Consider the following 71,654-nt stretch of genomic DNA (forward strand, 5'->3'; position numbering starts at 1 on the left):
TGTAGCAGAATGATTTAAACTAAGTCCACTTTATGTTTCGACCTAAGCATCTAAAACATTAAACAATTCTGAAATATATGCCAACTGAGTATGCAAAACATAAAACTTTCTTTTAAAAATAAACGTCCTCTGTAGTCAGTTCATTTGTATCAGGAGTGTGATCTGGGCAGGTTGTCAAAGAATAGAAACGTCCCACTGAAATCAGAGTGGAGGAGCTCTGACTTGAGTGGCTACATCGTAAACTCACCAAGAGGCTGAGAAACTGCGCGGGGTTTCTGTCTCTCTCCTAGACAGTCAATCTTGTAAACTCACGGCTCTTTAGCTGTAAGAGGCAGGAAAAAGAAATGACAGAGCGAAAGCTAGAGAGATTTACAGCCAGTTTACTGCATGTTCCTAAACACAGAGCACTGTGCTAAGAGAGTTCACACATGTTCTCACTTGATGGCCTCAAAAACTGTCTCTCAAAGGGGCCTTATTCTCTGCTTCCTAGACCATTTCCCTCTGGTCTCTCAGCTATGCATAGATGACCAGTCACACCTCTGCCCTTCCAAACCCTCTGTGTGTGTGTGTGTGTGTGTGTGTGTGTGTGTGTGTGTGTGTGAGAGAGAGAGAGAGAGAGAGAGAGAGAATGTGTGTATATATAGGTATACACATGCATATATACACACATACATACTCAGAGAAAAGGTGAATATAACTATACATGCTGGTGATGACATGAACATTTCTTATGCACTTGTTAGTATATTTTTCTGAATATTCATATTAATACATAAGCATTACATAATCAACACATTATTTCAATTTAAAAAGTTTTATGCTTCATTAGTATTTATTTGGTGATGGGTCTGCCATGGTTAGAGTACAATTTTCATGAGTTGGTTCTCTCCTTCTACCATGTAGGTCCCAGGGATCGAACTAAGGTCATTGGTCTGGGTAGCAAGCACCCTTACCTGCTGAGCCAACTTGCCAGGCCTTGTATTCAACATATTCTCATAAAAGCAAAGCGATGGAGAGACTTGTGAAAGGCAGCAATTCTCCCGGGCGTTCACTATAGCTAGATATATAAGCGGGTGTTGGGATACAACTCAGCGATAAGAGTGTATGCAGCATGCATGCTTGAGGCTTTGAGTCTGATCCCCAGCAGCCCCCAAAGAGTATGCAGGCAATAAAACCATTGGAGAAAAAAGTCAATAGAGAGCCGGGTGTTGGGGGCGCACGCCTTTAATCCCAGCACTCGGGAGGCAGAGGCAGGCAGATTTCTGTGAGTTTGAGGCCAGCCTAGTTTGCAGAGCGAGTTCCAGGACAGCCTCTAAAACAATACAGAGAAACCCTGTCTTGAAAAACCAAAAAAAAAAAAAATTCAATAGAGAAACAAGCAAAGATCTATACTTCCACCAGTGAAATGAAACAAAGAATGATTGAGAATAATGACTTTCAAGTCTTGCTTTCTTTGCCTGAGCTGTTTGTACTTGAGTTGTACGTTAACCTACTGTGTGCAATTTACATCCTATTTTCTTCTAGTTATATTGTACATGTTTCTCATGTCATTGGCTTGGCCATCCCCTCTTTGGAGTTAATGGTCATGCAATAGTTGACAGCCACAGTTTCCTTATCCACCCTGTCCCCCTCCTAGCACTGGCCACTGATAGTCTCTAATACTTGCTGTTATAGAATGTGTTGTGATTAAAATCTCCCTGTAGTTTCTTCCTCTCTAGTTTGGAGTATTTCCCTAGTATTCCCAGAAATGGAATTACTGGGTCAAAGGGTGTGACCATGCTTAAGGCTCTTGATCCATCATGCCAAATTCTTTTCCAAAAGGATTGAACCAATTTTTGCTATTCATGGCTTTGCTCTGTGGGAGAAATTCTGGGGATGGACACGTCTTTCTGGGGGAAAGCCTTCTCATCTAAGGCTTGGCTGAAATCGCTATCCTTTTGCTCAGCTGCTTCATACAGCTTCTTTCAAACTCTGTTGACAATGTTTGGCTATCTGATGACTGGCTAGAAGATTTATGTTGCTCTCCCTGTCTCCAGGCTCTTCCTGCCTTCAGTCTGTTTTGCACATTGTGGCCAGATGAACTCTTTTGGAAACACCGCCTGCCGCCTGTCCCTGTCCTGCTCAGAAATGGGACAGCTTTCTTTCCCCTCCCAGATCAAGTCCAGACTCTTCTCCAAGGCCTTGGAGACTCTCCATAACAAGGTCCCCCACCCTCTCATTCAAGCCGATCTTCCAAACCCCCAACAGACACCTTAGTCTCTTCCCCACTTGGCCCCAGGTCCCGTTCCTCTGTTTCCCCTTTTGCTTGGGTTTACACGCACTCGGATCACCTCTCCTTCCTCCTGCTAATCCACATTCTCCACTATCAAGGTGGCACAGTCCCACCCACTCGCTGAGAGCATTCCAGGAATCAGGAACTCAGGAAACAAAAGCAAAGGGGATGCCAGGCATGCTACTGGGCTGGGGGACATGGGATCCCCCTACCATCAAAGGCATGAATGGGCTGGCAACAAAAACAGAATGGACAAGGCTCTTACACCACGGATGCCATGAAGGCCTAAAGAGGGATCTAAGAGCGATCGGGATTGTAGGCCAATAATTAGTTTCACTTTGAGAAAATAAGATCTGAAAGTAATGTCTTAAATATAAGAAGTATTCACTGATAGTTATAAAAAGAAATATTCAGGAAATCCAAGACTAGAATAGAAACATTCTGTCTATTGAGGAACCAAAACACTTTTTTCTTTTTTTATTATTAAAAAATTTTCATAGGGAGGAACATGTGAATCCAGACAGGACATTAAATTCCCTGGAACCGGAGTAACAGAAAGTGGGTGCTGGGTATCAAATTCCAGTCCTTGGCAAGAGCAGTATGTGTTCTTAACCACTGAGAATATCTCTCCAGTCCTGAGGACCAAACTCAGCTCTTTGCAATGCCAATCCCAGGGTGTGTCCCTCCTCCTGGGTCTCCTGAAGAGCAGTTGAGATACAAGCCATCAGCCATAGCCCAGACCATTGACAGACCATAACAGGCAGTAATACTTTGACAAATGTTACATCCATCTGGAGGGATTTGGAAATCCCAAGCAGTACTTCTGTTCAGAATTCACTAGCCTCATCACATGGCTGCACTAGGTGCAGAGGAAGTCCCTATGTTCAGATAAAATCAGTGTTCAGTGACTAACAACAGATTTCAACATATTTACCCAGCAGAGGCCGCTATCACCTCTTGGGGTTCTGTGGTCACCAATTTGCTTCCTTTATCTGTTTTCATTTTTTTGTATCACCTCTAAGTAAGTTCTTAGTGGAAAGGAAAGCAAGATCCAGACTTCGTCCAGAGCCTGAGGTCTTCACCTTCACAAAAACTTACTTTTTCATAATACAAATGCACAAGGTAACGGCTACACACCTTTTCCTTCCTTAACCAAACACGCAGCCTTTCAGAAACAGAATCTTGAACTTGGCTGTCTCGATGTGCAGAAGGCACCCTGGGGCCCTTCTTTAAAATGTAGCTAATAATTTTTAGTAGATAGTAGGCCTTATCTGTGAAGAATCTAAAGACTTCTCTATAGACTATAAAGCATAAGCAATAAGTAATACTGAGATTATATTCTAAAGGGAAAAGTAATTGTTTTCACTGGGAAGACCCAGGATAAATAATTCTCACTAGTTTATTTTTTAAAAGGGGGGAAGTAAGGTTCATCTACTTTGTGTTGTGTTTTGGATCTCACCCCAGCTTTTCTGTAACATAGATGAGTAGGGGGTGGGGATTCCATCTAGTGGGAGAGCACTTAACTTGTCTAGCAAGCCTAGGCTGCTCATACCAGAGGTAAACGTGAGCAGGAAAACTGCATGGAGAGAGGGTGGGCAGGGGTCTTAACTTGTGTTGATGCTTAGAATTATGGACTCTCGGTAGGAGGATGAGAATCCAGTCCTCACCAGAGAGGGCGAGGCAGACTGAAAGTTCCGGAAGAGGGCATATTGGATGAAGAGAGGTCTCAGAGAGTTTGTTTTGCAGAGCTGAGGACTGAACCCAGATTGAGCCTCCAGTACTCTGAGACCAGTCCCTATTCCCAGTGTGCTATAAAATGTATATATAGCAGATGTGGAATGGAAGAGTTTGCAGATGAGGCAGTGGCAGCTTTTACCATCTCTGCCCTAAGTACTTCCCAAGGTCAAGTTTATCCAAAAACGGAAGAATGACCATCCATAGTCTATAGCACTGCCAACGTGCTGAGTACCCGTTCTATGCGGCTGTGTGAGCCTGAACTGTCCGGGTCCTGTAGCAAAGGCTTTGTGTCTAGATGATTGAGTGAGGCTGGGTATTGGAGCAGAGGCAGGAAGCCAAAGGAAACCACAGGAAAATGTTAGTTCCTAGGGTGTGAGTCCCCAAGAGGGCAAGGACAGGTCACTTCTGTTCCACATGTCTAATGTCTAATACAGGGCCTGGCCCATGGCTCCCAACTTCCTCACCCAACTGAGACATGTTACACAAATGAATGAATGAATGAATGCATACTAATGGAAAAGGGCCTGTGTCCCCAAGCTTACAAACCAAGTAGTGTTCATAAGCACCTTTCCCGCTGGCCCTTTAAAATAAGCAGTTGTAATTGGACATGGTGGTGCACACCTGTAATCCCAGTATTCTAGAGGCTGAGACGTGAGGCTCTTAGGTCAAGACAGAGTGCCTATCTTTTTTTTTTTTTTTTTTTTTTTTTAGCTTTATGAGCATTGGTGTTTTGCCATGGGTGTCGGGTGCCCTGGAACTGGAGTTACAGACAGTTGTGAGCTTGGGAATTGAACCCAGGTCCTTTGGAAGAGCAGTCAGTACTCTTAACCACTGAGCCATCTCTCTAGCCATGAGGTCCTATCTTAAACAAAACAAACTAACAAACAAGACAGTTAGAAACCTCAGGAAGTAGTCTAAGGGCAGATGATCTGACCTGTTCCTCGTGGGCAGCCGAGCCAACATCAGGCAGTCTGTGGTGTGTGCATTGAGACCTGGGAAAGCAGAGACTAAGGAGTCACAGGGCGTGGACGGGGGTGGGGCATCTGTGCCTCATTTTGCCGCCGGGCCTTGTCCTAACACTGTGTTTGCATTGCCCCCCTCCAGCTCCCACCTGTATCCCCCTTAGATGAAGACAGCAGAGCTGGAAGAGGCTGAATAGCCTGTCCAAGGTGTGAGGCCTCTTAAGTAGACAAGGGTTCCAACTCCCTGACCCCAAACTTCTTCTAAACCACTCTGCTCTCCGTCTTTTCCGCAACACGCTGTGTCTTGGCCTCTTATGCACCTCATTGTCAGATGTATTCTCTCTGTGTAGTGTTTCACTTGGAGATATTTGTAGATGAGTGGAAAGCTCTCAAAAGTAGTAGAAAGAGGGTTGGAGATGTAGCTCAGTGGTAGAACTGTTGCCTACATATGCGAGGGCTGAGTTCAATCCTCAGTGAAGAAAAATGAACGAAAAAATTAGAAAGAATCCCTATATAGCCTCATCATAATCTAAACGTTGGCAGTTTACTGCTGAGAATAAACATTAGTTTTGTTTTCTGACTGTATTTTTTCTCTTGGACTTACATTTCCAGTGGCCATAGACCCTTGCCAAGCGTGAGGAGTAGGTACTCCGTGGCTGGCTGTTGGGCAGCAAGCTCTATTCACCACGTGGGAACCCCGAGCTACTGGAACGGATTGACTGACTCTCCGCTTTCCCACAAGGACAAGAGGGTTATCCAGTGACTCTCCTAATGGGGAGGCTTCTGAGGAATGTCCCAGATGCCAAGCCTGGAGAGATCCATTAGCTACAAAAAAAAAGTCTAAACAAGAGAAACATTAGCAATGATTGCCTCTCAAAGTGATTCCAGCTTCCCCCATCGCTTCTGGTGATTCAGAGCAGACAGGCTTGCTGAAAACCTACTATGTACAGGTATTGAGTAATTGACAGAAAAACTAGGTGGTTGTCTAGAGGAGGTAGAAGATCGCTGGGGGAATTTCTGTACTAGCTCTTCAGAGACCCTTGGTTGGGGAAAACACATCATGAATATTTTGGAAACAAAAATCCGTAGGGGGGGAAGAGGGGAACAGGACACGTTCTTGCATGAACACAAGGCAGCTCAGCCCTGCTTCCTGCCTCGTGCTGGTGGTCTTTGGGAGCGGGTGGGGACAGGGCTCTTGGGAAAGGAGGCTCTGAGACAGACAGAGACATGAGTAGCCAGAGGCCTGCAAATCCAAGGCTGGTACTTGACCACGGACGCAGGAAGAGGTCCAGTTCAGGCGCCAAAGCAAATCCACAGCCCGCGGAGGGAAGAGGGACTATGGTAAAGGGTTCGGTGTAGCCCAGTCTGTCCTGGAACTTGCTGTGTAGTTAAGCATGAACTTTGAACTTCTGATCTTCCTGCCTTGGCCTCCGGAGTCCTGGAATTACAGTTATACATCATCACATCCGGTTTCTGTGGTATTAAAGATCAAATCGGGAGGACACCTGCTAGGTATGCACTCTACCTGCTGAGCCCCACCCCCAGGTCCTGGTTAAAGCCTCTGGGGGCAACTTTCCACAAGAAACAGGGTGGGCCTGGAGACCTGTTGAGGTTCTCCACTCAAACATGTCTGGAGTCAAGTCCCCAGCCTGTTCTGTACCAGCTGGGTGGTCTCTTAGCCTCCCCAACCTCAGTCTCCCCTCTCTAAAGTGAAGTGCTGACTCCCCACTGATAAGCTTGGGTGAGGCAAGAGGAGATGACAGGTGGAGAAGACGGTGAGTTCAACAGTCTGGTCCTCTCCTGACTTCAAAGGCCACTCTTCGAACCCCTGCCTATCCTTGATATCTGAGACAATAATGCCAACCTACTCCTCCTTATCTATCTTCTCCAGGTTTTTGAGACAACGTCGCACTACATATCCCTGGTTGGCATGGAACTGTCTGTGTAGACCACACTGGCCTGGAACTCACGGAGATCTGGAGCCCAAAGACCTGGGTTTGACTCCTCATCCTTCACTTAACAGCAGTGTGACCCTCAGACAAGTCACTTAACCTCTCTGAGCTCCAGGCTGTCCACCTGCGAAATGGAAATTATGCCTACCAGAATGAGGTACCACAGGGAAGCGTTTTGTGTTAAAGCAGCTGGTGTTCCGTGCTGACCACGTGACCATGCCCACTCCTCCACGCATCCCTGCCCTTCTCCACACCAAGCTCAATGTGGCTGGAAGGAGCACCGATCGGGGACTTCGATCTGAACCAGTGTCCCAGTACTGTTATTGGTTTGGGGCACTTAATCATGATCCTCGAGGGCCTCCATTTTGTTATACAAAAATTTTGACGGGGGGGGGGGCGCTGTTTTTTGCCTGTATATTGTTTTTGAGACAATGTCTCACTACATAGTCCTGACTGGCATGGAACTTCCTATGCAGAACAAAGATCTGCCTGCCTCTGCCTCCCAACTGCTGGAACTAAAGGCACATGTCATCAGGCCCCCTTGTTCTGGGGGGAGGTTTGAGATAGGGTCTCACGATGTAGTCCTTGTTGACCTAGAACTGGAAATACAGATCCAGGCTGGCCTGAACTTGAGGTGATCATCCTGACTGCCTCCCAAGTGCAGGGATTTCAGGCATATATGCCTACTCCAAGTTTCTTGTGGAAATTCAGCGTATCTTTTATAGGATCTTCTACTGTGAAGTCCCACGCGACCATTGCTGAAGGGGTCAGGAGTTTATTTTCCAAAAGGCACAGGGCTGGGCTTGGAGGACGTCACTGCCTCTGCAGATATGATCTCATCAGATTCTTCTATTAATATAAGTCCACAATTAGACACTCCCAGTGTGCGAGCCTAAGGGTGTCTCTGATACTCCCTTTAGGGTGATTAGTCTTTTTGACCCTTAGCAGGGGAAATGTGTCCAGTTAGGGGGAAATGAAGTTGTCAAACATAGCCCTTAAGAAAAGGGAGATTTATAGGGGACCGCATACAAAAGCCCAGGAATTAAACAAACAAACAGGGAAAGAGCACTTAAGAGCTCAGACCAAACAATGTATACCGCACGCTATGTTCAGGCAAGTCCACCAGTGGCCTGAGGGCTCCCCAGACACCACCCAGGCACAGCAGCCCAGACAATTGTTCATCTTCCAAGAACCCTTTCCCAGAAGCCATAGGGTTGCAGGAAGGTAAAGCCAATGACTTCACTGAGCCAAAGGAACAGCAGCTCTCAGAACAACCTTTGTTGGTAATTTTGGTTTTGGAAACTTTCTTCCGCGTGGCCCAGTATCTGGATCCTGCACTCTCTGCTGTCCCCAGGACATCTCTGTCCCCTGACCACACTGGGTACATTGCTCTCCTTGCGTCACTTCGTTTCCCTGTTTAGTTCTCTTTCAGGCAGGGTACCATCAACTTACAGAACACCCTGTTAAATTCAAGTGTCAGCTATACCACACACACACACACACACACACACACACACACACACACACACAACTGTTTAAACATATCTTATTTTAGGACACTAAAACATTTCCCAGGATTCAAGTGAACTTGCAATACCCAGGCATTCTATGTCTTTATTTGCTAAATCACAATATTTCCTCCTTGCTGTCACCTCTGCCCAGAACATATAACCTCACACCTTCTTTGGCTAACTCCTCGTCATTCAGGCTCCATTCTGACATCTTTTCTGTAGAGAACTCTGACCCACCCTTCCCCAATTTAATGGTGTAGTAACTCTCTAGCATATTCTCTGGATTAGTTGAAAGGAATTTACTTGTTTCATCCCTTGTTTCCTTCCACTAGAATGGCCACTTTGAGGCTTTCCCAGATCCTTCTCCTTCCCCCGCATATACCTAGCACACAGCAGACATCAAATAAATACCTTCCAAATGGGTAAAAGAAAGGACTATTGTCCTACTCTACCATAGTGCACAATGCAAAAAGGCCCTTGCTGAAAATCTGATGAATTGAGTTTGATCCCAGGTACCCACATGGTGGAGGGAAAGAACCACCTCCAACAAATCGTCTTCTGACCTCACAGGTATGGTGTGTGTGTGTGTGTGTTTAAAACAGAAATGACACCAGGTGGTGGCGGCACACACCTTTAACCCCAGCACTCAGGAGGAAGAGGCAGTTCTAGGGCAGCCCGGGCTACATAGAGAGACCCTGAATTGAAAAACCAAAAACCAAACCAAACAAAACCCAGGAATGTGATTCTGTTTTATGTGCTGTTCTTGACAGTGCTATAATCTTATATTACCTGGGTAAGAAAGAGATCGTCAATGCTTCTTAAAATGGTGACTGGGACAGTAAGGGAAGAGTGGGATGCAGCTTGGTAACAGAACGCACTTCCCAGCCTGCTCCAGGTCTGGTCCCGCCTCCGCATTGCTAACCTCTAAAAGGCAGATGTAAGGACAATGTAAAAGTAAATCCAAATGCTTTCATTCTCCTTCCTTTCATCCACAAACAAAAACCTAGGACAGATTTCTCCCGGGTACAGTCGTGCTGAAGGCCTCCTTTGTCACAGTGTACAAACATTTGTCCAGGTTTCTACAGAGGTCCATCAATGCCATCTATAAAGAATCATGGCTGTGGGAAGGCATTGGGCTATTCCATTTGACAGTTTCTAGAACAGAGCTCCAAGGATCAACCCATTGGCAGTCTCTTGGAGTCCCTAGGGCCCTTGTCGGAATTCATTGGATAGATAGGATTAGAAAAAAATCACACCAGAATACAATTACAAAAATAAAACTATGGGGCTGGCAAAATGACTCAGAAGGTGACGGTGCCTGCCACCAAGCTAAATGACCTGAAGTTGAGCCCCAGGATCTACAAGATAGAAAGAACCAACTCCTACAAATTGTCCACTGACCTCCACGCATGCACTGTGGCATGCATGTACATCAACATACCACACGCTAAGTAAATAAGTGTTTAAACAGAGAGTGGTGGTGCATGCCCTTAGTCCCTGCACTTGGAGGCAGAAGCAGGTAGATCTCTGTGAGGCCAGCCTGATCTACAGAGTGAACTCCAGGACAGCCAGGACTGTTACACAGAGAAACCCTGTCTTGAAAGCCCCAAACAAATAAAATAAATGTAATAAAAACTCAAAAACTAGGGCTGGCAAGATTACTCAGTGAGTGAGGGCACTTGCCATGAAACCTTAGTTCAATTCTCAGAATCCACAGTTGGAAGTGACTCCTTCAAGTCCTCTGACCTCAGCATACATGCTTGTGCTCTTACACACACACACACACACACACACACACACACACACACACACACACACACTGCATACATGCTTGTGCTCTTACATACACCTGCGCACACATTCACATAGTAAATAAAAAAAAGTTTTAAAAATAATAAGCCTTGGTCCAGACATAGTGGCACAAGTGTTTGACCCAGCACTTGGGAGACAGAAGCAGGTGGAATTCTGTAAATTCAAGGCCAGCTTAGTCTACACAGTGAGTTCCAGGACAGTCAGGGTTATGCAGTGAGCCTCTATCTCAAAGACCAAAACAACAAAAACAACTATGTAGTACAGTAATAATGCATGGACTTTATACATTAAGATACAAGCTCTAGCTGGGCAGTGGTGGCTCCCACCTTTAATACTAGCACTCAGAAGGCAGAGGCAGGCAAATATACCTCTGTGAGTTCGAGGCCAACCTGGTCTACAGAGTGAACTCCAGGACAGGCTCCAAAGATACACAGAGAAACCCTGTCTCAACGCAAAATAAAAACAAAGAAAAAACAAGCTCTATAGCAGTGAGTCAAGTTTCTACCATGATTTCAAAGTAGGAGTAAACGTAAATGTTTTGTGGTAGCTACAACAGAGTCATACGATGTGAAAACATCTGTGATTGCAATTGGTGACAATCTCAGGCTCACTGATACAACCATGGGCCACGGTGCTTCTTGGTGAGAGCCGTGCTACATCTGAAGCCAGCAATCATTTCTTCTTCTCCACTCCAGTCGGTGGACGGGAATTTGGCCCACCTGCCAGCTGTTGGCTGCCAGCTCAGCTTGTACCTTATTTGCACTAGATTTAAGCCTCGCTTGCCTCCTTCCTCCTTCCTGAATGCTGTGTAGTTGTCTAACAAGTTCAGTCAGTTCTGAATCAAGGAAGCCAGATAATCCACCTACTTACTGGAGGCTGCCTAATCCAGATAGATGTTTTTCATCACTAAGGTATCTTCCAGGCTTTGCAAATCCAGAGGATCTGTCTCCTTCCTTCACGCAAGCCTCAGCACTGGCTTCGTCTCTAAAATCACCGGCACCAGTCAGGCTCTGCTTCTTGGCTAGGATGGAAGAAATTATCTGAACTTGTACTCTCTTCCTTCCACGTTAATTATCGGCATATTCCGTTTGCACTATCAAACCTTGTGCCTCCCAGAAGTCATGTTCATGCACCAAATATGGCTATGCCAGAGCCAAGGCGTGGACTCGGAGTTCTGGATTCCTAATTCAACGTATATTCCATAGTGTTCACAATGCTGTTTAATACTGCTGGAACATTTAAAATATTTTAAATTGACTGGAGGTGGAACTCAGTGGTAAGTCTTGTGCTTACCATGCTTGAGGCTCTGAGTTCAATTCCCAGCACCGAGAAGGAAGGAAGGAAGGAAGGAAGGAAGGGAGGGAGGGAGGGAGGGAGGGAGGGAGGGAGGGAGGGAGGGAGGATAACAGGCCCCTAGACCTTAACACAACTGAAGCCATGATGGAGATACCCTTCAGGCCATGGAACCCAGCACATAGGCAGCACTATCAGCCAAAAACCGAGTACAAAGATCCAATCCATCAAAGTCCATAGTTCTGGGTAAGTCCCCAAATGTACTAACCTTGCTATTTTTGCTTCTGTATTTCTGCTTCTGGCTAACTGTTCTTGCCAACTGAGGCTTGTCAACCCAGGATGTGGTTTTTTGTACTTCAAAGCCCATCTGAGAAAGGCTCAGAACTGGCCTGGGATCCCAAACATCCAGTGTAGTCGTCCGCCAGCTAATAAAGACTTTCTATTGTCTCGAACTTATGTCTGAGTAGTCTTCTCTGGGCGATACCTCACAACATTTCTGTAGGCCACAGCAAGATTCCCAGAGGCCAGTTCAGCAGTAACTATGGCTGCAGGAGCTATTGTTGCTATGGTGACACCATCAGCAATGGATGGCGGTGGCCGCAGTGGCCCAAGTGCAAGAACAGATGTGAGGGTGCTTTCTCCTGCAAAAGCAGCCTCCAGCCCTTCTGCGGAACTGATTGGCTCTCTTTGGGAGGTGGTGGCCCAGTGATGGTTCAGGCTCTCTGGGACTTGGTGACTGGGAGATCGGCCATCTGACCAGTTTCCCTGTATTGACTGGTGACTTTCTCTGGTGCAAGACCCTGCCCTCCCACCCTAGCTTAAGACCTGTGACCTCAAAAAATAAAATAAAATAAGGCCGGGCGGTGGTGGCGCACGCCTTTAATCCCAGCACTCGGGAGGCAGAGGCAGGCGGATCTCTGTAAGTTCGAGGTCGGGCTGGACCAACAGCCTCCAAAACAATACAGAGAAACCCTGTCTCATAAAACCAAAAAAATAAAAAAATAAAAATAAAATAATAAAATAAGAAGACCTGTGACTTCATTTTTCATGGTATCTTGAGACAGAAAGGTTTCTCTGTGTAGCCCTGGCTGTCCTGGAACTCGTTTTGTAGACCACACTGGCCTCAAACTTGCATAGATCTATCTGACCCTGCCTCCCGAGTGCTGGGACTAAAGGCGTGCATCACCATGCCTGGTGACCTGTGCCCTCTTGTTGGGGACACAAATCATTTTGGCTCTGCCCAGCTGCCCAGAGAAACCCCAGACCCCCACCTGCTCTCTCAGCCCCTCTGCTTAGCACTAGCTCCTGGCTTGGACTGCTTATCCGTGTCTCCTTTTCAACTAATGGTCTGGGAAACTGGGAAACTCAGGGCCCTCCAGCCTCCGCAGAGAGGATGGGACAGCACAGCCCAGATAGAGCAGGTTTTCCCTCCTGTCCAACCTGACTGGCACCCCAACACTGACTAAGGTAAGGAGGTTCTGGACGCCCTGCCATTATTGGAGGACAGATGGACAGCAACCTCCATCAGGCCACCCATCTGGGGGCATCTAAAGCTGCTGAATTACTCAGGCTCTGACACTGCAACGCATCTGGGTTGTCCCTCCCTCTCCCTGTGGTCTGACCATGGCCTGGACTTCATGGCCTAAGTTTCTCTAAGTCTGGCAAAGGTCCTAAATATTGATTGACCACTACATAGAACCTAGGAGCCACAAAGCTCAGAACAGGTAAACTGCGCATGTCCTGGAGACTGGGGCAAATTGGGCCGGCGTGTTACCCTTTGCCCTCCTAAGGGTTAGATTCACCCGTACCCTGAAGTTCACAGAGCAGAGGTTGCCAACCGTTCCCTTCTCAAGTCCTTGCAGGCCCTGCCTGCCACGGCCTCAGAGGACTAGTCACCAGACGGTTGAGAGGCTGCACCCTTCCCTGTGTCTGAGCCTGCCTGGGGACCTTGTATGTGTAGAGAGAATCCCGACCAGGAACCTGGAGCCAACGTGAAAAGGCCCACACCGCCCCTCTGGCTCCTTTTCCGTTTGTTCTTTGGATGAGGGTGAATGTTGGATTTGTTTTCCCAGGCTGCTTCAGGATTTGATCTTAACATCCTCCTGGCCCAGTCTCTAAAATAGGTGGGATTTACACCCAGCTACAGTGAAATTTCTAGGAAAAAATTAGGAAATTTTAAAAAAAAGTGCTAAAATACTAGGTTTCATTGGTTGTAAGTGATAGCAATGGACCCACTCTAGCTTAAGGAAAAGGGGAATGTTGCAGGAAAACATGGAGTAACCCCCACTCTCAAAGGAAACCGGAAGTCCTGGCTTTGCTATGATAGGCATTAGGATAGTTCCGGGGGTCTCCATTAGCTGGAGCTCACAGGCATAGGTGAGCAAAGTTCCCTGTAAGGCCACAATAATAAACACACCTCGGGCTTTTTAGGCACTGGTGTCTATTATAACTGCTGGCTGCTGTCATTGGAGAACAAGAGCACCCAACACAGGCAACACAATACTGAGAGGTGGCTCAGCCCCAGCATAACGCCACGAAAACAGCTGGGCAGGGGTGGACACAGATTCCATCCCTAGTTTGCCACTGTTTTAGAGCGATTTCCTCTTAGCAGAGTCAGCCCCCTTTCCAGCTTTCCAGTCCTCACAATGGTTGGCTCAAGATTAAAATCCAGCCAGGCATTGGTGGCGCACGCCTTTAACCCCAGCACTCGGGAGGCAGAGGCAGGTGGATCTCTGTGAGTTTGAGGCCAGACTAGTATACAGATCAAGTTCCAGGACAGGCTCCAAAACAATACAGAGAAACCCTGTCTCAAACCCCCCCAAAAAAAGATTCAAATCCAATGAGAGAAGATGTGACAGGGACATAGAGTGTGAGTAGGACAAAGAGTGTGGGGTTGGCCAGGGAAGAGTGGGTTTCTCTTGCCAAGCCAGACTCTGCCCAATCCAGAGTTTGCTTTCTGAGGCCAGGTGAAAGGCATGCCTGGAGAGAAGTATGGGAGGGGTGACGGTGAAACAGTGGGTGTTCCCTGTATCCGTGACTTCCTTTCCCAGTATCTTGCTGGTTTCTCTCTCACTCTACCTTCTAGGGAAGGAGCCAGTGAGACCTGGGTGGTAGGAACATCAGAGCCTGACGTTTTCCCACTGACACTAACAGGACGGTTGCTCATTTGTCAGTGACCAGGGCTGAGCCACAGAGGATGCTAATTAAATGATAAAGACCCTTTGAACTTGGTCCTTTCAGAGAGATGGAGGGCCGGCAAAGACTATGGAAGCCCTTGAAATGCAGAGACATTGACATTGCAGGGCGGCCACGGAGGCACAGTGGCTTGGGCTTCATGAGTCCATAAAGGACAGGCTCAAAGCTTTCAGTCCAGCCCCTTTCTGTTGCATAATTAAATTAAATTTAAACCAACTTGACTTCTCTGACACAGAGGCAGCCGGGGCCTGGCACTTTTGTCTGAGTGTACTCAAAACAGGCACAGTTGAGAAACACACAATGCACACTCCCCCACACCCCAGGTCACAGGGTTTGGCTATCACAGAGCGAACGGGAGCAGGGTAATGGGTGAGGAAGAAAACTGATCTTCACGTGCAGACTGCAGGTCCGGAAGTGCAGCCTTCGCATCTCCAAGCCCGGAACCCTTTGCCTTCTCTCTTGGGTGAGCCTGTGAGCCTCCTTCTCCAGTCCCCTTCCCCAACACCTCTTTGATCTTGATTTGGGAAGAATCCCAAGGAAATCCCAGATTAAGCTCTGATGGCCGAAGAATGCCTACTAGCCCCAGGGAGGGGGCACTCTACTGGGAGACAAGAGCATAGATTCCGTTTGTAAGAGAAGCGTGTGCCATGTGACGGATCTGTAGGCGCTGAGTTAACGAATGTGAGCACTGTGTGGTGTGGACTCCACGGAGGAGAGACAGTCCGTGGTGACTGTCTCAGTGAACAAATGTCCTGGTTTTTCTTGGGACTGGTGGATTGCCCAGACTTGGGGATTTCAGGGGTGAAATGGGAAAAGTCCAGGCAAATAAAGACAAGTTTAGTCACCTGTGCATTAAGTTATAAGAGTACCAAAAATAATAACTAATTTACAGTCTACCAGTAAGCACAGTGCTTTCCTTTGCTTTTTAATCAACTCATTGGCAGAAGGTCTGTATTTATTTCAATTTTTGAATGAAGAAACTGAAGACCAGCTAAGTAACTGAGGATTTCACCCAAGGTCATACAACCCTAGTCTGTCTTTCTCCCAAACCCAGGATTTTGTCATTATGATATTTTTCCTTCAAATATACATGAAAGTAATTATATCCTGGAACTAGTCCTCTAGGGATTATTGTATTGAATTAAGTGGCTCTGAACAAGTCACACATTGGCTGCTAGTCCCCTACCTAAACTGAAAACTACAAAGAGGTTTAGGTTTTTTTTTTTTCTCCTTTGGTCCTGGGAATCGAACCTGGCCTTGTACACACTAAACAAGTACTTTGCCACTGAGCTATATCCCTCTTTTTTTTTATAATTTTGCTTAATCATTCTTATAAATGACATAGGATGGTCAGAGATAAAAATTAATATGTGCATGAAATTGAATGCTCAGAAATGCAAGTAGGAACTTACTATCTGATAAACGCAGGATTTCAAATCCATGGAGGAAAGGCAATAAATGCTGGGACAATGGCCAAAATAAAGCTCCAGGCCTGGAGAGAGATGGCTTAGGGGTTAAGAACACTGACTGCTGTAGGAGGAAGTCTGTATGCTGCCATTAAACATGTGACTTACTAGAGGCGCATACAGATGAGGTAATAAAAGGGCGGTTTACCACACCGCTAACCACACTCACTTTAGGCATGACTAAAGACATATACGGCTGGAAGTAAAGACGTATACGTACGTAGGCGGTGAACTACGTCACTAGCCAGGCCCACTTTTGGGCATGGCTAGGGGGCGTTACGGGGGGAAGGCATAAAAGACAGCACACAGGAAGTCTCGGTCTCTGTAGGCAACTGTAGGCAACATATTCCTCTATGAAACAGAATTGAGGTGGTAGTACACGCCTTTAATCCCAGCACTCTGGAGGCAGAGGCAGGTGAATCTCTGTGAGTTCAAAACCAGCCTGGTTTACATAGTGAGTTCCAGGACAGCCAAAGCTATAAAAGACAGTAGAAGGGCCCTGTCTCAAAACAATAAGGGAAAAGGTAGCTAGATAAACCATGTTAGGTCTACATCATAGAATATCATGGAAAAATCGAAGCAGCATAATCTATATGGATAAGGACAGATCTCTGATAAAGATATAAATATAGACATAGATGTACATATTTAATGCAGAACAATGAGGAAAGTATGTCATTATGTGTGTGCCTAGGTGTGTCCTAAAGGAAAACAGACAACATATTACATGTCACAACACAAGGTCCAAGAATGAGATACATGAGAGTTCTGAGTGCTTGTGAGAAAACACCAAGAAACTGAGAGTATTATGACCTCAGTTTCTTCAAAACACAGAATTGTTCTTAGATTATGCTGTCATGTCCCTTCCAGGTGTAGTGGATAAGAATGAATTTACTTCATGTTAATTACAACCGGCTATTGTTATTGGTTTATATGCATCTGTAGAAAAACTTGTTTTGGCTGCATGTAGTTTGCCTGCCACGTTTGGCTTGCCCTGTGATTGGATATTTCATTCACGTGACTCCTCTTAGCCCTCAGAGTATAAATTGTCTGATGCACTGAATAAAGTAGGCTATTGGATGGGACTTTAGCCTACCTCATTTTTAGGCTCCATTCTCCCAGGTCCCAACGCCTCTGCCTCTGGACTGATAAACGTGTATGTTTGCAACTAATGAAAGTCTCTGGTGAGATGCACATGAAATTGGCCATAGAGAAGGTCTTAAGTTCACAAAAAAGAGTGAAAGAGCACCAATTATATGGTCAGCAACAAGCTTTTCTTTATTGTTCAGAGCAGAATATGCTGGTCCAGTGGCCATCTCTCCTAATACAGGTTTCAGAGAGGGACCCTGAACATGGGGAAAATAAGGTTTTTATAGCTCAGGGGTAGGGGGGTTTCCAAATGAGGAATCTGACAAGCAAATAAGCAGGTGTCACAGAAGCAGAGCATAAACACAACAAGTTGGTCATAAACAACTTCCTGAAACAGATAAGGTTGCCATTTCCTGGAACAGGCAGTACAGAACCATTTGTAGTTCAAGTTACAGGTGGGGCATAGCTGAATCCTTGAGAAACAGATTTAATTATATCATGAATGAACCAGGTGATGGCGACTTTAATCCCTGCACTCAGGAGACAGAAGGAGGCAGATTTCTGTGAGTTTAAGGTCAGCCTGGTCTACATAGCAAGTTCCAGGACAACAAGGACTACACAGAGAAACCCTGTCTCAAAAAAAAAAAAAAACCAAAATAAATAAATAAAAATATAAACGGGAAGGAACCTAGTTTGTCTTTATTATAAGATGGCTTTCGGGGCTGGAGAGATGGCTCAGAGGGGCTGGAGAGATGTCTCAGAGGTTAAGAGCACTGACTGCTCTTTCCAGAGGTCCTGAGTTCAATTCCCAGCAACCACATGGTGGCTCACAACCATCTGTAATGAGATCTGGCGCCCTCTTCTGGTATGTGCAGACATACACGGAGGCAGGATGTTGTATTCATAATAAATAAATCTTAAAAAAAAAAGATGGCTTTCAAGCTCAAGATGGAGGTAAGCAGGTTCATCAAAGGTCCATAGACATTTTTTTCATCTTTTTAAAATTAAAATTTATGCAATGTCCTGGCTCAATCAAACAACGAATTAAAAATGTTAAATTTATTTTTATTTTAAGTGTGTGTGTGTGTGTGTGTGTGTGTGTGTGTGTGTGTGTGTGTGTGTGTGCTGGAGCTGGAGTTACAGGTAGTTGTGAGCTGCCCAACGTGAGTGCTGGAACCAAACTCAGGCCCAGTTCTCCAGACTGAAAATTTAATCATAAGGACCAAGTCTTGGCCTTGGGGATCCTCTGTATGCACAGAGGCCCTGCCCTTGCTGTAATGCCAGGGTGTTACTGTCCTGCTTTTCTTTCTGATGTTAGAGAAGGCACTGGGGCCCTCTGCATGCTAAACAAGTGCCTACCACTCACAGAGCCACACCCCAAGCCTTGAAATTCTTTTCTATTTGTTTGTTTTGTTTTCTAGAGAGGGTTTCTCTGTGTAGCCCTGGCTGTCCTAGAACTCACTCTGTAGAACAGGTTGGCCTTGAACTCACAGACGTCTGTCTGCCTTTGCCTCCTGTACTGGACCCTGTAAATTACTTAGCCTGTCCTAGAGGGACTCGTGGCTTACAAGTGGTCTGTGAGGCTCTGTTCTCACTTGAGAGGAAATGGGGTGAGACTCAAATAGATCTTCATTTTCTTGTGGCCACTGCTTTGTGGGGATGAGGACGGGGAAACAGTGAGGGTGGCCTGGCCAGACTGGTACACCAGATCACCCCTTCACAAAGTACCTGACACTTCTTGCCAAGCCGACTGAACAGAAGCATGGTTCCAACAGCACATCTGTCAGTCTGCCTGCCTGTGCAGGAGCTATTTAGCTCTCCAGAACTTTGCTCTGATATCCTAGGGAGGAAAAGAGAGCACTTCTAGCTGCTATCTGGCTGCTGAGGGGGCTAATCTGCAAATGAATGGATAACATCTGTCCATTCCAGGACAGCAAGAGATGCCAGAAACATTCAGCAAAGAGAAGCAACCATAAGACATAAAAGATTTGGCAATAACTTTGTAGACTTGTAGATGCCCTGGACTCTCAGCTTTCAGGGGTATGATACTGTTTGCTTTGTAAACAACGCCATATGCTAAATGATAATGGGTGTAAACATGCTTTGGAAGGAGCTAGTTACTAAGGTATCATCAACCCACAGTTTTTGTCATCATTGTTGTTTAGTGTGTTTGTTTTTGAGACAAGGTCTCTTGTAGCCCAGGCTGGCCATGAACTCAGTGTGTGGCCAAAGATGATCTTGGCTTTCGTATCCTTCTGCCTCACGGGATTACAGGCATGAGCCATCATGCCAAGCTTTAACGTTAGGGCTTGGAATTGAATCCAAGGCTTCCTGTATGCTAGGCAAGCATTCTACAAACTGAGGCACACTGACAGCTCACATTGCCCATATTATAATAAGAGGCTATTTAGTGGGCGTTGTAGATTTCTTTTTATTCTGTCTTGTTGTGTGCTGTCTTTTGCTCTCCATCTTATTCTTTTGAGACAGGGTCTCTCATTATTGAGCCAGAAGGTTACCATTTTGGCTAGGCTGGCTAGCCAGCAAGCTCCTCCAATCCTCTTGTCTCAGTCCCCCAGTGCTGGAGTTATAGGCATGCTTGGCCATGCCCAGTGTTTATGTGGGTGGCTAGGTAGGGATATGAACTCAGATTCTCATGTTACACCATGCTATCACTCTAGACACATCTTGTGTTTCTTTCTTTCTCTTCCTCCCTCCCTCTCTCTCTCTCCCTCCCTCCCTCCCTCTCTTCCTTCCTTCCTTCCTTTCTTTCTCTGGTTTTTTTAAGACAAAGTTTCTCTGTGTATCCCTGGTTTCCTGGAACTCACTGTATAGACCAGGTTGGCCTCAAACTCAGAGATCTGCCTGCCTCTGCCTCTGCTTCCCAAGAGCTGGGATTAAAGGTGTGGGCCACCACCATCTGGCCCGCCTTTGTGTTTTATTGCTGGTGGTGCTGTTTTGAACTGGAAGGGACACTGTAAAAGGGAAACCTTTTCCTTGAGAGAAGCCTTCCTGCCAGCCTGGTTCTAGAGCCGCATCAGTCCCAAATAAACACACAGGAGGCTATATTAATTATGAAGCTGTTGGCCTTGCTTGTTTCTTACTGGCTAGCTCTGACCTAAGTATTTACCCCATAATTGTTAATCTAAGTATTTCTCTTACCGGAGAACTTTCTGGGCTTCCTACCCCATGGCGTTACATCTTGACTCTCTGTGTTTCTCCTTCCCAGAGTTCTCCTGGACTCCTAGTCCCACCTATCTTGGTTCCCTATTGGCCCAACAGTGCTTTATTGACATAATCACAGGACTTCCCACATCATCTCCTCTTTTCTGTCTAAACAAAAATAAAGGTCTTAACTTTAACATAGTTAAATTATATATAAAAGAACAGTTATCAAGTAAGAACATAGTTACAATATTTTGTCTATCAGCGTTTAGTAAGATTTAAAGAAAATATCATCTATCTCATTCTTGTGAGTCCAAAGTCCTATATGTAACTTATCTTTTATCATAACTAAGGAAAACTATAATTATAACTATCTGTCTTCAACTCCATCAAAGACCTCAGAAGGATAATATGTAAACACTAGAACTGACAGAGACATCTCACTTCCTGGACAGTCACCTGGAGTTCCTCTGTAATGTTGGGGCATCCATCTTCAGCCCATAGGCCACAATGTGTCCAGAAGATTTCTCAGTAAAGCAGGAAATTTTAAAACTGTCCATTTGCATTGGCAGTCTGTCAGTCATTTCTCTGTGTCCTGCAGAAAGTCTCGTAGACTCTTCCATGAAGTAGGAACCCTGTAAGACTGAGTTCAGCAGTCACTTTCCTGTGGGTCCTGCATGTCCAGATTATACAACAACAGTCAAACAGTCTAGGCAAGAGCAGTTTCTTGCCCAAATGGCTAGTCTTGCCATGTTGAAAGCAAACTCCATAACGAGTTTCTTCGATGTCTATCTTCCTCTCAGACATAATTGGTGCTGCCAGGAGCAGACATTTCTCATTGTCAAGAAAAACCCTAAACCACTTTAAATACCATTTTCTGAAGGTCTTTGAAAGGTTTGAAGACTGTCTATCTTAAATATATCTCTGTATATCTAGAAAACCTAACTTACCTAAAAATAAGATCTGACTATTATAAGTAACTATCTATAATCTGTATTTAATTATGCATTACATTTTAAAAGATCAGTATAAGCACAATACTTAGTCAAGAGGAGAAATATAAATATCACAAAATTGACCTTGAATTTGTATCAATAAATGAAAAACAATACCCATACCACAATTCCCCTTTTTACCATTAAAAAGAGATTGGCTGTGATCGTTAGCCAATTATAAACTACCCCATTTAAATGAAAACAAAGATTTATAAACAAGATGGGAATCAGGACGTCGCTCATTCCAAACTGCTTCATGCTGGAAGGGGGCGCTGTTCATACCATGGGGATCATGACAAAACTCAGAAACCTGCACAAGTCCTTATTTTCATGGTCTGTAAAGCTCCATCATCTTAGCTGTTTCAGTTTTTGGAACACCTGGTCCACTGCTTCCGGGGGTCTTGGTTCATCAAACCACAGAAGCCTGGAAGGAATCCTCAGCTTTTCATTTTCTGTAGAAACATACATGAAAACTCCTTTTCCAAGTAACATATCCTTATACTTGAATTTTGAAGTCAAGGCATTTTTAAAAGATATAAGTTGAATTAATTCAGCAGCACTTATAATCAAGTGTACTTTAGCAGTTGTTCCTTCCTGAGCAATTAAAAAACTGAAAAACACAATAGTATACATTATCCAGACTCTCTCTGTATTTTCCATCTTTACGTGGCTTATTTATTTATCTATTATTACTTTATTTATTTTACTTTTATTTATTTTTCTCTGAGACAGGGTTTCTCTTTGGAAATCCGCCTGCCTCTGCCTCTGCAGCAAATCCTACCAGTGTGCGCCACCACAGCCGGCTTCTCTATTTTTTACCACTATGTCGTTTTTTTTTTTCTCTCTCTCTCAATCTTACATATATTTTTAAACACACTGTAAACCTTTAGAGGTTTTTCTTTATCAAAGTCTGACTTTACTGTAGATCTTTATGTTTTTCTGGCCACGTGTCTTATCTGTTAAAACCGTGGCTGTTTAAACTGCAGTTTTTCCAAGATGGCAGGCATAAGTGTGACTCCAGCTGCCGGCTTGGAGATGTGATCACTGCCACTTCCAGCTGTGCTTACACGCCTTTCAATTGTTAGCAGAGCCTCTTAAAAGAACTTTGTTTGTTTGTTTTATGCTGAGTCAGGATGACTGCCTTAAGCAAGCCTCGTGACTCTGATTGTCTCTAGCAAAACAGAGCCCACCTGAGAAAAATGCTGCTACCAAAAACCCATGCTTTTCTCCGTTCTTTTGTTTCTAAAATTCCTTTAAAGCTTTTATTATTTTGTGTGGAAATTCAATCCCGCTTCTGATCACCATTTTGTAAAGGGAAGCTTTTTCCTTGAGAGAAGCCTTCCTGCCAGCCTGGTTCTTGAGCCGCATCAGTCCCAAATAAACACATAGGAGGCTATATTAATTATGAAGCTGTTGGCCTTGCTTGTTTCTTACTGGCTAGCTCTGACTTAAGTAATTAGTCCATAATTGTTAATCTAAGTATTTCTCTTACTGGAGAATAGTTCTGGGCTTCCTACCCCATGGCGTTACATCTTGACTCTCTGTGTTTCTCCTTCCTAGAGTTCTCCTGGACTCCTAGTCCCACCTATCTTGGTTCCCTATTGGCCCAACAGTGCTTTATTGACATAATCACAGGCCTTCCCACATTAGGACACCCTTATATAATTATTGTATGTGACATAGATGCAGGTAAGACACCCATACACATAAAGCAAAATAAAATTGAGAATCCCTGTGCTTTATCCCAAACCTGTGGAGCCAGTAGCATAGGACCCAGGAATCTACCTTTTTTGTTTCATTTTTTAAAAAAACTTACATAATATATAGTGTTATCATTTAAATAATTTCCAAATGCACAATTCAGTGGCTTTAAGCACATTCATATTGTTGTGTCACCACCTTCACTGTCACATCCAGGGACTTAGCTTTTCATTACTGAAAATGTGCTGTGCAACAACAGTACATTCCCAAGGCCTCTCCCTGCAGCCCTGGGCAATAACTCTTTCTATATGATGATGCCCATTCCAGGTATCTCAAAAAATAAGTGGAATGATATTTGTTCTTTCCAGTCTGCTTTATGCCACTTAGCATCATGTTTTCAGTGTCCATCTATATTATGTGTTTGAGTTTTCATTCCTCCTTAGGGCTGACCACTATGCCATTGCAAGCACACGTCACACTAATGTTTCGATGGACATTGACTTGTGTCAACCTTCTGCTTATTGTGAATAACGTCACGAAACTAGATGTGCACACGTTTGCTCACCTCTGCTTTTGGTTCTTGCGGGAATATGGTACACCGATAGCTGTTGGGTCACACAGTATTTCTTTTTTTAATTTAATTTATTTATGTATTTTTATGTATGAATGCTCTATCTGCATGCATGCCTGTATGCCAGAATACAGCGTCAGACCCCACTGCAGATGCTTGTGAGCTGCAATGTCATTGCTGGGGATTGAACTCAGGGCCTCTGGAAGAGCAGCCAGTCCAAGGCCATCTAGAATTTCCATGTTTCATTTTTTTAAGGAACCACATTACAGTTCCACCAATAACACATTTTCTCTTTCTTAGGAGCCAGGGTCTCTTTGTTTGTTTGTTTTTCTAACTCCCTAAGAGTATAATTTTATTTTTAATTAATTAGCGTTTGTAGTACATGATCAGACTCAGCTTTTGTATGTGGGTGTTGAGGATTAAAACCATGTGTTCATGTTTGGTTAGCCGTGGTCTTAACCTGCTCTGCCATCCCTCCAGCTCTTGGGTCTCAGTTATTTAGACAGAGCTGACCTAGAACTTGCAGCAATCCTCCTGTCTCAGTCTTCCCTCCTCTCTATCCTCCCCCACCTTGACTGGTGTGAGACAGCCAGATATTCACCGTTAGTACAACCCTCACCACGACTGCTGCTGACATCAGGACTTTAGCTGTGCTAGCTGCGGGAATGAAGAGCAGGGAGCCTTCTGTCTGAAAAGTCAGCCAGGGATTTGGCCGACATCGCCACTGTTGGTTGGAGGCTGAGAAAGTAAAACACACACTAGCTCCTCTCTAGAAGCAGTTTCTGTCTTCTTTAAATTTATTTATTTATTTTTTATTTTAGGGATAGTCTTAAGACAACAACTTAATAGTCTTAAGTCTACCAAGTGGGATTCTGGAAGACTGAGAAAGAGAAATCCCAGCATACTGTTTGGGTCTGGGTAGCCACTCCCGTTAGAGCAAACAAAGGGGGAATCCTGCAAGCCAGCATTCCCCACAGGAGTCTTAGTCAATACTTCCGTCAATAAACAACAAATAACGTTTAGGTATGAAGTATGCAAAGGAAAAATAGTGTGTGTTCCTCTTCCTCCTCAACCCCTGAGGGCTTCCATTCTCCCCCCAAACTGGGAATTGAGACCAGGGTTTTCTAGTGATGAAAGTGTGCCCCCTGGTGGTTACTTCCTGTAACACCCAGGTCGTCACAAGGCAATGACTCAGCTTTAATTCATTTCAGTGAGCTGGAATGGACTCTCTGTAGATCTGTTTTCTGTGGTAACCAGGATGCTGGTGGTTCTTTCTGGAAACAGGAACAGCAACTGTTTTTTTTTTTTTTTTTTTAGCACTTCCACACTTCAGCATGCTCTGCCAAACACTGGCAGGTGGGTTGGTTATAGAGATATAAGCAGCAGATAGTTAATATTTGGAGTCTGGTGGAGTCCACATTAGCTTCTCTCTTCACTGGTGTCCTGGAGGTCACATCCGAGATGTTCAGAATGCGGACAGTATCCTGCCCCCCCCCCTTTTGTATATACCTTATTTCTCCCGGGGGCAGGGGACACTTTGATCCTGCAGGCCAGTAGGGTTTGTCTAAGCTGCAGAGCCTTCAAACCTTTTCCTCTACTATAAAACGCTGGTCTGAGAGCTCTGTTTTGAGAAGCTTCCTTCTGCCATGAAACTCTGTCACTGTCATAGGCCTAAAAGCAACGGAGCCAGCTAGTTCTGGAGGAGCTGTGAGAGCCAAAGTCACATTTTAAGTTGTAATTACTGTGCCTTAGAGATCCATGAAACAAAATGCCTCCGATCGCCCAAGGACAGAAAGTTCTTGAAATGCTGGAGACTATAGTTTACTGTCGGTAACCAGCCACTTGTTCCTCCCGGAACAAGCTTGTTTGACCCATCTGCACTGGATGAGCTTGATCACACGTGGGTGGGAGGTTCACAGTCGGGGACGAGGTCAGAATATACACTTGCCCCTGATTGGATGTAGCTGGAGGTATGTCAGGATGTCTGCTTGCCTCTGATTGGACCTGATGGGAAATGCAATGAATTATGGCTTTTCCTACTTAAGTTGAAGCAGACTGTGGTTCTGGGCCATTTCCCAGGAACCTGGGTATGGACCTGGCCAGAGTCCATCCACCTGGCTAGTATTTAATTAAAGCTTGGCTTTACCCTGTGGTAGTGGTCTCTTTCTTGATCGGCAGGTCTAACATTCTGGAGGACTGTCCCTTTATACTGTGTAAATATATGTTGCTGTGATTGGTTTAATAAAGAATCTGACTGACTGATAGCTGAATGGGATAAGGTTAGGCAAGAGAGCCAAACTGAGAATTCTGGGAGAAAGGGGGCAGAGCTGGAGAGTCACCAGGAGACGCAGAGGGAGCAAGACAGCCTGGAGGACAGGTAAAGCCACGAGCCGTGTGGCAATTCATAGATTAACAGAAGTAGGTTAATTTAAATTATAATAGATAGTAATAAGCCTGAGATATCAGCTGAGCATTTGCAATTAACATTAAGTTTCTGAGTGATTATTTGGGAGCGACTGCCAGCACAGGAAAACTCCACCTGCAGGTGGTGTCCAACATTCAGGGTCATGCACAGGTTCTAAACGCACAGAAATAGAACCAAATGCAGTCTCCTAGCCTCATATCTTTCATGCCAACCTTGTGTCCCAGCAACTGCCTGTGGGAGGAGCCAGCTGCAAACCACATGTGCTATTGACCTGTGCTACCATCATGGGCTAAGCTGAGCAATGCTGGAAGCTGACATAGCAGTTTAAGATTCACCTCATGCGATCAAAAGACAATAAGATGTTTAGGAAAATAGACCCAGACAGAAACAAACAAACTTCTAAACCAGTTACAGTGTGTTTAAAAATATACATAGGCTTGGAGAAAGAAGAGAGAGTACATATAGTCTTAGATTTAAAAATGTGCTTTTAAAATAATAAAACAAAGTCCTTAAAAAGGGAGTTAAGTAATGTAAGAGAAAAAAATCCATGTAAAGATGGAAAATACACAGAGTCTGGATACTGTATACTATTGTTTTGACTTTGAATTGTTCAACTGCTGAGGAAGGAGCAACAGCTGCTAATAGACATTTGATTATGAAAGCTGCTGGATAAAACCAACCTACATATTTCTAAAGGGACTTGATTTCAAAATGGAAGTCAAAAGATATGTTACTTTGGGGAAAAGGTTCTGCTTTTATTTCCACAGAAGATAAAAGGTTATGGTCTCATTCAAAGTTAAAGATGATCTGTTGTTTTTCTCTTTTAATTGTTGCTGACTTTTAAGCTATCCTATTCAGCAACTGCCACTCCACTGCTACCAGCAGCAGCTAGGCCACAAGAGCAGAAGCCTGGGGGAGTTCTGGTCCCTCAAGCACAGACTCTTTCAAAGCCACTAAGGAAACTTATTTATATCTCTGTCCTTCTAAAGAACTCAAGACTTGGCGAGGGGTGGTGGCGCACACCTTTGGGCAGGTGGAATTATGTGAGTTTGAGGCCAACCTGGTCTACAAAGCTACACAGAGAAACCCTGTCTCGAAGAAAAACAACAAGAACAAGAAATGTTGAAGACTCAAAGGTTGAGGTAGAGTCCTGCTTCCCAGAGAGGCTGAACAGCAAGCAGCTCACCCCCTTATGTCTCCAAGAAGTCCTCGTGCTTTTTCTTGCCCCCCTTACAAACCCTTCTCCACCTGGCTCCTCCCTATAACTTCCTGTCAGCCTGTTGCTGACCCAGCCTCCTGACCGCAGGCGAATTTTATTTAATCCAACACATCTCTGCATCATTAAACAAACATTCCAGAGCATAAACAAGAGTGATGCACCTTAAAATAATGTTTTACAACCCTGACCGGGTTTGATTGAAGAAGACCCCCTGAGAATTCTGGCTACAAACGTAAAAAAATAAACCTAGAAGAGCTACAAGACTTGTGACTTTTATTTTATGTGCTCAAACAAAAAATAAAATCATCTTTAACTGACTTGTACACATCACACATTCCATACATGTAATGTATGTTACCTTTAGAAGTTTATATATTTTCAGAACAAGGGGAACAGACACCATTGAAAACTGACGGCCTTGGTGATCTAGCATCCAGACAGTTTCAAGGCTGCTGCTAAGACAGCCGAGCCTCACTAATTATTCCAACCAAGACCTAACAATTATCGCAAGGTTCCCCCAAAGATTGCCAGTGCCAACAAACAACAGGAAGTAGTCTAGAGAATAATGCCCATATCCCCCAGATGGAGAATGTGTATTTCTTATCATTTAAGAGGGGGTCAGGAAAAGAAAACTAAACAAAGAAGTTAAATTCAAAGATCTCTTACTGAAAGAAGAAAGGGGGTTATAAGATAAACATGATGAGATAAAAGGGTAGATTATTGAATCTACTTTTATCCGAAAAACTATTCATCTCAAAATATTCTATATTGGTATGGATTTTGATTTACTGATACAAATTTAAAGTTAACTTTGTTATACTGTATATATGATTCTTCTCTTGTTTAGAGTATTGTACTTGTGCAATTCATTTAAAATATAACATATAATTAAAAATACAGATTAATAGTCATCTATAATATCAAACATATAGTTATATTAGGGATGTTTTCAAGGTCATACACAGATATATTTAGATAGACAGATGGTCTTCAAACCCTTCAAACACCTACAGAAAATGGTATTTAATATGCCTAATAATGTAAATCTTTTCATGACAGTGAGACACATCTATTCCTGGCAGTATCAATTTACCTTAGAGAAGATAATTGGCATTGAAGAAACTTCAAATGGAGTTTGCCTTCCATTTGGCGAAAATCTAGCCATTTGGGCAAAAAACTGCCCTTGCCTCAATTACTGACAGTTACTGTCCAAACTGGATACAAAAGAAAGTGACTACTAGACTTTGCCAAGACAAGGTAGGACAGTCCATAGCACAGTCCTTCAAAATTCCCTGCTTCTCAGAAAAGTCTGTCAGATATTCTAGACCTGTAGACCAAAGTTAGATGCTCTAATGTCACAGAAGAACCTAGTGTTGACTGTCCAGGCAGCCAGATGTCCCTGTCATTTAGGTAACATTTCACCCTCCTGGGGTATTTGGCAGAGATGAAGACTAGATAGTCATGATTAAAGTTTTTTTTTAGTTATGATAAAAGATAAATTGGGTATAAAACTTTGGAGTGACACAGATAAAATAGATAATATTTCCCCTATTTTGCCAAAGAAAAATGAACTAGATATTATAACTGTAATTCTTACTTGATAACTATTTTTGTTGTATATAATTTTATTGTATTAAAAAGTTAAAATCTTCCTTTTTAATTAAACAAAAAGGGGGAGACATAGCATATTCTTTTACACTGTGTGAATATATGTCGCTGTGATTGGTTTACTAGAGAAGCTGACTGGTCAATAGCGGAATAGGATAAGGTTATGTGGGAGAGCCAAACTCAGAATTCTGGGAGAAAGAAGGGCAGAGTTGGGGAGTCACCAGGAGATGTAGAGGGAGCAAGACATGCTGGAGGGCAGGTAAAGCCACCAGCCACATGGCAATGTGTAGATTAATAGAAATTAGCTAATTAAAATTGTAAGAGCTAGTTGGTAATGAGCCTGAGCTATCAACCTAGCATTTACAATTAATATTACATTTCTGAGTGATTATTTGGGAGTGGCTTCCGGCACAAGAAAAGTCTGTCTGCATCCCAGTGAGATTCAGACCACCCAAATTCTAAAGCTGGACCTACACTCTGGAACTCAGGGGGGCCTGAGGGGCTGCTTCAGGAGGCACCTGCTTTTAGATGGTTCAAGGCTCAAGGCTGCCTTCAGTTCCTGGTCTATCAGAGTGAACTTCCAGGCTGAGGAATGCAGCAAGCATCTACAGAGGCCTCCTGGTGAGTCACAGTTTTGTGAGACTTTCTGGAATGTGGAGGAGGTTTCACAGGACTCCAATATTCTCCTGTCCAGGGCATATAGTGAGACAGTGCCCACCCATCTAGTTCTGGTTTTGGTTGGAAAGTTTTATTTCCTAAAATTGTATTTGTCTTGTTGGAAAGTTTTGCCAGTCTATTTCTCAAGAAAGTTGTGTATGCTTGTTGGGAAGTTTTGTCTGTGTTTTTTGGTGTGTTTGTGAGTTTTGTTTCAAGCAGGGTCAGATATTTTTGCTATTTCCATGGGCCATCTGCCAGTGACTACGTGGCTGCATTTGTGACCAGGGCTCAGAACTTATCTGTGAGCTGTCTGGTCACTGGATTTAGGTTAGTAGGAGTTCAGATATCTTTTGGGTGTGGATAACATTAAAATTGTTTTATGCTTTTTCATTATTGGAAAGCTGGCTCTGGAGTTGGATTATGGCTCTTCCTTTAATAGACCCAGGCATGTTTAGAAGTTTCTTCTCTGTCCTATGTCAGTCTGAGCCACAGGGCACCACGACAGGGAAAAGAAAGCAAAGCAAAACGGCCAAAATAATAATAATAATAATAATTAGACTTGGTTTATGTGAACATTCTGTACTTTGAGGTTTGCAAGTTTATTTTGTTGGATATGGTAAAAATCTATAAAATCTGAAAAATAAAAGTTAGAACCATAACACTGGGAGCTGATAATTAAAAAATCTGGGCATGGGTAATTTTAAAGGAACCACAGGTATGACTCCATCTTGGACTGCTACTATCTTTAGGCAGCCACATGGCTGGTTGCCATCTTTGCTAGGGTCAGAGAAGACGGATGTCATGTGATTAAAGGTGACCATGTGGAGTAAGTATGGCTTTCAAGGACAGAACATAGGCCTCCAAGATACTTTGGATTAGGATAGATTTTTTGCATGGTAATTCCTGTCCTGTCCTGAAAACGAGGTTTATGAAAGATAGGGTTTAAAAGCAATGTTTGTTTTATAAGGTATTGAATCCACACCTTCATGCTTTAATATGCAAGAACGAGCCGTGCTCTGGCAGCTACACTTTGTAATTTAAGAGTCACCCACGTGACAATGGTTTTAAAGACATGAAGGGGTCATGGGGAACAGCTGAGGTTTGCAAATGTGTGGCAGGGCTAGAGTTCCTCAGAGAGCCCAGTTGCTATGGTGGACCCTAGCAGTTTTGGCAATGCGGGTGCCGTGTGACAGCCATCAGAAGCACCAGCCACAAGGAAACGGAGCTGGCTGGGATCTAGAAGGCAGCTGTGTGTACTCTGCTGAGGACGGGGCCAAAGAGGTGATCGAAACCTCTCAAGAAAACCAAAAGGATTGTCAATGAATGCCAGATACTGAGCTTCAGATTGTTGGCAACACTGGAGCTTGGTTTTGTCTTATGCAGATTGTGGTTATGCCCTGTTTTCTAGATCTTGAAGTAAATAAAGGGTACTTTATTTTTGATATTGCAGGAGCACACAGTTGAGAGATTTTAAACATTTTTTCAAGAGGAAATTTTAGAGTTTTACAGAAAAATTTTAAAAACTGTATTTTTAAAGGAAGTTCTTATAATATTTAAATTTATAAGGCTAAGGAACATTTTAAGTTTAAAATAAATAAGAGGTTAAAAATGAAGCCCACATCTATCAGCATTAAATATGAAACACTAGAAACTGGGATATTCCTATCTTACAGTTCAGCAAGAAAATGACCTAAGCAGTCTGGCAAAGGGCTATGAGTCTCCCCCCTTTGGGGTTGAAAGGCATTTTTACAGGGGTTACCTATGACCACCTGCATGTCAGATGTTTGCATTGAGATTCATAGCAATGGCAAAATTGCAGTTGTGAAATAACAACAGGAATTATACGTTGTAGTTGGAGCATTATTGAAGGGGGAAGTATTGGGAAGCTTGAGAAACACTGGCTTAGAGAATGTCTCTCCTTACCTAAGGTCTATTCATGCTGAAGAATGTATGTCTAGCCTCCTTATTTTTGCTAATTTTGTTAAGCTTAAGCGATTTTGATAAACTGAGTCATATAAGACACTGCTATATTCTGTAATGGTTTACTATAAAAGGAACCAAAAACTTCCCAATCTCTCCATGAGTCCATGTTTATGAGTTAAAAGGTTTATTTTGATACTAAAGGAACTTCAATTCAGAAATAGTTTTTAAAGGCTCAAACTTAACAGAGAGGAAACTATAAAGTCCTGATAAGAGATGTCCTTCTGTATGCTGTGAATATATGTTTCTCTTATTGATTGATTAATAAATGCTGATTGGCCAGTAGCCAGGCAGGAAGTACAGGTGGCGCTACCAGACTAGGAGAAATCTGGGGAGAGGGAAGGCAGGAAATCAGTGTCTAGAGGGAGGCACCTTATAGCCACCAGGCATTCTCTGGCAAGCCGAGACCAAATGGTGATACATAGATTAATAAATATGGGTTAATAATTAAGATACAGCTAGCCAACAAGAAGCCTGAGTCTTGGGCTGGAGAGATGGCTCAGAGGTTAAGAGCACTGACTGCTCTTCCAGAGGTCCTGAGTTCAATTCCCAGCAAACACATGGTGATTCACAACCATCCTGGTTGCCCTCTTCTGGCCTGGAGGCATACATGCAGACAGACTATTGTATACATAATAAATAAATAAATAAATCTTAAAAAAACAAAAAAAACCCAAAAAAGCCGGGTGGTGGTGGCACACGCCTTTAATCCCAGCACTTGGGAGGCAGAGGCAGGCGGATCTCTGTGAGTTCGAGACCAGACTGGTCTACAGAGCGAGTTCCAGGACAGCCTCCAAAGCCACAGAGAAACCCTATCTCGAAAAACAACAAAACAAAACAAAACAAAAAAACAAAAGAAAGAAGCCTGAGTCTTCTGCCAAACAGTCTATAATTAATGTAAGCCTCTGTGGGTTTTTTTGGGACTGAACAGCTGCAGGATCAGGCAAGAAAGAAACTTCCAACTACAAAGTCCTTTTCCCAAGGTCAGGCATTTAGACAAAGGCCCCATTCCCTCAGGGGACTGAAGAAAGCCCCTGCTTGCTAAAAAAGGGAGTCATTCTCCCTATCTCTGGCAAAAGGAACTTGAGGTTCCTCCATTAACACATGGCTCTGGTGCCTATTAACTTGTCAAGGACAATGATAGCCTCAAGGCTCCCTGGCCCCTTCTTGTGAGCCCTACCCCAGCAAATCCTAACCTTATGGAAGCTAATAAGTTATTTTAAACTGTTAAGGATAATTAAGAAAAATACGACTTAAATAAAATCTTTAAAGAAAGAATAAAGTAATAAAGATATATATATATATATATATATATATATATATATATATATATATCACAAAAGATTGGGAAATACACAGGGTGCCTGGATCCTTTATGTTGCTTTGTTGACTTTGAACTTTTTAAATGCTGATGAATGAATGACAGCTGATGAGAGACATTGGATTATGGTAGGAACTGAGGAATTAAACCACCCTATATAATTTATAGATATCTTGGCTTAGAATGGAAGTCAGAAAATGTTTTGCATTAGGGGAGAGGTTGTGCTTTTGTTTTCATGGGAAATGAAAAGCTACAGCTTCCTTCAAAATTAATAAAGATCAGATTTACCAGGGGACAACTCCTGAGGATCCTGGCTGCAGACATGAGGGACGAAACCAGGGAAGACTACAAGACAGGTGATATGTATGCTGATCCCTCTGCTTGGGAACAGCTCTGACACTAAATGAGACATGACAAATCCTGTTGGCTACAGAGTCCTCATAACACTTTGGTTATACACTCCAAACAGACTTATAAAGTTGACAGATGTCTTTTACCTGCTGGAACATAAAACAAATCATCTTTAGCTGACTTGTACTAATGGCACATTCCATACTTGTGTTAAAATACGGATATATATGTTACCTTTAAAACCTTGTATGTTTTCAGAACAAAAGGACCAGACACAAATAAAGATAAGACATGTAGCCCAAATGATCCAGCCTCTCAAAATACCTCAGTTACAGTTTCCTCAAAATTCTGCATCCAGAACAACCTCAAAGCTTCTAGTTGAGATGCTCCAGCCTCACAGACTCCTCCATCCAGGACTTCATATGAGCTCTGTACTTTCCCATCACACAGAGACTAAGCAAAAAAAGTAATGCAGCTAGCTCTCCCAGGATTTGACCATTATCCCAATTTTCTAAGGGTGCCCTAGAGATGCTGTTGCCCCCAGAAACAGGAAGCAGTCTAGAGAACACAATACCCACATTCCCAACAGGTAGGGTGGGTGGTTTCTGGTCATTTGGTGGATGTATGTCATTATATAGGGGGAATGGTTGCAAATTGTTCTTGGTCATGGTTAGAGAAGAAACTAAACAATGGAGGTTATGTTCAAGGAGCATTTTTTTTAAATGGGATATTAGGAAAGGGTAGATTATTGAATCTACTTTTAAAATAAAAATGATAGGTTAAAAAGATAGATTATTGAACCTACTTTTAAACTAAAAAAAATGACTAGTCTCAAATATTTCACATTGGTATGAATTTTTATATATTGATACAAATTTAAGGTTATATTTGTTATAGTGTATATGCATTTGTACTCTTGTTTAAGGTATTCTACCTATACAGCTCATTTTAAAATATAATGTATAAGCTGGGTGGTGGTGGTGCACAACTTTAATCCCAGCACTCAGGAGGCAGAGGCAGGCAGATCTCTGTGAGTTCGAGGCCAGCCTGGTCTACAAAGCTACACAGAGAGATCCTGTCCTGAAAATTTAAAAAAAAACATGTAATGTATAATTAAGAAATACAGGTTGGTAGTCAATCATCTATAATAGTGAAACTTGTAGTCTTGTTGGGTATGCTTTCAAAGTGAAGCCTAGGTTTGTTTAGCTCAGATATGCTTAGCAGATAATTGTCCTCAAACTTGTCAGAGACCTGATGAATATGGTATTTAAAATGTTTAATGGAAAAAGCTTACTATGACAGACAGAGACTCCCAGATTCTAGCAGTGACTTATGGTCTCCAAAGAAGATGACAGGACACCACAGTGTCTCCACCTGGATTGTGGTAATGCTAATCACTGGGGAGAATGCCCCAATGCAGCACCTGCCCAGGACCCTTCCCAAACTGTGGACAAGGACAGTCTTCAAGTTGATTGTCCCACTTTGCCTAGACAAAGTCAGGTCAGCCTCTCCCTTGTTCCTCCTCCACAGGACAGCCTCTTACCATCTGGGAGCTAAAGACTAATGTTGTGTTGATACCTCTACCTCCAATGCTATGGAGACCACAGAAGCCTGGGATGCCCATCTAGGTAATGAACTAATCTCTGCCATTTTAATTGATACACAGGTCATTTGATATATTTTCTGCTATAATGTATCCTTCTCTGATGGTATTGGCAGCTAGACTAACTAACTATAGCTTTGTCAACTTAGTAGCAGCAGGCAGCCAGGTTCTTTACCAAGGCTGCAGCCACCTTATTAGCTCATTTCAGATGTAAAAATCAGGCCTTGCTTTTTCTAGAGCTACTAAGTCTCCTGTCTAGAAAAGGCAGACAGGTTTGCCTTGCTTACTGGCTTCAGATTAAAAGATAAGCAGGTTTCAGGTATAATTTTCCACTAAAGGAACATGATTTACAATGACTGTTATCAGTAATAACTGCTTATGTCTCTGGTAAATGATTTAAAGTCTATGCAAGTTTGAGGGGCTAAGGATGTTTTAAGATATATGAAGTCCTGAGGGTGTGAAAGCTTAAGCTCTGAGGGTGATTTAGAATGTAAATGCAAGTTGTAAAGGCATAATATATGTGAAAATGGGAAACGTTTCTGATTTCTTTACCCTTCTATGCTATTGTTACACTAAGATTTCAGAGATTCAGACTTTAATATTGATTAATGAGTTTTGATAAGCTGGTTGAGCACTAACTATGGTTCAGTCACAAGCTCAAGATTTTAGATTTCTTTTGCTTGTCTTCTAAATATAGACTTAAAGGTGCTTCACATCAGATTGAAGACATCTCTTCCAATCTATATCTGGCTCTCTGGAGAGGGGAGAAAATGTTCATGCTTTTAACCCAAATTTATAGCTTTTGCTAAGACTCAAAGATGTGAGTCTATTCCAGTTTTGTTTACAGATACCTGTTACTTGCTTTTTCTACAATTTGGATTTCTGTAGACAGGAAGTTTCTGTCCTGCTCAGTCCCACAACCTTCCAGTCCCAAGTAAACATACAGAGGCTTATGTTAATTATAAACTGTTTGGCCCATGGCTCAGGCTTATTACTAACAAGCTCTTATAACTTAAATTTGCCGCGCCTGCTGCACAGCCTGAGTCAGAGAATGTGGTGAGGGTGTCAGGGATTGACAACACCGACCCAGAAGGCTCCTCAAGAAGGCTCTCTTTTATTCCTACTCTGGCTGGTTATTATATACCCTGACACCAGAGGTGGAGGTGGGTGGGTCTGAAGATAGCTCTAAGAAAACATTGTTTCTATATCAGAGATCATTAAAAATAATCTGGCTCTACTAAAAAAAATCATTACAAAAAAGGGGACTTGAGGTGAAGTAAATAACTGGTCCCATTCTTATTTCCAGGTTCCTTCTAGAGAGTAACTCTAATGTCAGCCACTACAGGGCCTTTGTCCCTTCAGCTCTTGGCTCTTGCATCATTGATGCCACACCTAAATGATGATTCCTGTCTGGGTACCACGAAGTTGATGGTTATTAGATCCCAATACAAAACAGGTACCCATCACAGAGTCAAAGATTTTACTCAGGATATATCTCAAGGAGGGCAATGTGAGAGCCAAAGTTACATTTAAAATTTTAGTAACTATGCCTTAGAGATCCATAATATGAAAATGCCTCTGATCTGCAAGCCCCTCACCCAAGGACAAAAAGTTCCTGAAATGTTGGAGGCTGTTGTTTATGGGAGATAATCAGTCACATGTTTTCACTCCCCAAAGCAAGTTTGTTTGACCCATCTGCACTGGATGAGCTTGATCACAGGTGGGTGGGAGGTTTACAGTCAGGGACGATGTCAGAATATACACTTGCCCCTGATTGGCTGTAGCTGGAGGTATGTCAGGATGTCTGCTTACCCCTGATTGGACCTGATGGGAAATGTAATGAATTATGGCTTTTCCTACTTAAGTTGAAGCAAACTGTGGTTCTGGGCCATTTCCCAGGAACCTGGGTATGGACCTGGCTAGACTCCATCCACCTGGCAAGTATTTAATTAAAGCTTGCTTCAAATTTGGCTTTAAACTGTGCTAGTGGTCTTATTCTTGACCTATGGGAGTAACATAGGCATTTAAGACTCAATCAAAATATGTTTTTGTCCTTTCAAAATAAACCTGACTATATTTGAGTTCCCCAAGCCTGAAATGCAACATTCCCCACAATATATGAGCAATTTAACATTTTAAAATAAGGAACTATTTACCATTAATGTCAAAAGAAACTTTGGTTCCACCATTTTCCTAGCACTGAACCTCTGAGTAGTCATTACCCTCTGGAAAGGTAAAAAGGGCAGGACCCAGGGGAGCCTTCTCTCTTACAAGACAGGGGAGTGAGTGCTAACTACTATGGAGAGTGTACATATACCACTGGGTGGATGAGAACTTGTTTCTCACTGGCTTATAAAGTAGTCACATTTTTCTGTGAAAATCAATCTAATAAGCTAACATGCTTACTTTAATGCTAACAAAAGACAATATGCTGAAGTCCTCCCACTAACGATGGCTGTGTCATTAAGTGTTAGCTGGTCTCTTCTGGGCTACAAACAACCGTGCATTAAGGGTCTGGCTTCCCCAGAGCACATACTTACTGACCACGGTGTAAACCACAGACATGTGATAGCTGCCTGCTTTTCTCCAGCCCCTTGCACTTCTGAAGTTGGTACCCGAGTTTAGTAGGTGTCAAGCCTATAGATTCAGAGTCCACTGCCATTACAGAGAGCCTTCTGAGGGCCAGTCATTCCTTTGACCCTTTGGCTCACTGATGATGTTCTCACCACCATCCTGTGAGGCAGGGACTGGAACTCACTGTGCTGGTAAGGAAACAGGTTCAGATGGGTTAAATTTACTCACCCACAGCCAAGCTGGGGAACCTTTGCCCAAGATACACAATGACTATTTGCTATCTTGCTTCGGATGAGGAACAAAACGGAGACCACATGGCCACAAGATGGCTTTCCCTTCCCTGTGGAGAGGCTTCCCTTAGTAAGCAGAACCACTTCCGCTCACGCCATTCTAATTTACCTCCACTTAGCGTTAATTTTATGCTTTCAGCTGACTGCAGGGAGATGGCGGTCTTCCCACGTGGGCTGAGGACCCACCTCTCAGTTGTTCATCCTGGCCAACTGTGCCTCGCCCTTGGTACCCCCATCTAGAATTACATAGGCCCTGGGCTAGGGTTACCACACTTAGCACTGAAAGGCCCTCATCCTGGGAGGGCGAGGCCTCTGGGAGACAGGAGGCTAATCACTCATCATGCCAGTTGGACATGTATTTTGGGTTTGTTTTGTTTCTGCCAAATCTGAAAGCAAGCAAAGGGTGAAGGGCCAAGGGGAACAGGGCGGGCCGAGTGGAGTTATAGGGTGTGAATGACAGGGTATTCAGAGAACCAACATTCCAAAGGTGTCCCAGGGTGTGGACACATATTAGAGTTTCCACAACTGACATGGCACATCTGACAGTCCCTGTGCCTGGTCCCCAGCTGGGGTTCCTGAGAGCCCAGGGAGTACAAAGCGTTTAAAACGGGAACTGGAGCACGGTCCCTGTCTTTCAAGCGAGTCTTAGAGTAGACAATAAGGAAGTGTCCCCCAGACTTGTCCCTAACACAGTCAACTCCATCTTTCTCCCCACTTTGCAGTTTCCACGAAACGTACACTCATTCACTTTGTCACTTCATCCGAGAGCCTGGAGGTTATCCCAGAGTTGGGTATAGCCAGGTGCATCTGTGACCTCAGCACTGTGGAGGCAGAGATGGGATCCTTGGGACTCCTTTGGCCAGGACTAGAAAGCTCCGAGTTCAGTGAGAGACACTGTCTCAAAACATACTATGGTGAGAAATTGAGGAATACATTTGGCGCTAACCTTTGGCCCCCACAAACATGTGTGCTTGTGTGCATACCAGGTACACACTACAAACAAGTACACATACATACACTGTATGACATACACATACGCTCGCATGTGCGCACACACACACACACACACACACACACACACACAATCAATGTACTTTTAAAATAAGGTTTATTTAATGCACATACGCTCACATGTGCACACACACACACAATCAATGTACTTTTAAAATAAGGTTTATTTAATGCACATGGCTCACATGTGCACACACACACAATCAATGTACTTTTAAAATAAGGTTTATTTAATGCACATACGCTCACATGTGCACACACACACACACAATCAATGTACTTTTAAAATAAGGTTTATGTAATGCATATACGCTCACATGTGCACACACACACACACAATGTACTTTTAAAATAAGGTTTATTTAATGCACATACGCTCACATGTGCACACACACACACAATGTACTTTTAAAATAAGGTTTATTTAATGCACATACGCTCACATGTGCACACACACACACACACACACACACACAATCAATGTACTTTTAAAATAAGGTTTATTTAAGGGTCTGAAGAGATAGTTCAGCACTGGCTGCTTTTTCAAAGTCGCAACTCCAGTTACAGGTGATCCAATGCCCCCTTCTGGCCTTCTCAAGCACAGACATTCATGCAGACAAATTATCCATAGACATAAAATAAAATGGAAAAAGTTTATTTAAAATTGTTGCTCTACTGGGTGGGTGGTGGCACACGCCTTTAATCCCAGTACTCTTGAGGCAGAGGCAGGGGGATCTCTGTGAGTTTGAGGCCAGCCTGGTCTACAGAGCAAGTTCCAGGACAGCTAGGGCTGTTACACAGAGAAACCCTGTCTCGAAAAACCAAAAACATAAAAAAATTAAAAATGGTTGCTCTAATTGTCAAATAAATAAATTATATATATAGCACACATGATTTTTCATATGTGTATACATTTTGAAATGGCTAACTCAAGGCGATTAATATATATTGCCACATATATATTTATTTTTTGTGATGAAACTTCTGCTTTTATCTGTTTTTGAATGCAATACCAGGCCTGGAGTGTTGACTTAGCAATTCAGAGCACTGGCTGCCCTTCCAGAGGACCAAGGTTCAATTCCCAGCACCAACATGGCGGCTCACTCACAACTGTCTGTTACTCAGTTCCAGACATTTAGACACCATCTTATGGCCTCCTTGGTACACAGACACACATGCAGGTAAAACACTCATGCTTCTAAAATAAAAAAAGAACGTGATACATAGCTAACAACTACAGTCACTGCCTTATACCCTGAACTTGTGTCCTTTGACTAAAGTCGCCTCAGTCTCTGGCCCTGGGAGCCCCAATCTTACTCTCTGTCTCTAAAAGTTGGAATTTTCTAGATTCTACACGTGGTGAGATCTTGTGCATGGATCTTTCTAACATTAGTTTAAAAGCAAATGAAATTGTTCTCACAAACCTAACATCTAACAAAACACAACCCAACACAAAGCACAACTTAACACAAAACACAACCTAAACACCTCCACTTATTTCCCTTAGCACCAGACCCCCTCCCCCACTTCCCTCCCACCCGCTCCCCACCTTTCCTTTTAGAGACCTAGCATGCTCCTCCCTAGTTCCTCCCAGACACCCAGCTAAGCATCACCCTCTCCACACGTCTGTCCTAACTATTCCCATCAGTGCAGACAGCATCTTGTGTCTTGTGCAGAACATAACTCATCCCTTCCCATCACCAATGGAGGGGAATGTTCTCTCTGAATGTGCCCTGTCCTCTCCCCCTGCCTAATGACACTTCAGCTCATTGAAAGGAGGGACCCTGGCTTACTGAAACCATATTGCTCCGCCACAGTACATACCCAGAAATATTTTCTGCAACTGAACATAACATGACAGGTGCTACTAAAAATCATCACTACCACCAACAGCAAAACACAAGGTGCTCTGGGAATTCAATGTTTAATAAACCCAAAGCCAGTCAGCAAAAAAAAAAAAAAAAAAAAAAAAAAAAGGCCTGCTAATTGCAGATCGTTGTATACCCTAGAAAAGAAGTCATGTGGCTTACTGCAGAAGAAGGTATTTAGAGGATTCTGGACGGCTGCGGCAAGGGGAGCAGCTGTTTGTGGCTGTCTAGAGTCAATGGGCCAGGCCCTGCACACACACAAGTGCTGAAAGAGGAGCCTGTGTGGATACCCCATCCCTGACCCTCCATTAGCGTGACCTATGGCATGGGGATGTGGATTTGACATGTAATCTATAGACTTTAGGGTTGGATCTGATTTTGACCACCTGGCAAATGAGTGGAGGCTAAGTGACCTATCTTCTCCCGGAGGTCATAAATTGCACTTAGGTAGCGACTAGGTCTTATTAAGCTGTTTGAGTTCTTGTAGTTACTACAGGAAGACATATATCTTGTGCTGTACATGAACCACATTTAACAATTAGATCAAATGAGCTGCCTGTGTGCCTTTTGAGAAATGAGATGCCTTGCCTGGCCCTCCAATTCTGTCTGGGGGGTGGTGTAGCACGAATAATAAAAACACAGAGACAGATATTGGGGTTCACGCTGAAGATCAGAGAAGCAAAGCAGCCATGCCAGTAGCTCTTACCTCTACCAAGAGCTGGGGAGAGCTGTCTTCACTGTGGCTGGAAACTAAATCTCAGAATACAAACAGCATGATACCCTGGGCTCCAGGGCGGGATGAAGGAAGAGCCCGGAAAGAAAATGAGAGGCCTGGATTGGAGAATCCACCTTCCCCCGACCCTTCCTGGCTGCTGGCACCCCAAGATTTCTCTTCATGACAATTGGAAGAGAGTTTCTCTTTCTGTTTCTTTTGCATTGTAATCCATAGAGGTTTTCCTCGTCAGAGGTATAGAAAAGGGTCCATGGCTTATATACGAAGGAAGAGGAGACTTTTACAATCTTGAGTGTGTACATGTTTATGTGTAAGCATGATCACATGCCATGGGGCATCAGAGGACAACTTCAGGCATTGGTTCTCATTTCCAATATGAGACAAGGCCTCTTGTTGGCTGTTGCACATGTGATGCCGCAGGCTTCCAGGAGTCTCCTGACTCAGCCTTCCGTCTTGCTGTGGGAAGGCTGGTATCACAACTCTTGCTGTGGGTTCTGGGATCCAAACTCAATCCTCACACTTTTACAGCTATAACTTTACCCATTGAGCTGCCCCTTCAGCTTTAAGAGGAACACCGTTTTAAGTGTAGCTTTTGCTCGCTATCAAGCCTAGACAACCCAGTGCCTCAGAATCAAAGTTTGTCAAGGTCTGGGAATATAGCTGAGTAGTGGAATGTTTGCCTCATGTGCTTGTGACTCTAAGTTCAACCCCCAGAACCACCACATATATATAAATTGAAAAGTTTAGGTGGGTGGTAGAGAGAGGCCTTGGGGTCCTTTATTATCCCCAAGAGATAGCTAATGAGTCTTAGATATCATGGCTATAGTAGTGTTAAGGATTTCGAGTGAAAACCATCACCATTCAACACTTCAAATGCTCAATAGTAAATTGATCAATGAGCAAATATCTTTTAAGTTAGTTAGAGAAGAAATGCAGATAGTGTCTTATCATTTAAAAAGATAATAGCCAGGCAGTGGTGGAGCACGCCTTTAATCCCAGAACTTGGAGGGCATAGACAGGTGAATCTCTGTGAGTTTGAGACCAGCCTGGTCTACAAAGTGAGTTCCAGTACAGCCTCCAAAGGTACACATAGAAACCCTGTCTCCAAAAAAAAAACAATAAATAAATAAATACATAAATAATAGTAAATGAAATCTATTTACTTTTGTGGTTCTGGGGATCAAATCCCCAGCCTCAGGCATGTTAGATGAAATGCTGAATCATCCAGCTACTTCCTCAGCCCCAAATAAAGGGATTTTTATGAAATAGGTATGACTGGTTCAAACTCACTGTGTTTTAATTATACACGCAACACATAAAGCTATTGCGTAATTATACATGCAAAACATAAGCCTACTGGATAATTTATCCATGCGCTACACAAATCTATTGAGTAATTTTACATGCAATACATAAAGCTACTGAGTAATTATACATACAAAACATAAACCTACTGGATAATTTACACATGCGCTACACAAATCTATTGAGTAATTTTACATGCAATACATAAAGCTACTGAGTAATTATACATACAAAACATAAAGTTATTGGGTAATTTGAATCAATCTACTATAAACCAGTGAAAAAAGAGAAGGGTGAGAGAAGAGAAATGGAGGAAAGACAAAGGCCAGCAGAGGTTTTAGGAGGAAGTAGACATTCAGAGAGAGAAGCAGAGAAGAGAGGAAGAGAAAGAAGCAGAGAAATGGGGGGTGTGGGAGACCAGAGATGTGAAAGTATATTCCAGAAAGCCCCCGGCTTGCCCTACTCTCTGACTCTCCTCCTCCCTCCTCCTTTCTCTAAGTCCTCACTTCTTCTAGTGGCTTCAGGACTAACCCACTGTAAGAATCGTGGCCTGCTTAAAGGAGGAATTCTTTGGACTGTAGATCCAGCTGCAAGAAAATTTCTGTTCTATGAAGAAGTCAAGCAAACCTACTTAGAGTGCTGGACCCCTTCTCTCCAAAAGGGAAGCCAAGGCACCTAGTGCTGTATTTTTCCTAAAACTGATTGTTTGATGTCCTGTAAATAAGCCCAGAATGTCTATTTAATGCCAATTTTTCTCAGGGAATTGGGATAGGGGTTTTGATGCATAGGACACCAAAACTCCACGTTTCTTGGGTAGGTTGTTTGTCCCACCCCAACAAAGCATACATCTGTGTACCAAGTCACCCCCAGAAGCATCTGTGTATTAAGCCGACCCCTCTCCAGCAGCACCTGTGTACCAAGCCACCCCCTGGCAGAGGCTGCAACCACTTTGAGGAAATGAGGTTCTTTCTAGCATGTCCAAAGTTGCCAGTGGTACAATATGAACCCATACTCAACTAGAGCAGTTTGCTTATTCATCTGAAGGAACTCTGACACTGTGGTGGTCTGCACCGCCAAGAAAGAAGGTAAATTACGGAAAACTTCAGTCTTCCAGCCAGCTACCTTTGCCGGCTGTCTGTCTGTTCATCACTCCTAAAACGGCAGTGTAGACCAAATTTCTATTCCAGTCAGAGGAGGGCACTGTTGAGCTCTCTCTCCATTTATTTTTTTATGTGCATTGGTGTTTTGCCTGTATGCATGTCTTTGTGAGCGTATCGGTCCCCGGAACTGGAGCCACAGACAGTTGTGAGCTGCTATGCAGGTGCTGGGAATAGAACCCAGGTCCTCTGGAAGAACAGTTAGTGTACTTAATTGCTGAGCCATCTCTCTAGCCCTGAAACCTTCTCAAGGCCAGGCAGAACAATTAAATTCCAGAACTTAGTATGACTCCAGGGGACTAAAGCAGTTAAGACTTGATCTCAGCTATAGATTCAGTCAAATGACTTTGCTGGCTCTCCAAAAAGGAATATGGGACTGTAGCCACATTTCTATCCTATTCTGATCACCAAAATGGGACCCAGAAAGCCTAGAACCTTCCTTAAAGCCTGGGGATACTTGGAGGCCACTGCAGCCTGGGTCTCTGGCCAACACCAGAGGGTGCTGACACCCTCTGAATCTAGGCAGGAAGCGTTGGGCACCCTCCTTGAGCCCACTAGAGGGCACTGGCAGGGATCGGCTGCCAGTCACAAGATATGGAGCAGATGGCAGGTGACATCAGTGATAGAGCCAAGACCTGGGTACAGTTTCTCCCTAAGAGGATCTCCAAGGGCAGCTGTTGAGGGGGACATGGGTAGAAGAGCTGGCCAGCATGTGTCTTCTGGAGAAATCCTGCATCTCCTGGTTCTAGTGATAGCATTTGGCCTGGAGTAAGTGGCTTCACCTCCCTGAGTCTCAGTTTTCTCATTTGCAAACTGGAGCTGCTATGATTCTGGTTGTAGCATCTCTGTGAACCCTCCCAACACTGCGACCCTCTAATACAGTTCCGTATGTTGTGGAGACCCCCAGCTATAAAGTTATTTCCATTGCTACTTCATAACTGTAATTTTGCTACTGTTATGAATTGTAATGTAAATACCTATGTTTTCCAGTTAAGGCTGCCCTGTGGAAGGTTCATTTGACCCCAAGGGGTCACAAGTCATGGGTTGTGAACTGCTGTTCTAGAATGTCTAGAATACTGTGACATTTTAAGGACTAGAACTGCGATTTTTTGTTTTGTTTTGTTCTTGTTTTTGAGACAGAATTTCTCTGTATAACAGCTCTGGCTTTCCTGGAACTCACTTGTAAACCAGGCTGGCCTTGAACTCACAGAGATCCACCTGCCTCTGCCTCCTGAGTTCTGGGATCAAAGGCGTGTGCCATCTCCATCCCGTCAGACCCCGATAGAGAGATCCTGAATGGTGGAGGCTGTGATTATCCCAGACAGTCAAACATGATAGTCACGCATTAATCTATATGATCACAACCCCAGGGGTGCATTGTGAGGGTGTGTGTCACACAGGTATCATGTACAGCATTAACACAAAGTGGGACACATGGAATACAGAGCTGGAGGATCTAAATTGATCTAGAATGTCCAAGGTCTGCCCCCTCAGAGTGCTGTCTGCACTCAGAAAGTGAGATGGGAGAAAGGACAGAAATCTGGAGAATAAGAAAGGAAGAAGTGGACTACAGAGGGACAAATCCTGAATTGTACCTCAGAGACCCCAGTGACCCAGGGAGAGACTCTCTCAGGTCATTTTCTCACCTTCTAAACTGAGTTGGTTGAGCTTTGACACTCTCTTCTTCAGGGGGTAAGGTAAGTAGGAGAGAGTCCCACAGGTATCAGAAATGTGGGACAGAAACCACAGCTCGGGGTCATGTCTCCAGTTATGCTTTCTTTCACCAAACACAAGTCAAACATGCCCTGGCTGCTGACTAATTAAGACCCTGAGAGAAAGTTGGACAGATCCAGAGTGTACAACAAATTACAAGTGGCATCAGGACTGCATCTAACCTAACCACACTTTTGGCCTTTGAGCCCTTCTGTGAGAGGCTCACTACGTGTGATGGGGGCTGTAAGACATACCCACGCCAAACCTGAATCCACCAGTAGCCATGGGGGGGCTCTAGTTACTGTATGTGGACTGGGAACTAATCTGTATTGCTCCCTAAGAACAACTCACTCTCAGGATGGTCCAAGGGAACTTTTTGTATCATTTCTCAGAGAATAGAAAACACATATGAACAATTGAGTGAATCTTGTATATTATAACTTTAATCATTTATGTTTATAACTTGAAATTCTAGAATTAACAAGCAAATGTTGGATTTTCCTTATATCAGAGACATTCTTCACAAAAAACAATCCCCTTTGGGACACATTCAGTAAAAGGTAAAAGTTTTTTTTGTGTGTTCTAAAAGGAAACCAGAATACTGAACACATTTAGGTTAAAAAAGGTGCTTGAGGCTCTCTTTTCTCCCTGGGGCAGAAGCTGTCTCCACACAACTGAGAGACCCCACGTCCCACAGCCTGAATTCCACTCATACTACATCACAACCTACAGTCCCTTCCATTATTTGCCGGCGTGCAAGTGGCCAGTGGTCAGTCTAGGTCCCTCCAGAGGGAGGCTTAGCAGTAAGAGTCCAAGTTGATCTTAGAAGTAAAATTCCACCCTAGTCGGGCCGTTTGCATGGAAAAGGAAGCAGAAAATGTCAGAAATGTTCTCCATGGCACTGATTTAAAAGCACTACAGGGTCATTTCTATAGTTACTGCAGGCCCTGGAGGAGTGACTTAACGTCTCTGAACCTCAGTTAACTCGCAAGGCAATTCTAAGAATAGGAGTTTCTCTCTCTCTCTCTCTCTCTCTCTCTCTCTCTCTCTCTCTCTCTCTCTCTCTCTCTCTCTCTCTCTACACACACACACACACACACACACACACGCTGACACATCACATAATGGGAAGTTTCTCTGCTATTACTATCCCAGGGCTGACTTGGTGTTATAACATGAGATAGTATACTCAGCGATTGTCAGTGCTAGTTGATGAATGACAGAGTCAAGCCACAAACTAAAGCTGTAGATAGAACCAAATCTGGTTTCTTTGCTCTAGCTTCAGTCTGCCAGGCAATCTTGCTGTGTCCTTAGGTGAGATATTTCAATAATCAATGGGGGAGTGTAAACAGTAACAAGATCTGTGAGGGCTGAACCCCTCTAAGTATGACCTCCCTGATGTGCTCTACATCATCCCAATCCTAAAGGCGAGTCTGACTGGAGTGTGGGGGTGTGGGGGTGCAGACCCGCCTGCAGCTGTGGGATCCTGTAAACACAGACACCTAACATCTCCCAGTCTTGCAGAAACTCCAGCTATGAACACCACCACCATCACTATGGCTAGCCAGTTTTACAACCTTACATAAGAGTGAACAAAAAGTTTGTTTTAAACTCCATGTTCACTAAAGCAACTAAAGTCAGAGACAAATAAGTCCAAAATGTTAAGTGGTGAGGGCCATGTGATGTTTCTGGTGGAGGGCATGTAAACTGGTATAACTCACTATACAGAAATTTGTGGGGGCTGGAAATGGCTCAGAGGTTAAGAGCACTGGCTAGTCTTCCAGAGGTCCTGAGTTCACTTCCCAACAACCACATAGTGGCTCATAACCATTTGCAATGAGACCTGGTGCTCTCTTCTGGCAAACATGCCAGAACACGGTATGCATAATAAATAAATAAATAAATAAATAAATAAATAAATAAATAAAAAAAAAAGAATATTAGGTGCACCAAACACTATTTGAAAAAAAATTGTGGTAGCAGGCATGATAGGACATGCCTGTAATCTAGCATTCGGGAGGCTGAAGCAGGAAGATCTCGAGTTTGAAGCTGGTTTACACAATAGAACTCACTCTCAAAAAGAAAGGAAAGAAGGAAAAGCAAGCAAGCAAACCTGGCTAACAAGTGAAAAAGGGAAATAAAAAGGAAAGGCTAGGACATGAGTGTTCCTAGGTATGATGGAGGAGAACGCTTATTATAGATACCTGGGAGAGCTTAGCCAGAGACAATGCCATCTGGGAGAGTCCAGAGTGGGCATGACCAGACTGAGCTGGACCACATAGACAGAGGGGAAGGGAAGGGAGGGGACGGAGGCAATAGGAATGAGGTACAGCAGCCAAGAAGACAAAGGTACCAAAGGGGTGGGTAGCCAGAATGGCTGGATTATATAGGGAAGAGCCTCTGGGGAAAGGGCAGCTGGGGGGCGGGGTAGAGAGTGGGGTATGCCAGCCACACTCTGTAACAGGTAGGGACTGCTGAATGGTGGGGAGGACCTGGCAGCCAGGTCCACTTTGATATGTTAAATAGGCACCTCAGTCATTTGTCCCAGGGTTTGAGACTTAACAGTTAACATTTTTCAAAACTGGAAATTACATTCCTGGGTATATACCAAGTATACATTAAAGTCGTGGGCTAGAATTATGCTAATAAGGAACCCTAGTCATTTGAAGTGCTTTTAAATTAAATTACTCTAATTGTAATTCTGGAAAATTTCTAATTCAGTTCTTTAATCACACCTATCACATGCTCACTTGCCACCAAAACTGTATTAGATAGCACCCACAGAGAATATTTCTATCCAGCCAGGCAGAGTAGTACACACCTTTAATCCCAGCACTCAGGGAGCAGAGGCAGGCGAATCTCTGTGAATTCAAGGCTAGCCTGGTTTACACAAAGAAATCCAGAACAGCCAGAACTACACAGTGAGACCCTGTCTCAAAAAAAAAAGGGGGGAAGGAAGGAAGAAAGAAAGAAAGAAAGAAAGAAAGAAAGAAAGAAAGAAAGAGAAAGATATTTCTAACCACCACCGCCCTGCCTTCAGCGGCTCTTTTTACAACAGACCCAAACTACAAACTCATCTACCTGCCTGTCGATGGTGAAATAAATGGTAAACTGAGATATATCAAACACTCGAAGGTAGTTTGAACGAACGGCCTGTGAACGTGCTGCCATATGGCTAAACTTTGCAAGAAAAAGCCAGGCAAATAAGAATGCATACAGGCAATTCCATCTAGGCCATGATCTTCAACGGGCGGGCGTAACTATGCTACAGTGCCAGGAGCCCGGACTCCGGAAGACTGTAGTCACCGTGTTCGGGATTTGAGGGCACTGGCCTCTTTAGTTCTCCGCCTGGGTGTTAGCAGTTTATTCTGTCTTTTTCTTTACAACCCCTCTTTCCTGATGAGTCTTCCTGTTTTCAAAACGCCCTGATTTATCTGATATCTACAGACCAGGGACGGGGAAAGTGGTCCTTCAACACAGCTAGTATGCTTTTGAGCTCACTGTCCTCATGGGGATGCCTCCACAGCACAGCCTGCCGCCCAGTGGACACGTGGCGCCCGACCCTGGATTCCTACCTCACTCTGCACGGTGCTGGCCTGGCTCCTCGCCCAGGTGGTAGCGGTCAGGAATGCTGGCCCTTCCAGTCCGGGGCTGGCGCTGCCTTGGTCAGGTCCTCGGGGCTCGGGCTTGCTGGTGTACTCTCCACTCAGTCGGTTTTAGCTGCCAGTGCCGGTCCCGGCATCGGATCCAGCCTCTCCCGCACAGAGCCGGGCAGAGGCGGGGCATGAACGGTGTCCACTCACACTGTGTCCTTCCAAGGCCCTAGAGTTGGGAGCAGGCGGCCAGGAAGTCCCCTGTGGGTCTCTGAACGCTGAAGCCAAGGAGAAATAGGCAGACTGGGGCCTCCAGCCTTGCCGCCTCTGCAGGTGGCTCTTCACCAAAGCTCCCGCTCCCAGCCGCATCAGCTACAGAGAGGGTCACAGACCAACCGCTCCGACGGTCCGGTCCTTAAGCAGCCAACAGTAGGCCCGGGTTTCTCTTCAGGACCCTTTTTTCCTGCAATGATGGGTTAAAGAGGACAAAGGCCAGGCTACTTTAGCTTGGGTCTTTTCCCCCAGGTCCGGGCCAGATTCTTTGCTAAGCGTTAGGGACAGCTTTGTCCTCAAAAAGGCTTTACCTGCAAAGGCACAACTGGGGACTGGCAGTCCAGTCTCAGCCTGCACAGAAGCTAGCCTAGTTCAGTCTTGAACCAAGCCACTTTTTTTTTTCTGGGCCATCGCTTTAATTTTTCAAAGCCAAGGTGGTCTGCACCTGAGTTTTTATGGCCATTTGCTGATTTGTGCATTTTCTTTTTTGTGTGCTTTATTGTAGATTCTAAAAAAAGAAACTGGGGACTGGAAAGATGGCTCAGAGGTTAAGAGCACTGGATACTCTTCCAGAGGTCCCGAGTTCAATTCCCAGCAGCCACACGATGGCTCACAATCATCTATTGTGGAATCTGATGTCCTCTTCTGACTAACACACATAACAATAAGTACATCTTTAAAAGAAAAAAGAAACAGAGAGGTCAATTCAAGGAGAAGACTGAGGTTCAGAATGACTCTAATATACTCCAGGTGGGTACCACTTGTAGGGTGGGCTTTGAGATTAGAATAGAGACTGCCTGCTTCTGATCCACAGGCTCCACAGAAACCTGATCTGACTGACAGGCCAGTAAGAACCAGTTCCTCCTCCCAGCCCTGCCTACTCACCTCCTCCGCCTGGTGTGGCATAAGTCACTGTGGATAGTGTTTATATACAGATTTAGAGATGCAAGGAGGCTTGTAGTCAGAGGCCAGCTGGAAATTGCAATTTATCCTTCTCTCTAACTTAGAGGCAGAGAGAGCAGAGCCCAGAGAGACAACTTACACAACCTAAAGGCTCTTGGGTGGTAAGAAGGTTCTCATGTGTGCATAAGCGTGTTCTCTCTCTCTCTCTCTCTCTCTCTCTCTCTCTCTCTCTCTCTCTCTCTCTGAGTGTGTGTAAGAGTGTTGTGAGTGTGTGTAAGCGTTGTGTGAGTGTATGTGTGAGAGTGAGTGTGTGTGAGTGTGTGTGTGTGTGTGTGATTCTTGTAGAACAGAGATATGGAGCAGCAGCTTCAGAAAGATCTTCTCTGCCACCCCGGTGAATGATGCTACTTTGGTCAAAGGTTTTCACTCTCTGATGTCCCTGGCTCTGGAACCCCAGCAATGACGGAAATCCTTTAACAAAGTAGTGGGAGCTATTTATGTTTGGAGTATACAGGCTCCCGAGTGGGGCAGGGGGCTGGAAGGGGTTGACCCAGTCTAGCTGTAATTATCTTAAGACACGCAAAGAAAACCACGAGGAAGTCGGTGCGTAGGCCCAGCTGCGCTTCCTCTTTGAGGGTCGCATTCTTCTAGAGCCTAAGAGGATGCAGATTCAAGGAAGGCTGGCTGGGCAGGAGGAAGCCTGCAGGGAAGGTGAGGGTCTGCAGCTAGGAGCATTGGGAATCCACAGCCAGCAGGATGCGTGCGTGTGTGTGTGTGTGTGTGTGTGTGTGTGTGTGTGTGTGTGTGTGCCCGCGCGCACGCATGCACGCATGTGTGTGTGTAGCTACCTAGGCCACTGCAGTGGAGCAAGGGTTGCTGCCCCTAGGGACTTCAGCTCCTCAGGCATAAGTTCCATCCTGGGGGCGAGCAGGCTGAGCCTGGTTCATCTCTCTCATCACCTCCTGACTACAGACCTCACTCTTCCTTATTTCTAAGTCCTGCCCTAACCTCAGACTGTTCCGTGTCAAGGTCATCACCAAGTTCCAAGCCTCCTTGTTTACATCTTGAGCTGTAGGGAGAAATGTGGCATCTGAGAGAGAGGGACTCCCGGGCAGCACAGTACAGAAAGCAGAACTTGGTCCTAGAATTTCAGGATAAGCTGCCAGATGTCCCTGCCCAGGTACAGGTAAGCTAGGAGCCCCTCCCCCTATTTCCCTCACAGCCAAAACCAAGGTCCCAGCTTGACTACACCAGGGCTACCTGCATGGCTGGCTGTTGAGCCATCTATAGAACTCTCATAACGCATGGATGTCTTGCCCTACTATCTGCTTCAAAGAAGTCCGCTGACCCTCCTTGATCTTACGTGGAAGACAAAAAGTCTTCACACCACATGATACTGGAAAGTACCTAAGTCTCTGGTGGCAGAGATGGGAGTGTGCTTACCTACACTTGAGGGGCTCAGGAAAAAGTTCTCCTTGGAGCGGGAATTATTTACCAGAAAGATGAGGATAGATGTCCCAGAGAAAGAGAAGACATTGTAGTGCAGGGGCTCTGTGGGTGGTTTCTTTTTAGATTTTCCTAGTCAGATATAAACTGAAACGTGCTTTTCTGGCTCTTATATAAAAGGACTTCAATTCTGAGTATTTTATTCTATTTACACTTTAAATTCTACCCGCTGTTTAAAAACAAAACAAAACAAAAAACCAAAAAAACCACACTTATTTGGTTGTCATGCCCCACCGTTCCACTCAGCACACCCAGACATGAATTCAGGAACCCACAAACAGCGCTTTTCTATCTCCATTCCCAGCATCTAGAACAGTGCAAATAAATAGGTTCTAGGTGTATATAGTTGAATGAATGAATGATTCTTTTCCAGCTGGTGAGAAAATGAGAATTCCTCCTCCAGCCTCCAGTTTAAGAAACTCATGGCTAAGTAAGCCCAGAACGGGGAGCTTATGCCACACCTCGGTGAATACGGGGTTGCGGGTGGATGGGTTCCAGCACACCGCAATTTAATATTAAATGAGCTAGGGGTCCAGGAGTCTGGTGCACTAACTCACGCCCGGCTCTGGGGTCCTTCAGCTACCCCAGAGCAAAGAGGAGCAGGGTCTCCCTCCTCCCTCCAGCCCCTCTACAGCCTCGGGGCCAGGCCCTTTGGGGGTGGGTCCGAGTGCGTCCTGGGCGGTCAGAGAGTTTGGGGGCGCTATCTCGCCTGCCTGCCAGCCTGCCTCCTTCCCCTTTTCCTCCTCGTTTTCCCCCCTCCTGCCCTTCGGGTCTCTCTAGCTCCTCAGACTAGCGGCCTCGCAGCAACCTAACAGCCCCCACCCCCTCTAGCAGGGGCGAAATTGCTAAACTTGTAGCAATAATGACCCTGCATTCAGGCGGCCGACTCCCGCTGAACCTCTCCGCGCCCCGGCCCGCCCGGCCTAATCAGGGCGCCCCTCCCTGCTGCCCGCCCAGCCCCCGGCCCCCCGGCCTCCCCTTCCCCCACACACAAAAAAACGGGGAACAAAACCCCCGCGCATTTCTCCGTCCCTCTGTTGAGCGGACTGCTACACAAAGCCCCCGCTCTGAGAAGCAATGGGGAGCTCGGGGGGGACGTCAATCCGACGCGCTGGGGTTTTTGTTCGCACAGGGGACCTCGCCTTCCTACCACACCTTTTGTTCGGGACTCCAATAAAAAGCCATTCTTTCCGCACCTTCCCGGCCCGGAGCCGCCTTTCAGCCAGGCCCGGCCCCACAATGGCGCGGCGCTCAGAGGCCTCCCCATTCACCCGCCTTGGCACGCTCACAATCGGCCGTGTGGCAGCACAGGCCTCGCACAGGCATTCTCCGCAAGTGACAAGGAGCCGCATAAAGCCGCGGCCGCCGGGGGAGAAGGGAGGGCGGCCGAGGGGGGAGAGCTGGACCGCGGCGGGGCGCAACGCAGCGCCCCCGGGCGCGCTGGAAGGCTCGGTGGCCGCCGAGGAAAGAGCCGCCCAAGGCTGAGCCTGGAGGCGAGCTTTTCGCCTTCCTTGGAGACCCTCGAGGTTGGGCAGAGTCTCAGCTTGACCAAGGCAGGTCTCGGCACCAAGTCAGGGCATCTGGGTAAAATGTAGCGGTGTGTGTGTGCGTGTGCGTGCGTGTGTGTGAGTGTGTGTGTGTGTGTGTGTGTGTGTGTGTGTGTAGATTATAAAGTCCTGGACCTCAGAAGACCCAGAGCCTCCCTCCGGCCTGTTCGGCCCACAACACTGAAGAGAAATTAATGAACAAAGCGGCGAAGAGACCAAACTTGCCGCCTGGGGCCTGGTTCAGGGGCAGCAGGCCGAGATGCCCAGGGTGCTTTTCCTCACTTCCCGCCCTGTTTAAGGGGGGGGGCTCCCCAGGCTCTGGGTCTAACCAAGTCTGCAGCAAGCCAAACAGTTCAGAAATATTGCACCTTCTTTATTGAGTCCTGTAGTGTATGACAGCGGTTGTGTACACGGCGTGTGGATACAGTTATACAGAGAGATAATGTGCTGAATACAGAATACAAAACAGAAAGGAACCAACCTGGGACACCTAAGCTGGGCCGCCAGGTCCTGGATTTGCTCAGCTGCCTCCCTTCCCCCAACCTTCGATCTCACTGGGGTGGTGGTCTCCGAGAAGAGTCCCCTGACAATTCGGAGATCCGGGCGGAGTCTTGTCTCAGAAGAGAGACAGTTGGAAAACGAAAATCCTCTGGGTTGTGGCGCTCCAAAAGGGGCTGCAGAGCGGTGGAATCTCTCACGCCAGTACCCCATTTCCCTCTCCTTCACGCTCTCTCCCCAACTATTTTTCTTTCTTTCTTTTTTCTTCTTTCTTTTTCCCCTGTTTGGTCCGGTTCCCCGACCATACTTCGAGAAGGCCAAAGGAAGGTCGAAGGAAAAGCCCTCCTCCGGAGAGCAAGCGACAGCCGGAGTCCCAGCCTCCCGCACTCCCGGCAGAGCCAGGGTGGGGGCCAACCTCTTCCCTGGCGTCTGGTCGGTACTTCTGTCTCAGACAGTCTTGACGACTCGACCAGGGCATCCGTTTCTCCGCTGAGCCCCAAGCCTAGAGTGTGCTGCGACCCTGGCCCCTTGGGGAGCGACATGTCCGTATTTTATTTTAACGAGGGGACCTGGCCCTCGGGTCTGGCCTTTCTCGTGTCTCATTCCCGCGGCGCCAAGCTGCGGGAGGACGCCCGCCTCAAGTCCTGCCCTATCCTTACCAAGCCCTGATGCCCTGCAAGGTCCCCTGTGCGCACGCGGCCCCTGCTGCGGCACCCTGGTGCAAAGGTTGAGCGCCGCCGCCACTGCCAAAGCCTCCCAGGTTGCCCACGTTCACAAAGGATCCGCCGCCAGTGGCGCTGCAGGCGGGCTGCATGGCGGTGGTCGCGGCGGAGGCCCCGCCACCGCCACCGCCTGTCGGGTAGGCACAGCCGTAGCTACCGCTGTAGGCCGCGGCTGCGGCGGCTGCTGCAGCTGCTGCAGCTGCGGCGGCGGCCGAGTTCCCGTAGCCGTAGGCGGGGAAGCTGTTGTAGGAATAGGCGCCAGCGCCCACGCTGTAGGGCGAGCCATAGGCCTGCGCGCTGGGAGTGACGCACGGCTTGCCGTCCCGCACCAACACCGGCACTGCCACGCGGCGAGGTGGCGGCGGCGGCGCGTGCGTCCCCAGCTCCAGGGACTTGTCCTGCCGCTGTCTCTTGCACTTGTACCTGCGGTTCTGGAACCAGATTTTCACCTGCGTGGACGTGAGCTTCAGGCTGCTGGCGAGGTGCTCGCGCTCGGGCGCCGACAGGTACCGCTGCTGCTTGAACCTGCGCTCCAGCTCGAAGACCTGAGCTTGAGAGAAGAGCACCCGCGGCTTCCTGCGGCTGCGCGGCTTCGGCCTCTCGCCGTCCTCGCTCGCCTTACAGTCTCCCGTCGCTTCTAGAGACTTCTTCAACTGGCAGCTTTCTGCGGGCAGAAGCAAGACCTTAGCTCCCTATATAGCATCTCCACACCCCGGAAGCACAGAGCACGCGGTAGTAAATGCTTAGATTTGGGGAAAGTTCATGCTTCCTGATACTCAGGGGCCCTGCATCAGACTGAGCACCTCCACGGGGGGAGGCATGTTCTATGGGGAGTAGTTAGCTCGCATTTATTAAAACTTGAGTGTCTGAGAGAAAAGAGATTAAGAGTGCCGGCGCTCGATGCGCTAATGACTATTTTCATGCTTGCGTCTGTGATAACGACAGTATTTGCAAACTCGTTTGCCTACCACTTGCTACAGATACCTGTGTGAAACGTGTTGGTGGTATTGGGGATAGTCAGCCAGGACGCATGGGTAGATTGCAATTTTTTTTTCTGTTCGGAAATACCTAAGTGTAAGGCGTATGCGCAACTCAAGAATTGATATTTTCTTATCAAAACTAGTAAGAATGTGTGTGTAACAGTATATGTATATTTTCTTACAGAGGGAAAAAGTTGGATGGACAGATTTAGACAGTTTCGTGTCTGTTTTAGGCCTGGTGAGCTGTCAGGGAAAAGGCCTTGGTCTCAACTACATCAAACCTTCGCTTGGAGAAGAGATTCTTTGATTCTGTCTTCCTTTCAGACATTTCCTGGGGGCTTATTTAGTTATCTGATTTTTTTCCTACCACCTCTGGTCTGCTGAGCGTCCAGAACCCTTAGCTAAATTCTGCACTTTATCCACTCTATTCGGCTTGCAGCCAGAGACACAAAGCGAACACTAGGATTTTTTTTAAGGCCTTCACCTCAAGGGTGTGAGTGGTGCGGCCATCTGGAGGGGCCCACACACCAACCATCTCTTCTCCTTCGCAGGGTGCTGTGGGTGTGAGAACTCTGAGCTTCAAGCTTAGATTTCTCAACGTTCCCTGTCTTCCAGGACGCTAAAAACACAATCTGCTCATCTGCTCGCACTGCCTTTTCCGCAAAGCCCGGGTGTCTGCGCTAGCCTCACTCAGAACTCAACTCACATTAGAAGAAAGTCAGAAAAATGGCCAGACTACTGACTCCTTTTTGAGAAGAGGGATGTTCGAGAGAACACACACACACACACACACACACACACACACACACACACACAGAGAGAGAGAGAGAGAGAGAGAGAGAGAGAGAGAGAGAGAGAGAGAGAGAGAGAGAGATGCCACTGTCACTTATCGCTTATCCGAAGCAGGGCTGCCACTATCGCTTGCCCTTCCCTCGGGGCTGCTCCCGCTCCCCGCCCTAGGGAAGCACCTCCTTCCCCACTCTCCCCTTGCTCCGTCTCAGGTACCTGCGCTTTGCACAGCTGTCCTTGAACCTGGCGTAGGCACGACCCTAGCCGAATGTGAAAGGGGCGGGTGGCCATGCCGGCACGGTTTGTGGGCTGTTTACGGGCTCTGAGCCATTGCTCCAGGTGCAGGGACGCGTTTCCTTTCCCCCCTACTCACTTTGGCTCCGTTCTCTCACAACCTCCTCTTCTTGTTCCTTGGGCCTGCTGCAGGAGTCTCGAAGGACTGCATGGACATAGCTTTGCGGACAGAGACCTGAATCCCCGTGGCCCTCGGCAGCAGCTAGAGAGTTCAAATAGGACAGTTTCTCTCCCTCTTCTTCCTCCTCCTCCTCCCCTGCATCAGAAAACTGTGTGCCTTCAGCCGTGGCCAGCATACAGGGAGCCGAGTGGAAGTGCTGCTCCAACTCCGCCTGCAAGTGAGTTCCGTGGAAGTGCTGCTGTTGCTCCAGATTCAAAATGTCTTTGACTGAGAAAGGGGTGGAGGTGACCGGGCTTGGTAACATCATCAGGGCCACTTAATTGTCCAGTCCAAATACTCAATAAATCCCGGCGGGGGCGGGGAGGCAGAGCGGCGGCTCCAGCTCTTCCTCTGGACCTCGCGGTGCTACGGAGTCGAGCTTTTGACAGACGCGGTCCTGCTCCAGTCTAAATCGCCTCCATTGGCCCGGACCTGGGGGTCTGGGTTTTGTTACAGCCACTGCAAGGACTGGGGCCGGGGCTGTGAAGCCTCTGCCCGAGGGCCCTGCGTCACGTCGAGGGGCGGGGCCGGCATCCTGGCCTGCTTCCTAATTGGTTCTAGCGTGCGCGGGCCACGCCCTCCGCGTCCACCCCAGTGGGATGTTGCTGCCTTACCAGAAATAGACAGGGACTAGAATAGGGTCTTGAGGTCCAAGTCGCGGTGGGAGAGGCTGCCTTGCGCCGGTGTCCGAATCACCGCACCCCGTTTCACCCAGCCGCACCTGGCCGACTGGGGGCAGTTCCGAGAGGCTCCCTTCCATGAACCAACAAGTCCTAAAAGGATGACACAGATTGGTTTTACAGCTGCTTCGGGGCAGGAAAACTTCCTGGCCAGTAAATTCCGGACGCTGGATTGATTCCTCAGGAGACGAATGCTGCATCTGTGGAAATACGAGCGACGTGTCGAATTCCACCTTGTCTTTGCTCTAGCTGTTCTCACCACGTGGAGTGCCTTTCCCATCCTCGCTTCCACGGGTGGAAAGCTGCTCTTCGATGCTCTTCTCAAACAGCACGTCCTCCGAGGAAGCGCTGCCGGAAGTCCTCTTCCTCTGAACTCGCTCTGTTAGTAATGTCACTTGTCACTCCCCCCACCTAGAGTTATGGCTGTATGTGTCCGCCTGGCTGTCAGGTTAGGTTGTGAGGGCGGGGGTCCAGGTCGTATTTGCCCCTGCGGGCCCTTGCAGTGACTGCAGAGAGCAGGTACCTGGTGGACGAGATGATGGAGCTCTTTGGTGTGCAGCGGCTCTTGCTGCGAATCCTGGCCTGAGTCAATGTTTGGTTTTCGATGCTCTCAGTTTCCTCTTCTTTATAAAGGAGCCGAATTCCCTTTTCCAGGGCAATTGCTCTAGTTAAATAAGGCTAACCAGAGGGAAGCATAGTGCAGGTCTAGGAATGCTGAGGACTCAAAACGTTCATTTATCCTTTTTCTGCATCAGGTCAGTGTTGGCTTCATTGATTCTGACCTGGCGGAATCTGGAGTCTGAGTATAGGCCTCAACTTTCAGACACGTCTTAGTTCTCTACCTGCTGGCTTTCTGAGACCTTGGCTACATACTGCAGAGAGAATATATAGAGTCTCAGACTCTGAAAACTGCCTGGTGGGACCACCTTGTGGCCTTCACCTGCCTATGAGCTTAGCCCTCAGAATAGCAGCGGCCACCATTGTGAGGATGACGGCCAAACGCGTGGGCAGCACGCCTTGGAAACAACAAACAAGAAGCGGTTCTGGCTTCACGGTGGGGTTCCTCACCAGACCGCCCCTGGCTTTTGTTTGTGGTCTCTCCCCCTCCTCCCCACCCCCTTAGGACCGCACAGTTGGGAGAGACTGGCTTCAGCCGGAGAGGACGTCCGGAAGGCACGGGCACCGAGGATGCCGCCCTGGGAAACGGGTAGACGCGGCACGAATAGGATTCTATGGAAAGCGGCCCCGCAAAACCCAGGGACGGCAGAAGGATGGTGCCCACGGCCTTGGGAAGAAAGGGTTGGGAGGAGGGGGCGGGGCTCTTCGGGGGAGAGCGGAAACGCTGCGGACACGCTGCGCCCGGGGCCACCGGGGGAGCAGGGGCGAAGCTCCCTCCACGTGCCCTGGGGGAGATGGGGAAAGATCACCCGTGGGTGGGCCCTGGCCCCTCGGAACCAGGCCTGGGTCGCGGGAGCCTTTTCACTTTTAAGACTTGCGAGGGTCGACGTCTCTAGCGGGGACGGCGGCCGCTGCAGAGGCGAGGCAGCCGAGGGAGGAGGAGGACCCTGAGCGCAAACGTCCCGACCGAGGTGGGGTGAGTGCGGGGTCGGGGACTGTGAGGGGGCGTGAGCGTCCCAGCTGGCCGCGGGAGGACCAGAAGGAAATCGCGCTGCGGTCCTTGTCCCCCACCCCGCCGCCAATCAAGGCAAACCCTCGCGCAGAAATGCTTCTGTTCGCCTCTGCTCTCCGCTCCCCCCCCCCCAAGTTCTCAGGTGATTTCAAGATTCGGACCAAAGAAAAGATAAAAGCTATTGCGTGTCTCTGTGCTGGGTTTCTTGCTTCTTGGCCCTGCTTCGCCCTCACCTAAACCTCGGCCCAGAGTGAACTCCCCCCCCCCCCAGTGCACCAACGCCTGCAGCTCAGTAACTCATCAGCACACCTGCTGCCCCGGGGAAGGTCTACTTCTCTCTGCCCGGGCACATGGCGGTCTGCTCCCCCACCTGCAGGAGCTCCTGGCAGGGCTCCTCCAAATCCGCCGCTGCCTGGCCAGGGATCCTCAGGACACACCTGGACGGCTCTTTCTTGATGACCCTGGCCTCCGCAGCGGGCTGGGACAGCACTGGCTCTGGGAGGACTCTGGGGGGCTTGGTGAATGTGCCAGCACGCGGCATCTAAGGCCTAACCTGTTCTCCCACCCCTATCCCGGCCTCTGCACCGCGGATCCAGAGACTTCCACACTCCCCTTGATTTTCAGGGTCGGTCTTTGATTTTTGCCCAGAACAGGGGTTCTGGTCATCCCTAGGTTCCCTCTCCTAACTGTTTAATCCTGGCTTATACGGGTTTCGAAGTAGCAGGTTCGCAGCCAGTGCAGTCGCATCCCGGTGGCCCCCGCGCTGGCAGCGGGCACCCGAACCGACTACAGGGCCTGCGGCCGGCCAGCCGTGCAGGAAAACTCCGATGCCGGGGGTCCCGCTCCACTGCGGCTTATCTGGGCACGGAATCTAGTTCCACCCGGTATCCAGTTACTAGCACGTTCAGGGGCATTTGCATCCTCTCGTCTGAAAAGATCTTAGAAATCTTGGATCCGTGCTCAATTAACAATAGGATTTCGTATCAGATAGTTTAGCCAATTACTGTCAGAAAAAGTAAATATGGACTGCGCAGCCTGGCTTTGTTTTAGTCCGAAGTGTCTGCCTGGGTTCACCTCCATCGCCTCACGAGCCCCTCCCATCGGATATTTGATTACAGAGCTTGCTGAAGTGGTGGCAAATTCCCCGGGGGGGGGGATTTATAGACGTGTATATGAAAAATAAAATTACAGCTGTTAAAGAGGCTCGTGTTAGCCATTACAGTAATTTCATTACCCGAGGGGAAATGTGATAATTTTTGAAACCTTTGTTTATGTCAAACTCTAACAGATTTACTCCCTACACATATGAAATAGGCAGATAGTCAATAGTTTTTGTTCATCTGACATTATTTGTCTCCTTGCACAAACAACTATTTAATTATGGAACCAGGGCCTCATTGGCCCGTTTTAAAAAAATTCAGTGTAGCATTATGGTGATTTTTCTATTCAACTATGAAAAAATAATGTTGCTGTAAACTCAGCTGACCTGATATATGAAATTTTAGGTGAGTTTTAAGTCATTTTGACTGCTGTCTTCGAAATTTTTAATGACTCACACGCACAAAGAAAAGAAATGAGGAAAGGCTTCGTTTTTGTCAGTGACATCATTTTTGTCAGCGACACTAAATGGGATGTTGTTGATTTGTTAGTGGCAATGGTTATGTGTGCTGTATCTGGTTTTGGTTTTTTAGTTTAGAGACGTTGGAAACCTGTCCCCAACTTCCTGAGCAGACTGCATTTTAATGGTAAGAAGGGTAATGCATCGCCCTATTTGAGGTATAAATTTAGTCTTTAACGGCTGAACATTTGTATAATTTTAAGGAAACGCTAACCATGTTGCTTCGTTCTAGAAAGTGTTAAACTTATCTAATTTCTTGAGTATGTGTGCTTCCGTGGTGAACTGATGTTGTGAAAGGGATTTTTAAAGTGGGCTGTGAGCACATGGCTTGTTTTGCACGGGTGGGCATTTTTCCTAGATTTTGTTTGGAATTAATTTTCTAAACAGCTCATTTCCTTTTCCTGAGAGAAAAATCAGTCCAAATACAGCAAATTGTGTGGTCTGTGGTGTGAATTACAGGCCATCTCTGAGAGTTTCGATTTCTCTGGGTGAAGAGTTTTCACTCATATCTTCTCAGATATGACCCATTCCAACACTTTTAAAGATAAAGATGTAAACTGAGATTTCCTCACCAAAGCCAGTTCCTTTCATGCCAATACCACACTGAGGTTGGGGGACTATTTTTGTGGAAAGAAACGCAGCATTTCTTCAAACGAAAATGCCTAAAACAAAGGGTGCCTTGTGCATCTATTTGTATTGATGTGTGTGCTATTTGAAAATGCAGCGAGCAGTTTTAAGTAGAGGATTTAACTGGAATTCGGAATGCATTCCGTGGTTTTTTTTAACTTCCTGTAGTTAAACTTCGACTTCTACAGATCTTCAAAAATATATATAATCTAAGTTCAGAAAGGCTCTTTAAGTCTTGGGCGAACTAATTCGCTCTAGCTAGAGCGACTGCCTGGCTGGTTCTCGCGGCTCGCTGAGCACACGCGGAGAAAGATTGAGAAAAGTGGCCTTCGGAGCTACAGATTGTTCTCCTTTCTTCCTCCGCCAACCCTCCCCGCATTGCAGACACTAAACCGCAAACCCACTCCCAGGGACCTTGGCCTCCTGGAGCTACCTGAAAACTTGTTCCCCAGTCTCTCTGGGGTCACTTCGGGAGAATAACTGCAAACCATTTGAGGAAAAAAAATACCTTTCCCATTTGCAAGAAAGTGTTGCTGGTTTTAATCTCTCATGCGTGTTTTCCTTTGGTTCTGCTTGCGTGGAGCCTGGAGGCCGACTCTGGTCTGCCCTAGGGGGCCAGCGATTTCCGAGGTCTGTCATCCAAGATGAGAGTTTCTGGACACCCTGGCTGGACGGCTTCTGAAACTCCAGAGCCCCTGGGGCTCACCGCTCCCCTTCTCAAGGCAGTCGAGGTTTTCTCCTCAGTGTTCCGGGATGGGCGGTGCGTGGGGCCGTGAAATATGGGCTTTGCCCGGAATTGGATAGAAACAGGAGGTGAGAGCGCTGAGGCCCCAGATGGGCGCAGTGACCATTGGCCGGGGAGGCTCGCAACCACAAGATCAGAGGCACCATGTGTCCCAGAAGCCAGGTTCGGGCTACAACTCCAGGCCTCAGGACACCGCAGCCTCGCCCACGGGTATATTCAGGTCAACGCCAAGGATTTGGGGATCCAGGCTGCGGGGCTGAAGGTGATGGGAACTTACTTGGTCCTGCTTGCTCGTCGGCACGGCCTCTCTAAGCTCCGTTGTTTTTGCGGTCTCTCCAGCTTCGGTACCCTAACTAACCGGAGCCTTAAAGACCTCCCCTTTTGTCCTTGTGCCTAGCTACGGGATCTCAATCCTCCCTACTCCAGAGGAGGGGATTCTCTCACCGATTCAGGCAAGCCGAGGCCCCACGGAACTCCAGAGTCCGGGATCATAGAACTCCCAGGACCTCCTCTGAGCCGCCTTCCCCTCCGCCCCCTTTCTCTCCCCGCCGGAGGCCAGGCTTTCTCCACCGCGTCGTGCTTTCCCCAGGGCCCTTTCCCTTCCTCATTCGCCCTTTCCCCCTCTACCCTTCTCCCACTTCCTCCCTCTTCCCTCTTCCCCTCCATCCAGCTTCTGCCTTCCTTTAAAATTCTGTTGCTCCTTTCCCGGTTTCTCACCTAGTCCTCTTTTGTTTCATTCTCTCCTATCTTAGCTTGGAAGCTGTACCTTTTGTTTTTGTTTTAAAAATCTTGGTCCCCACCAGTGTTTGATTTAGGAAAAAAAAAAAAAAAAGCTAGGCTTCAAACCAGTGCTGCACAAGTGGGGTTGACCTAGTCGAGCAAAGTCTCATTCATGAGCTGCTTCCCAAATCCCAGCTCTGTGCCCGGGCCTGCTCGGGAAAATGCTCAAGCATCTTTGGTCCAATGAAAGGGATCCTATTCCCTGTCTTCTCCATCTCCTAAGCGGTCTCACATCCCACCCCCCACCCTTACCCCCATCCGCGGCAGCGGGGGGGGGCGTGGGGGCTTGTAGACTCCAGGTGGTGGGCTGGGCAGCCCTCCTTGTGGAAATCCCCTGCAGGCTGATCCCGAGGAGCCTGCATTTCCTTGTATTGTGGCTGTCCAGAGAAGTCCGTGCTGGGGGTGAGCCTGAGGCCCCCCACTTCAGGCATCCCTTAAGAGTGGGCGGGACCTCCCAGACGGGGACCATGGCTCCACACCTCACGCAGGTAAAGCAGGTCGGCCTCCCCCTTTTCTGAAAGCATCGTTTTATATGGGGGGGCTGTTCAGCCTTGAAATCACCCCAGCTGATTTCTGGGGCCAAATCTTGGGGAGAATAGTGGACGCTTTATCATTTCACCCCAGTGAGCCTGGTAAGGATCGAATACTTAGTAGCTGCTCAGGTCCTATGTCCCATCTCTGTAGCCCCCTCTCCTTCTTAGCTGCCTGTCTCCGGGCTTGCGGAGCCACCAGTCGCTGGTCCCCTGAGCATTTCTTGCTGTGTCTTTGGCTGCATGGAGACAGCTGGCCACCCTCCGACCCCACCCATTCACCTTCGATCTGCTACCACGAGGTTGGTGACAGCTGTGTCACTCTGAGAAACAGATGGGCTCGGACTTGATTATGCTTCCAACTTCTTGTCTGCAGAAAAACAGAAGTGCCTTCCTGTGCTGGCGTGACTACACGTGGATGTATGCCGGGGTGAAGGCATGTGGGGTTTCCCACAAATGTAGACCACATTAAAGCCTTGCTCATGCCCAGTGAATTGCAATGCCCAGTCATTACACGGGGTAACACTCCATCTGAGCTCTCCTCCCTGACACCTCATGATAATGAAAATCACTGGTAGTGACATGAGATCAAGAGAGAAATGTTTATATGACCCAAGGTGAAAACTGCTGGATGTTCTACTTCCATACAGTTTATGGGATCTTTACAATTAGTCTTGTTCAAAGGGGTCCCAGAAGGACCTGTCTAGCTAGAGAAGAAGGAATAGATTTTTATTGCTAGAATTGTAAAGACACTGTGTGCGTTCTTGAAAGTAATAAAACTACGTTGAAACATTCTACCCCACATATCATGACCCTGCATTTGCATATTCCAGAAGGTGCCCTGTGTGTGTGTGTGTGTTCCCTAACAGTGAATGAACGTGTGTGCACATGAATGTTTTGCACCTCTCACAACTGGCAAAGCCACAAACACATGTGTGGCTGGGTGTATACAGACTTCCTGAGTTTGCTTGTTCGCAGGTGTGCCCTCATGTCTCCCTGTACTGCACAGAGATTCCCCTAAAGAAAGTAAAAGAGACAGTTCTTGTCCAAGGGTGGAGTCCAGGAAAACTTGGCTTTCTCTGAGTTATAACCTTATCTCACATCTCTGTCCTGGACCAGAGCACTGTCCTAGGAGGAGTTCACCAGATCTAGGTGCGAAGTAGAGCCCTGCCCATGTTATAGCCTTGTAACCTTAATCCAGTTTTCTAACCTCACCAAGCAGCAGTTTTCTTACTAATTCAGAATATAATAATGGGGGCTGGAGAGATGACTCAGCAGTTAAGAGCCCTTGCTTCTCTTCCCGAGGACCTGGGTTCAATTCCCAGCACCTACATGACAGCTCATAACTCTTAGTAGTTCCAGTTCCAGATGCCCTCTTCTGACCTTTGTGGGCACCAGAAATATACATTAATTGCAGCGAACACTCATAAAATAAGAATATATACATTTTTAAAAAGAAGATAACAGTGGTGTGGACTTTATAGACCTGCAGTAAGGATTAAAAGAGTAATGGAAGAACCTTGGGTATGGGGGAGGTACTGCTGCACATGCCTTTAATCCCAGCACTGGGGATGGCAGAGGCAGGTGGATCTCTGAGTTCAAGGCCATCCTGGTCTACAGAGCAAGTTCCAGTGCAGCCATGCTGTAGAGAGACACATTCCTGTGATCCCTGAATTGGGGAAATGAAGGAGGAGGGTTGGAGTTCAAATCAGCCTCAACAACATAGTGAGTTACAGGTCATCCTGTCTCAACACACACACACACACACACACACACACACACACACACACACACCACTAAGAAACGTTTTTTTGTATCTGCCTGGGGACTGAGGGAGGTGGTTGCTGGACACAGGCAGGGAAGTGGGGAGCTGGTCCTGGTCTGAGCTTGGAGCGGGATTCCTGGAAATCCCAGGCCCTCTGTTTTCTGACCTGGGCGGTGGTGAAGGAGAGCAGGAATTGTTCTTTTAATCTTCAGGAAGTAACCTGCAGAGCCACCAAGAGCCTCCTCTTGGCCCCCACCCCCACCCCAACCCAGCCCCAGAAAACTCCAAACTTAACCAGGCTTCCAGCTCGCTCCCACAAATGCATCATTTTCAGCTCCTGTAAACAAATCTCTGAAGTCTCATGTCATTGTTATCATGTTTAGATAAAGATCTGGCCAATTAGTGTCCTCACTGGAATGCAAATAAATCATCTGCCCTGGACCCACCCCGGAGGTGGGCATCTCCCTGACTGCTTTTCCTCCTTCTCGCCTGGTTCTGGACAAGAACGCCTCGTCTTGGAAACGCCTGCACTGTGGTTTCTCCACTGGGTCCCCAGCAGTCTCTGACCATCTCTGAGCCTGTTGATGATGACCACCTCTGGGACTTGATAGTAAGAATAGAAATAAACCAGCTGACGCCAGCAACAACAGCGGTCCCACCAGTGGCCATATGGACAATACCAGCTACTGTTCATGGCTTCCTACAAGTACTGTATGGTTCAGTGGTTAACGGCCTTCCAGTTCTCATTCCTCAGTTAAACTAGCAGACCCTGACTGAGTCATTTCTACCGGGCTGGGAGAACAAGAAGGTCCCTGGGTCTGAATACTGTAGAAGGGTACCATGCTGCTGTAAACCCATGTAAGCGCCCACCAATGCTGTTTCCGCTTCCAACAATTGTCCTGTTCTTCTGGGGGTCCCTCCTTGCCACTTCATAGCCCTCTCCTTCAAGCCTTCCTGTCTGCCTGGATGGAGGTTCACAGCCCCAAGAAAAATGTGCTTGTGTGGTCGGGTTGACTGCAAGCTAACTTCAAAGTAAACACAGTTAGGCATGGGGTGGGCAGGTCCCCCTGAAGCCTCCTCCTCTCTCTCTCCACCGCCCACCCTCTCAGCTACTTCCCACTTTTCTCCCATCTCTGCCTTCTGAACCTCATAGCTACCACGGAGTTAATAGCAACTGTCATAACACTCTGCCGGTCAATGAACAAGGGCTTACTCACCCCTCAACACAACATACCTGTACAGGAATAACATAGCCACCCCTTCCCTGCACTTTAGAGATGTGGAAACCCACTCCTGAAGATGTGATATCGATTGGCCAAGGTCAAGGGATCAGGCAAAGGATTAGTGCGAGATTTTTCTGGCAAACGCAGCTGCTCCACAACTTGGTGAGCTGGGGGGGAAAAAAAAAGATCTTGTGCCAGCCGGGAATTCCAGCAACCTGGTTAACACAGCCACCCTGCTCAGGGAGATCTTTCCGACATTAGGGACCCTGCATTTGATTTGTTCATATGGACTCTGGCCTCTGACATCTTAGTTGTCTGCAGCCCCCGTGCCAGGTTGCCTGGGCCTTGAGAGGCAATGCGAAGTTGCAGGGCTATGTCTCCGTGGATAGGACCTAGAGTTTTGTTTTGTTTTTGAGCTCCCTTCTTTCCTGTCTCGACCTCTCAGGCTACAGGACACCAAACCATTCAGGCGGGCAGGACAGGCTCTGGACTCTCACATCAGAATCTGTGCTACTGGAATACCTCGGGCATGCAGAGTCATGGGTTCAAATCTGTCTCACTCCTTCTCTGGTCTCTTTAACCTCTGAGCCCTACTATTTATCATGGAACTGGAGAGCTTCAAAACACCTTCCAGGTTGCCGGCGGTGGTGGCACAAGCCTTTAATCCCAGCGCACAGGAGGCAGAGGCAGGAGGATCTCTGTGAGTTCGAGGCTGGGCTGGACCGACAGCCTCCAAAACAATACAGAGAAACCCTGTCTCGTAAAACCAAAAAAAAAAAAAAAAAAAAAAAAAGATTACCTCTGTGACACAATTAGAACAGCACCTGGCACGATCAATTCAATGTTAGTTTATTGTTATTAACGAGTTAATGGCGAGTGAAGGCCAATTTTTCCTTTTCTGGGTAAGAGCTCTGGATCTCTGCGTGCACCGCAGAGTGGACCCTGGGGCGCCCTGGGGCGTTTTGGATGGTTTTGAAAGGACTGGTTAACCCCATTGTGCTGTGCTTGGAACCAGCTCCCTAGGTTACAATAACGCAAGCGGCGGTCTCCTTGTGTGCGTCTGTCCAGAGCTGCCTGCGTGCTGTGGCCTGTGCGTGTCAGGATCCCAGGCTGCGTTGACGCGCTTCTGGGGACCTCATCCGCGTTGGGTTTAGATTTCGCCTGCGACAAGAAACTGTTGTTCACCTGACAGATGCATAGTGTCCACGCTGCGTACACAAAACCCAGGCAAGGCTGGAGTCCCGGGTGCTCGGCCTGGGGCTCATCGAACGATTTGCGCTATTAATGGTTATTTTATTTATATCGTTAGAATTGTCCCCCCGGGTCTGTTTACACCAACGTCTGGCCGACTCGGCCGCAGTGTTTGGACAGGGGATTACACTAATGGATGGCGAGCTGGGAGGGGAGGAGCGGGCGCTGCTGGAAACCGGGCTCCGGGACTCGGGGTGGGCCTGGCAAGGGTGGGGTGGGGGTTAGAACTCTCCCGGGCTTGGCCTCTGACCTTGCAGGGGAAGGAAACCTGTCCGCCTGCGATAGCAGATGGCGTGAAGGCTGGAGACTCCTGCTCCCGGGCCCTACCCCTTGGCTCTAAATGCCGATTCCAAACTCCAGGTCGCCCCGCTTGGGTGAGCACACTGCCACAAATAAACAAGACCCACAGCTACTAGGATGCGGGGCACTTTGATGGACTTCCCTCTTTTGGCGACTAGTTTAGGGGTTAGGCCTCTGAATCCGGATTATAGCCCAGCCCTGGGCGCCTGGCGGCCTGCAGGACTAAAGCTGTCTTTAACGAGCGAGCAAGCGGGTGTGGATAGAGATCAGAGCTCCCCAAGTTTGGAAGATCTAATGTACAATGCGCACTGCATAGTGTGGAGCAAAACATGGCCTGGGTGTCGACCGGGCTGGGCGTGGAACCAGGACTGGAGTCCAGGGCCAAAGGAGAGTTCCCTAGATGTCCTGAGCCTCAGTTTGAGAAGACCCGAGTCCAGAATCCCTGGCTTAGGGACCGAGCATCTTTGCTACAGTACAAGGCTAGGTTCCGATGTGCAGAATAGTTAACATTTAGTCAGCATTATCGTATCTAGTATTCTGTAAGTTGGGCTCTGGCCAGCACTCCCTGGCGCTGTTATACAGAGGAGCAAACAGTAATGTAGGCGCTGTCAAGTGGACGTGGCAGAGCTGGAACTCGAAACCGCGAAACTACCTGCCAAGCTAGAGTGGTGCTAACCAGTGTTCAGAATGCTTATTTGTGATCTCAGCTGAGCTGCAGGACCCTCCTGAGGGCGCACCGGGCACACGCACCCATCCCTGTTCATAATGCCTGAGGCATTATGAAGCTTGAAGGCTTACTCACAGATCTCTGATCAATAAGTTTATCTTTACAGGCTATACAAGGGACATTTGATGTAATCAGTTTGTCTTGAACACAGGCTGAGGAAGTGGTACTTTTACAATTGTTGAAGGCTTGAAGCTCAGGGTGTTAAAATCGCTGCTGGAGATCACACAGCTGGTAAACACTGAGGTGGAAGCTTCTTGGGGTTTTGAGCTCCAGTGTTCCTGGGGTACCACTTCTTCTGTGTCTAAGATACCCAAGCTCTACATTCCTTTCCAGTTGGCTCCTTCTCCCTCTTCCTGCCCAGCGGGATCTGGATGGTGTGTGTGTGTGTGTGTGTGTGTGTGTGTGTGTGTGTGTGTGTGTGTGTGTGTCTGAGAGGTACCTGTTGTTGGGGGCATACAGCCGGCAGAGTTGCCCTGTGTTCTGAGCACTGCGCTGCCGCACGCTCCGGTAAACCGTTTATCTAAAGACAACTTCTGTTTCTCGTTCCCTGTCTGGAGTTGCCCTGCAGCCAGCAATGAAAAATGCGCCCTTTCCCGAGACTCTGGCGCTGGTGATTTATGTGGGAACCGTCCCAGGCCTCTGAGGCCTGGGCTGCTCTGCCTGGCCTCATGAAGGGCGGGTCTGGAAGAGAACCTGGTTCCCCTGTCCTTCCAGCACCCGCTTTAAGGCGCCCCCTTCCCACCTCGACCCCCAGAACATTTTACAGCCGCTCCCCCAGGAAGCTGAGCGCTTTATCGCGGTCAAATAAACACCATTATCCCAGGTCCATTAACACGGAGATTTTGGCGATGTAAATAGACCTCTAGAGGGAGAAAAGCAGTCCCGAGAACTCCCTTGTAAAACGGTGACGGTTCCTTAAGATTTATGGCCAAAGTTTGCAACCCCATTCTCCGTCCCCCCCGCCCCCTCCCCGCTAACCTTCTAAGAAATCCCAAATCTTCGCCAGAACCAGAAGATGGGGCATCCCCCCACCCCCAGCCTAGAAATCTCGCCCCGGGGTGTTAGGGGGGCTAGGGTGGGGAGTCCTCAGAAGCGCTGACCTCGCCATTAATTTTCTCTAAGTCACGAGCCCAGGAATGCTGATTCCTTTCCGGCTGCGGATACGTAGATAAACTCTCAGCTGGGAGCTGCCAGTGTGGATGATGGCCCGCACACTGCTCTCCTTCCCCACCCCCCACCCCCACCCCCGCCCCTGCTCAGGGGCCAGGATGCCTGTGTCCCAGGCTTCTTCCTCATTTGTAAACTGGTTAGGGCTTTCAGCAGGTCCTCAGGAGGCCGTAAAGCACGTGGGACTTGTCATTAGTAGGCACTGCCAAAGCAGGCTGCGACCTAGGACAGGCATCTGGCCAGCTTGGATGGCCTCCCTTCTTTGCCTTTCTGTCCCAAAGGATATGCCCACCCTATTCACTCTGGTGTCAGCCAACAAATGTGACATCAAGTAAGGATGGTGGTGCTGGCACAGGGTGACTGGAGACCTTTGTGCATCTCTCTTAACTTTCAGTTTCTGGTGACTGTTGAGTGACTAGTTTCAGGCAGTTTCTGTTCATCTAGAGTGCGCTTTTCTTAACCCCTCAAGTCAATATTTATCTCAAACAATGGATTTGGAACAAGGAAGAGTAAGTAGCTCAGGTTAGGGAAACAAAGATAGAGGTTCTGCAGGTCAAGGGAAGCTGCAGGAGAAACCAGTCTCCCTACTCTAGCCAAAGCCACTTTCTAGACATCTCCTGTGCCTAAAAGTGGCTCCATGGTAGTCTGACGAGTGCAGCAATTCTTTTTTTTTTTAATTTTTTGAGACAGGGTTTCTCTGTGTAGCTTTGTAGACCTGGCCGGCCTCGAACTCACAGAGATCCACCTGCCTCTGCCTCCAGAGTGCTGGGATTAAAGGCGTGCGCCACCACCAGGCAGCTCTAATGCAGCAATATTTTAGGGTTACCACCTGGATAAAAAGTCACAAGAAAGAAAAACAGAATGCAAGGGGGCAGAAGCACTTGTTGGTTCTTTGGCATGACTGATTGGAACTGAATATTCACTTATTTATTTGCCTGAGACAAGGTTTCTTTGTATAGCTTAGATGTCCTGGAATTGCTCTGTAGACCAGGTTGGCTTGGAACTCAGAAATCAGCCTGCCTCTTCCTACTGAGTGCTGGGATTAAAGGTGTGTGCTGCTACTTAAACCTTGTGTGTGTGGGGAGACAGTTACCCACACCAAGGACCCCTTTGGCATTCTGGAAAGGGTGACAGATACTCATTTTAGGAGAAAACATTAAAAAGCAAATTTGGCTGGGCAGTGGTGGCACACTTTAATTTCAGCACTTGGAAGGCAGAGGCAGGCAAATCACTGTGAGTTTTGAGTTCAGCTGGTCTATAGAGTGAGTTCCACAGTGCCAGGATTATGCAGAGAAACCCTATCTGGAAAAACAAACAAACAAACAAACAAAAAAAAAAGGAAAAAATGTAGACCAGGCTGGACTCAAACTCACAGAGCTCAGCCTTTCTCTACATGGCCCCTGATGTCAAGTGCTGGGGTGGTGGTCAAACACTTTTAAGTTGAATTGAAAAGGAAACCAATCATATTTATATTCAAATTCAAAAAATTATATATGTGTCTTTTTATTGACCATAACAAACACTGTTGGGAGGTCCACCAACACCCTTAATTTAAAAGCAGTCACAAGCGTCAATACAATGTCAAGGTTTCTGCAGCAGCAATAATATGCTATACCAATACCAGAGGTTTCTAGCTTTATATTTTAGAATTTATTTCATTTGTGTGTGTGTGCAGGTGCATGTGCATAGGTGTGTGTGCGCGTGCACAGGTCACAAGCCAACACTGCTTCTTCCCATTTCGCCACCACATGGACTCTGGGGCTGAATTTAGGTTATCAGGCTTGCTGGAGGTCGGGAGTGATGACTCAGTGGT

The 71,654-nt window shown here is 46.5% G+C and overlaps 1 protein-coding gene and 1 long non-coding RNA gene across 3 annotated transcripts; both read right to left on the minus strand.

The window, feature by feature from the left end:
- Positions 1-9,228: 9,228 nt before the first annotated feature.
- LOC121139976 lies at positions 9,229-53,099 on the minus strand. 2 transcript variants are annotated; one of them, XR_005876759.1, is made up of 3 exons: positions 52,964-53,099; positions 49,109-49,589; positions 9,229-9,358 (listed from the first exon to the last, which is right to left on the minus strand). It is a non-coding gene; the product is annotated as an uncharacterized LOC121139976 (long non-coding RNA). The 2 variants fall into 2 exon arrangements; XR_005876764.1 differs by lacking the exon at positions 9,229-9,358 and adding an exon at positions 25,463-25,722.
- A 608-nt stretch (positions 53,100-53,707) lies between these two features.
- Positions 53,708-57,249, minus strand: Nkx2-3 (NK2 homeobox 3). Its single transcript, XM_005063566.4, has 2 exons — positions 56,718-57,249; positions 53,708-55,239 (listed from the first exon to the last, which is right to left on the minus strand). Exons 1-2 carry the CDS (start codon positions 57,064-57,066, stop codon positions 54,509-54,511), a joined length of 1,080 nt encoding a protein of 359 aa, XP_005063623.1. The 5' UTR covers positions 57,067-57,249; the 3' UTR covers positions 53,708-54,508.
- Positions 57,250-71,654: the final 14,405 nt, after the last annotated feature.

Source organism: Mesocricetus auratus, unplaced genomic scaffold, assembly GCF_017639785.1.
Source record: "Mesocricetus auratus isolate SY011 unplaced genomic scaffold, BCM_Maur_2.0 Super-Scaffold_4256, whole genome shotgun sequence".
NCBI lineage: Eukaryota > Metazoa > Chordata > Mammalia > Rodentia > Cricetidae > Mesocricetus > Mesocricetus auratus.

Coding starts and splice junctions, on each gene's coding strand:
- Nkx2-3 (XM_005063566.4), bottom strand. CDS start 57,066: ATGATGTTACCAAGCCCGGTCACCTCCACCCCTTTCTCAGTCAAAGAC. Junction 55,240..56,717: donor TGTGAGAGAACGGAGCCAAA/GTGAGTAGGGGG, acceptor TTCTGCCCGCAG/AAAGCTGCCAGTTGAAGAAG.